Source organism: Capricornis sumatraensis, chromosome 1 (genome assembly GCF_032405125.1).
Source record: "Capricornis sumatraensis isolate serow.1 chromosome 1, serow.2, whole genome shotgun sequence".
NCBI classification, from domain to species: Eukaryota; Metazoa; Chordata; class Mammalia; order Artiodactyla; family Bovidae; genus Capricornis; species Capricornis sumatraensis.
In genome coordinates this window covers 229649767-229721855 of record NC_091069.1, presented here as the reverse complement: position 1 = coordinate 229721855, position 72089 = coordinate 229649767, and positions in this window count along the sequence as shown.

The window sequence follows — 72089 nt, the reverse complement described above, 5'->3', positions numbered from 1 at the left end:
ATTTTTTAGCACTGCTTACTAACGGGTTAAGGAAAGAGGGTTCTGAGGAATACTGCTAAATGATGGTGTATAGGTAAAAACAGAGCCAACAATATCTCTCACTATCATTTTGTCTGTAATTTTCAGGACAGTGGTAATGGGAGTCTGCTTTATTATTCCATTATTACACCTTTTTTCCAATGTTCAGAAAGCTGTACTTTAAATGTTTTATTTGGGAAAAGAGCATAGTGCTTTTAGCCCTGATCAGAATCAATGATGGCATTGCTAAGCCTCAGCAAAAGATATTTGAAGTAAACTTCTTCCTTCAACCCATTCATTTAAAATTGATCTTTCAAAATTGACCCATGCAGCTGTCAACAATCCTCACTTTAATACAGATTTGACTCAATTTCAAATAAACCAAATAATCAGCCTTCTGAAGCAGGGGAAGGAAAGTTAGCAGACAGTAAAATTGACACTCTTGACGAATAACTTGTTTTAAAATGATGACTATCATAATTTTCACGAGTCTACACATTACATAGAAGCTATATGTCTGTAAGAAACTGATTTCTTACCAACATTGCAGCTAGAACTTTTTTTTCCCCAAAGTAACTATCTATGGAAATGTGGCAACCTTGTTGGAAAATGTACATGGAAAAAAAAGCATGTTTTACATATTAGTAATTACTAATTTTTTTCTCTCATAATAGAGATTTCTTGTTGATTTTTTCCCTATGTATTAATTCTTAGCTTGGAAAAATGACCACCCAAAATAAGACATTTCTGAATTTTTCTTACTGCTAGATGTAAAGATGTGACTACCTTCTAGTCAATGAGACATAAATGGATATTTTCTGTGTAAGTTTTAGTAATTTCCTTAGGAGAGCTCTGGACACACCTTTCCTGTATTCAGAAAACTCTATTAGAGAAGAAACATTGCACCAGGAGAATAAGGGTCCCATTATAGAGGTGGGAAATGAATATACTGGAAGAATCCCAGCTGTAGTATTAATAGATTGTTTTTTCCAAAAATGAGCTAAGTAATACTTTACATCTCAAATAGAGTTCCAGAACCTGTTGCTTGTTGCTGTTGCCACCACCTATAATGAAGAAGAGTGGTTTCCTTTCCACTGGAAACTGGTCAAGACTGTGATGAACTGGAGGGAGAGAGCATGGTAAAAGTAACACTGCAAGACTAGATCACAAAAGGAGATATAGCATCACCTGGGCTCATCCTCACTTATTGTTAGGACCCAGCCCCATGCTGTGAAGAAGCATATGTGAAAAGACAGCATGAGAGAGACACAACCACGAGATTTATGCTAACCACGGTTTCATCTAAATCCAGGCTCCAGTCTTTGAATCTTCTGGCTGATGCTCAACACCAGAGCAAACAAACACAGTCCTGACTATGACCCATTCAAATTCCTCACACACACAGACAGAGCCTGATGTTTGTTTTACATCACTGCATTAGGGGGCACTTTTGCTACAGAGTCAGATAAAATGAAATAATGAATTACTTGGGAAAATTCTCCAAGCCAGGCTTCAACAATATGTGAACCGTGAACTCCTGATGTTCAAGCTGGTTTTAGAAAAGGCAGAGGAACCAGAGATCAAATTGCCAACATCTACTGGATCATCAAAAAAGCAAGAGAGTTCCAGAAAAACATCTATTTCTGCTTTATTGACTATGCCAAAGCCTTTGACTGTGTGGATCACAATAAACTGAGGAAAAGGAGTGCGTCAAGGCTGTATACTGGCACCCTGCATATTTAACTTCTATGCAGAGTACATCATGAGAAACACTGGACTGGAAGAAACACAAGCTGAAATCAAGATTTTGCTGGGAGAAATATCAATAACCTCAGATTTGCAGATGACACCATCCTTATGGTAGAAAGTGAAGAGGAGCTAAAAAGCCTCTTGATGAAAGTGAAAGTGGAGAGTGAAAAAGTTGGCTTAAAGCTCAACATTCAGAAAACGAAGATCATGGCATCCGGTCCCATCACTTTATGGGAAATTGATGGGGAAACAGTGGAAACAGTATCAGACTTTATTTTTTGGGCTCCAAAATCACTTCAGATGGTAATTGCAGGCATGAAATTAAAAGACGCTTACTCCTTGGAAGAAAAATTATGACCAACCTAGATAGTATATTCAAAAGCAGAGACATTACTTTGCCGGCTAAGGTCCATCTAGTCAAGGGTATGGTTTTTCCTGTGGTCATGTATGGATGTGAGAGTTGGACTGTGAAGAAAGCTGAGTGCCAAAGAATTGATGTGTTTGAACTGTGGTGTTGGAAAAGATGCTTGAGAGTCCCTTGGACTGCAAGGAGATCCAACCAGTCCATTCTGAAGGAGATCAGCCCTGGGATTTCTTTGGAAGGAATGATGCTAAGGCTGAAACTCCAGTACTTTGGCCACCTCATGCAAAGAGTTGACTCATTGGAAAAGACCCTGATGCTGGGAGGGATTGGGGACAGGAGGAGAAGGGGACGACCGAGGATGAGATGGCTGGATGGCATCACAGACTCGATGTACGTGAGTCTGAGTGAACTCCGGGTGTTGGTGGTGGACAGGGAGGCCTGGCTTGCTGCGATTCATGGGTTCGCAAAGAGTTGGACATGATTGAGCGACTGAATTGAACTGAACTGAACTGAACTGCCATTACAAAACCTGGAATAAATTTTAAGCTGTTATTCAGTTCAGTTCAGTCATTCAGTCGTGTCCGACTCTTTGCGACCCCATGAATCGCAGCACGCCAGGCCGCCCTGTCCACCACCAACTCCCGGAGTTCACTCAGACTCACGTCCTTCGAGTCCGTGATGTCATCCAGCCATCACATCCTCTGTCGTCCTCTTCTCCTCCTGCCCCCAATCCCTCCCAGCATCAGGGTCTTTTCCAGTGACTCAAGTCTTCCCATGAGGTGGCCAAAGTACTGGAGTTTCAGCTTTAGCATCATTCCTTCCGAAGAAATCCCAGGGCTGATCTCCTTCAGAATGGACTGGTTGGATCTCCTTGCAGTCCAAGGGACTCTCAAGAATCTTCTCCAACACCACAGTTCAAAAACATCAATCCTTCAGTGCTCAGCCTTCTTCACAGTCCAACTCTCACATCCATACATGACCACAGTAAAAACCATAGCCTTGACTACTCGGACTTTAGTTGGCAAAGTAATGTCTCTGCTTTTGAGTATACTATCTAGGTTGGTCATAACTTTTCTTCCAAGGAGTAAGCGTCTCTTAATTTCATGGCTGCAATTATCATCTGCAGTGATTTTGGAGCCCCCAAAATAAAGTCAGCCACTGTTTCCACTGTTTCCCCATCTATTTCCCATGAAGTGATGGGACCGGATACCATGATCTTCATTTTCTGAATATTGAGCTTGAAGCCAACTTTTTCACTCTCCACTTTCACTTTCATCAAGAGGCTTTTTAGTTCCTCTTCACTTTCTGCCATAACGGTGGTGTCATCTGCATATCTGAGGTTATTGATATTTCTCCCAGCAATCTTGATTTCAGCTTGTGTTTCTTCCAGTCCAGCGTTTCTCATGATGTACTCTGCATAGAAGTTAAATAAACAGAGTGACAATATACAGCCTTGACGTACCCTTTTTCCTATTTGCAACCAGTCTGTTGTTCCATGTCCAATTCTAACTGTTGCTTCCTGACCTGCATACAGATTTCTCAAGAGGCAGGGTAGGTGGCCTGATATTCCCATCTCTTGCAGAATTTTCCACAGTTTATTGTGATCCCCACAGTCAAAGGCTTTGGCATAGTCACTAAAGCAGAAATAGATATTTTTCTAGAACTCTCTTGCTTTTTTGATAATCCAGCGGATGTTGGCAATTTGATCTCTGGTTCCTCTGACTTTTCTAAAACCAGCTTGAACATCTGGGAGTTCACGCTTCACCTATTGCTGAAGCCTGGCTTGGAGAATTTTGAGCATTACTTTTCTAGCATGGGAGATGAGTGCAATTGTGTGGTAGTCTGAGCATTCTTTGGCATTGCCTTTCTTTGGGATTGGAATGAAAACTGACCTTTTCCAGTCCCTGGCCACTGCTGAGGTTTCCAAACTTGCTGGCATATTGAGTGCAGCACTTTCACAGCATTATCTTTCAGGATTTTGAAACAGCTCAACAGGGTTTGTTATTTTGACTACTTAGAGTTGAAAGTAACCCAACCTTTGCTTGTGCTCTTCCTTCATGCCATGTGCATGTCCATTACCAATATCTCTATCTTGAATACAGATATGGCCATGAGCTCCAGATTTGTGCAATCAACTGCTTATAGGAAGATCAGATGCAGCATATGTAACTCAACTCAAACTCTTTTACATTTCTCCACAATCTAATCTACTTTTCGTATTCTATACTTTGGTTAAAGACATCATCAAACACTCAGTCAATTAAAACTTGGGTGTTCCTCCTTTCCTCTCTTCCATTCATATAATTGTCCAACTTCAAAACCAAGCTCCACTGATTCTGCTTACTAGGATTTTCCCTTCTTCAGTACACATTTCGTTTCAGTCACTCAGTCATGTCCAGCTCTTTGTGACGCCATGGACTGCAGCATGTCAGGCTTCCCTGTCTATCACTAACTCTGGGAGCTTGCTCAAACTCATGTCCATTTTGTCAGTGATGCCATTCAACCATCTCATCCTCTGTCATCCCCTTCTCCTCCCGCCTTCAATCTTTCCCAGTATCAGGATCTGTTCCAAGGAGTCAGTTCTTCACATCAGGTGGCCAAAGTAGTGGAGTTTCAGCTTCAGAATCAGTCTTTCCAATGAATATTCAGGACTGATTTCCTTTAGGATTGATTGATATGTTTTCTTTGTAGTCTAAGGGACTCTCAAGGGTCTTCTCCAACACCACACAGTTCAAAAGCATCAATGTTTCAGCACTCAGCTTTCTTTATGGACCAACTCCCACATCCATACATGACTACTGGAATGTCATAATTCTATTATTATTTCCTTATTAATATATGCGGTAGCTTCCCTGTTTATCTATATGCTATACTATGTATAGCATATATACCAACCCAGGGATAGAACTCAAGTCTCCTGCATTACAGGCAGATTCTTTAACCTCTGAACCACCAGGGAAACCCCATACATATATAGATAATTTAAACTACCTCACACGAAGAGTTGACTCATTGGAAAAGACTCTGATGCTGGGAGGGATTGGGGTCAGGAGGAGAAGGGGACGACCCAGGATGTGATGGCTGGATGGCATCACAGACTCGATGGACGTTGGTCTGAGTGAACTCCGGGAGTTGGTGATGGACAGGGAGGCCTGGCGTGCTGCGATTCATGGGGTCGCAAAGAGTTGGACACAACTGAGCTACTGAACTGACTGAACTGATTATATTATGCAATAATATCATCAATCCATCCTCCATTGCACAGCTAAACAAAGGCTTTTCCAAAATAAAAATGTCATCATATCAGTTCCCTGATAACAGAGATCTTGCTTACATATCCCATTTGACTTTGCACCCTAATTCTAACTATAGAGAACTGAGACTGATGAAGATAATTCTGTTCTGTATTCTCCCAGTACCATTTTCATGTATTGGTCAGAACTTGTAACTTAGAATTCCGTGTTTCTCCCATTTTAATGTGCTGTCTAGAAGGTATGGAGTGCATTTTTCCCATCTATATTTTCTATCCTAATTCCTGGAGTATTTTACACACTCATAAACATTTTTGGAATCAGTTAACTACTGAACAGTTTATTGGTTTAAATTTTTCACCAACTGTTTCCCTTTCCACTATTTATTCTAACAATGAGAAAAAGTATCCATGGCTTCTTTTGCTTACTTAGTACTATTCTCTATTATAAAATTTACCTTTTTGTAATCATGCAAATATATGGTAATGTGTGCTCAGATGTCTCTGATGCTTCTTGACTCCATGAACTGTAGCCTGCTGAGCTCCTCTATCTTCGAATTTTTCAGGCAAGAATATTGCAGTGGGTTGCTATTTCCTCTTCCAGGGGACCAACCCAGGGATTGAATCTGTGTCTCTTGTGCTTCCTGCATTGTCAGGCAGATTCTTTACCACTGTACCACCTAGGAAGCTCCATATTTATGACAGCATCTGTTTATCCATTCCAGAGCAAAAAAAAAAAAGATTTACTATGAAGTTAATGAGGCTTAAACTGTAGGGCCACTTAATTACATGGCCTCGTCTAAAATCATGTATCTAATTTTTTTCCTTAATTTTTATTCTTCTTCTAAACACAGTTTCCCAAATTATATACATGCCCCACAAAATCTGAAATTTTCCCTGTTACAATTAGAATTTATTAAGTACCTACCATTTGACAGAGACTGTACTACATCTGCACAAATTCAACAAAAAATAAAATGTATTTAATTCTAGATAATAATATTTCTTCAAGACATGCATGAGGTCATGCTCACTATGCATCAGATTATCACAATATCTTTTAATGTATGATCTCTCTATCCTCTTACGTATTCTCCTCATTATTAACAGAATTAATCTCAGACTCTTAGAAATGTAATCTCAACATGCCCTTTTGGGCCACATAGCCTGCAACTTCCCCATTTCCTAAATACTCATTTACTCCACTAACTATATGTTCAAAGTAAACTAAGCTTCTCATTATTATTATATTCATAACATTATATTAATATATTAACAATGCTCTGGTTGTCTCTCTGCTTAAGTTCTTTTTCTCCAGCATCCAGTTTATATACCACGTAAAACATTCTCCAGCTCAAACTGGCAGCCTTAACACTACTTCCTTTGCCTTCTGAGTAATTTGATCATACTTTTTGAATGGTGTTCATCTCACTGTTTCAATTAGGAGATAGTAGTTAGACCTGTATTCACTGATTGAAAGCACAGCATTGACAATAGTGACTCAATTATTTTGTGTGCTCATCTAGACCTTTTCTCTACCCATTTCCCCTCTGCTATTGTCCAGGAAACATGGTTTGTGCAGACTGCTTCATTATACCTCCTTTCCCCTCTAGATTCTGCTTGAGTTCAGCCAAGTGGAGGTACTGTCAGGAAATTAATATTTGAAAGGAGAGGGAGCAGTTGGAGTGCATATTCTCCCTTTATTTTCTGCCTGACCTTGGCAGTGGCTCTATCCTTCTGCCTGTAACCTCATATCCTGGTGAGTGACCTTTCTGCTGATCCCAGCTCTTGCTTCTTGTCAAGTTCTGACATCATCTCCCGCCTTTTGTCATGTCAGGCAAGGGAGAGGTAATGACTTTCTACTCTTGCTGGACCGGGATGCTTCATCATCTTTACTTTAGTTCCTTTAACCTTGACCTCACCATTAAAAATAGTTCCTTTGTTACATTCATTATACTAAAAAAAAAAAAAAAAAAAAAAAGCCCTCTTTGAGGATTTTTGCTCGCTGCAAAGAGTATTGGGTATGAAGTTTGAACTCAGATTACAACCTTAAAAATGCATCTGATTATCTGTCTTTCCTTGTAATGACAAGTACTTTTGACAGAATGAAGAAGGAAAATCACGCCAACATTAAAAATTGAATAGGTACTTTTTTTTTTTCCTGTAGAGCATCCCCTTATTGACAGTTGGCATTAGATTATTTTATATTAGCCCTTGCATATCTATTTATACCTTCATACTATACCATGTTTTTATGAAAGCATGAGATTTTACTGTCCTCTTAGCGAAAAGAGGGAAAAATGATTATGTCCTTCATATAAGAACTTTTTGTCATAAATAGCTCTTTCACTTCAGAAATACCTGTCACAGGGTGGATTTCAGGAGGAAATTAAGTTTTAGAGCAGAGTTGAGGGAAAATAATACTTGACTAGGAGTCAGGAGCTAAGTCATAGTTCTACTTCTAAGAAATCACTTTTGTGACCTTTCTAAACTCTTAGTTTTCTCATTATGAAATGGAAGCTCTAAGGCACCACATCGTTGGTTTCTTTTCAAAAGGTTTACAATTTTGGAATTCTGTGAGAAATTTTTAGTTATAAAGAGTTTTTCCTGGGAAAATTCAATTGATTTTAGGTTCTGAAACTATCACAAATCTCTCCCCATTGGCGTGGCTTGGGGCAAGTCTTTGAAGAAATCATATACCCAGGGGAGATGTCAAAGGTTTAAGGTACTGCCCTTAGAATCACTTCTAGCCTTCTGATGAAGTTACAAACAATGGAAAACCCTAAACTGATTGAAGGCTGCCTTGAAATCCTGAAAGGAAGAGCTAGATGAACTGGAACAACCCCCTTTTAAAGTGACATTTGCTTTTACTTCTCATTGCCTTGAGACCATCATTGCTTGCATTTTGGGTTGAAATGTCATGGCAACAGCCCTAGCTAGATTGTGGTACTGGAAGCCATACTCAAATATCAGAGTGTTCACAGACTCTGTGTCTAAGTTCTCACCCTGCATGAGTAATTGAAAGGCCACTAGATCCGACATAGTGATGCCTCCAGCCCTGTTATTAATGACTTGCAATATTCTCATTTACTGTCACTCATATAATACAAGAATCTGCCTAATAAACTTGAAGGAAAAAATAAAGGGATAAAATTAATTAATATGTGTAAACATTCTTAAAATAGTACTTTTTAAGTGGCAAATACAAAGTTTTTTTACTTTAGTAGTGAAAGTTTTGAAAGAAGTTTGTATTATAATCATTCTTTTTGTTTTTCCCACTAAACAGGAGAACTCATGACTGCTGCTGCTGCTGCTGCTGTCACTTCAGTTGTGTCCGACTCTGTGCCACCCCATAGAGGGCAGCCCACTAGGCTCCTCTGTCCCTCGGATTCTCCAGGCAAGAATACTGGAGTGGGTTACCATTTCCTTCTCCAATGCATGAAAGTGAAAAGTGAAAGTGAAAATGAAAAGTGAAAAGTGAAAGTGAAGTTGCTCAGTCGTGCCCTACTCTTAGTGACCCCATGAACTGCAGCCCACCAGGCTCCTCCATCCATGGGATTTTCCAGGCAAGAGTACTGGAGTGGGTTGCCATTGCCATGACTAGTAGTACTTATATTAGAATAATCAGACCCTGGGCCTCAAAAATGGAACAAAGTAGGCAGTTGCTTCTCAGACTCAATGATGGAGTTGCTGTTATTCTAACTTACTTCCCTTTTCCTGTTAAATGTAATGCCTTGGATATTATGGCTTCTCAGGTGGCACATCGGTAAAGAAAAAGCCTGCCAAGTAAGAGACACAAGTTCAATCCCCAGGTCCAGGATCCCCTGGAGTGGGAAATTGCAACTACTCCAGTATTCTTGCCTGGAAAATTCCATGGACAGATAAGCCTGATGGGCTAGAGTCCATGGGGTCTCAAAAGAGTCAGACACAACTGAATATGCACACACACATGGGTATTATGGTGTATGGATTACAAAGTCCAGTAAGGTATGATATTCTGAGATAGAAAGAAATTATCTTCTCCACAGGGGGGATGGATGCTTAAAACCATGGGAACCCAAGTTCTAGAACATGCTCCTCCATGGTTACACTCTAATATCAACCTTACTTTTGTTTTTCTTTGTTGCCTGCACTCTGTGCTCATAAATAAGATTAAATAATTTATTTCTATTATATGTATAGTGTTGGGTCCAGAGGTTAGACTGTCCAAGTGACCATTTATACTCAGAAAAAAATTTCAGGCATCTTTGTCCCAAGTGTGAGTGTGTATGAAGAATGCGAGATGATCAGGCCAAACTCAAAGAGCACAATTAAAAAAAAAAAAAGTCTATTCATTTGGGGCAGAGATTTGTAATACAACTCATGAAAATACTATAGTACTATTAAGACAAATGTTATACCCAGAAACAATTAGGCCCCATTAGGTTTGCTAAACAGCTTTGCTGACAAAGATAATAACAGCATTTGTGAATAGTAAGAAGGATATCTGTCAATTTTATTCATGTCGCCAATATTTAAGAAAAACTATGATTTATGAGGTCTATTCTAATAAGTTCTAACTATTGCAATCTATTTTATCAAATGAAAAACTAAATGGTAATTGTATTTATAAATTAAAAGATTTAAATTGAAGACTAAATCTATAAAAATAATTTTACCTATTTGAAATGGTTAAAATATTTCAATTTCATTGTCAATTTATGAAAATATGTTATTGCTAATTTGATGTGAACCCAATATTATTTTTAAACATCATAAAGTATAAAATATATTTTGTACCATATATATTTTTTTCTTGCTGTTCAATACCCAAAATACTCATTCCATCTGATAGTTTAAAACTACTTTAAAGAAAGCTTTGTTAAATGCTGTTAAGAATGTGTTGGGGTTGGGGATATTAGGAATAAATTAACTTAGCAAGAGGTAAATATAAAAATGATATAGGAATTAGTGTTTCCATCTCTAGAAAAACAGAGGTAAAAAGAAACATTTAGAGACAGAATCCTCTAAATAGTGAATAAAACACAATATACACAAATCCAAGTGAAACACAAAGAAAACCAGCCAGACATCTATTTTTTGTTAATTTCAGTCCCAAATATTACAAGATGCTTATATTCACATAGTTTCCAACACTAGATATGTCTTCACAGGATATATAGATAGCACTTCAACCAGATGAGAATTAAATGGGTGGGGTTGAGGCAGCCCCAGAGTAGATGTATCTTGAATTTAATTTTGCAAGAAATGAGAAATCTCAGGCAAAAACTGTCAAGATGTTGGCTTGAATCTTTACATACAGTGTTTTGATTCAAAAGCAAGATCTTAATTGGGCAAAAATTGAGGGTCATGACTTTGAGCCTTTCTCTGCTTTACAAACAAACAGCTAATTGTTCCTTGTAATTCATATTCTAACAGAAAACATCAGATCTCTGGATCAGAGAACAGATAGCTTATTACTCAGAGAGCATCTTAGTACCAGTTCCCAGAGGCTAGTCTTCATGGACATGAGATCCTCATGTTGCCATACCTGTGCAGTGCAGGTACAAAACGGAGAGTAATGCTGAAATTATGAGATTCTGAGATGGTATCGGGTTGGGTGGTACAACTCCCCCTTCTGTTTGAGGTATGAGGGGAGATGAAGGGAGGGAGAGAGAGGGAGAAAGAACTCTAAATTCAAGACCCTGGATTTCAAGAAAATGTCTCTGGGAGAGAAAAGTCTTTGATTCTCTCCAGAGGAATTCACTGTATTGTCATCTTTTAACATTTGCCCTTAGCTCATAAAGTCTAGGTTATATGCAGAAATGTGAAAATATTCATGGATAATCTTTTTCCCAGAAGACCTCTAAGCCAAATCTAAAATGGAAATTTCTTAATTTAATCATTTTGGTTAAAACTTCCTAAATCACCACTATTTAAGACCAACCTTCTTTACAGGAAGCCCTTTTTTGTTGATGCATACATACACTCATCACCCATGCTAATGTTGCTATTAAAAGTGACATAATAGTTTAGCTTATCAGATTTATTCTCACAGAAGATATTTCTGCCACTGTGCTTACATTTTAATAGCTCTCTATAGTCTGTGTTTACAATAATCTACCTAGGGTCCTGTTTTTCATCTGAATTTTCACCCTATTCAAGTTTCAACAGTATAGTGGTAGAGTCCTTCATCTAAAAATGAGAATTCTCTACATTTTATCTAGAGGAATAAAGGATAAATAAAACATAACAAATTAATATACAGATGATTTATCACATTTATTTAATAACAGTAATTGCTTATTAAATAAAAGAATTCAACATTTCAGATTTATTTGTTATTTTATTTTGGAAAATATAAAAATATATTAACTACTTACATAAAGATTACTTACATATATTCCTTTACTTAATTTATTACTTATGTAGCATATGGCAATATTTCTTCAACAAAAATTTATTTATATTCCTTTTCTTTGGTTATCTCTTTCACATACTATCATCTGAAATCAGTAATCCTCATAGCATTTTATTACATTATTTAAATGAAGTAGAATTAACAGTGATGCCTTTCTTATATATTTGGTTTAAATGAATGCTCAGATTCATATTTTCTCTTTCTTTCATAGGTCATCCACCTAAGCACATAGGCATTCTTTATTATCCCCAAAGCTAAAAGTAAATTTTAAAAGCAGCAACAACTTTCCAACATTAGTTCTTTTTCTCTGTCATTTTTATTAATAAGCTTACTGAAAATTTTTTCACAAGTTATATTCATTTTTTCACTTATTCACGTTTCATTCCAGTCCATGCCTACCAACCAATTCATGGAAAATATTTTCTGTCAAGTCACTAAAACATATTCTTGTGCTAAATCTAGTAGAAAGCCATAAGCATATTTTTAATATAGTTTTATTCATGGCAAATATTTTGTGTCAAGGTCACTAAACATATCCTTGTGCTAAATCTAGCAGAAAGCCATAAGTATAATTTTTTTAAGCATGTTTTCTATGTATATCAGAAAATCCAGCTGAAAGTCTAAACAATATTTCTTATAGGCATCTGTATGGAAGATGAAGAAAAAGTCTCAAAATATTTATCTAAATTGCAAATTAAATTATGGTTAGCTAAATGTAGACTATCAATCCTAATAACTGGGCTTCCCTGGTGTCTCAGATGATAAAGAATGTGCCTGAAATGGAGAAAGCCAAGATTCAATCCCTGGATTGGGAAGATCCCCTGGAGAAGGGATTTGCTACCTGCTTCAGTATTCTTGCTTGGAGAATCCCGTGGACAGAGGAGTTGTGGAAGAAGTATTCCGAATTTGTATTTCCCCCAAAGCAAAACCAGGGCTTCCCTGGTACCTCAGAGGTTAAAGTGTCTGCCTGCAACGCAGGAGACCAGGGTTTGAGCCCTGAGTTGGGAAGATCCCCTGGAGAAGGAAATGGCAACCCACTCCCTGGTAGGCTACAGTCCATGGGGTCACAAAGGGTCAGACACGACTGAGAGACTTCACTTTCCATCACCAAAGCAAAACAAAAACTATCCACTTAATCAATAGGTACCACTGTACTTTTCTGTTTCACTCAAGTATTTTTTTAACCATACTGACCTAGTTTTTGATGAAATTGACATTTATGTAACTAACCTTTGGAGAGGAAATGAAAAAGCAGATTCTATCCACGTGAGAACTTCCCTTGCTGATAGGCTGTTGAACTTAATCTGGGTTGATCATAAGCGACATTCATTTTGCTCAAAAAATGCATTTACTGATTCTTTCTGGTTCAGTTGATGAGAGCCTTTATTTTTATCTAAAGTTTAAGTAACTACATTTATCATTACTATGTTCAGCACTAGATTATGCAGTATTTCTATAACAGAATACATAGAATATTCACATTATAGATTCCTTCTATACAGATGGCTTTCTCAAATGGTTTTTGCTAAGATATATAAATAGATTATTTTGCCATATTGACATTAAATTATACATAACTATAGCAGTGGTAGGTATTATGTTCAATTCTTTCTGAAAAAACATAAACAGAATTTAATCCCCTTTCAAATATCTACAATTAGAAACTCTTTGTTATTTTGCTCTGATATGGATGAATATGCTCTGAGATAGATAGGATTAATTAAAGATTAATTTTTTTTACCATGGATTCTCTTCTTGTTTTGCTATTAACACATATAAGTATGGAATAATTTTTTTTTTCTTTTCTTCTTGAGAGTAGAAGTCAATTAATCCAGATCTCTTCATCCATAGGGACTTAAGTATGTTTATTTATCCATTCAAAAATTAAATGAACATCTACTATGTTCTAGGGATGACCCTAAGAAAGAGATTCTAATAGTGATCAAAATAACAAAATATCTTTGACTACATAAAGTTTATATATTCTAGTGAAAGATAGATTAGGAATAAAAGAGAACTTATTCACTGAAAAAATTATAATAAAAAATGAGTACAAATTCTTGATTCTTAAAATATCCAATTAATTGATTAATCATATAAATATACTAGTTCAGTTCAGTTCAGTCACTCAGTTGTGTCTGACTCTTTGTGACCCCATGAATCAAAGCACACCAGGCCTCCCTGTCCATCACCAACTCCCAGAGTTCATTCAAATTCTCATCCATCGAGTCGGTGATGCCATCCAGCCATCTCATCCTCTGTCTTCCCTTTCTCCTGCCCCCAATCCCTCCCAGCATCAGAGTCTTTTCCAGTGACTCAACTCTTCCCTTGAGGTGGCCAAAGTACTGGAGTTTCAGCTTTAGCATCATTCCTTCCAAAGAAATCCAAGGGCTGATCTCCTTTAGAATGGACTGGTTGGATCTCCTTGCAGTCCGAGGGACTCTCAAGAGTCTTCTCCAACACCACAGTTCAAAAGCATCAATTCTTCAGTGCTCAGCTTTCTTCATAGTCCAACCCTCACATCCATACATGACCAGTGGAAAAACCATAGCATTGACTAGACGGACTTTTGTTCGCAAAGTAATGTCTCTGCTTTTGAATATGCTATCTAGGTTGATCATAACTTTCTTTTCAAGGAGTAAGCATCTTTTAATTTCATGGCTGCAGTCACCATAGTAATTTCAAACCATGGATTTAAATAATTTTTGGATGAAAATTTCAAAAATTTTTGAAAATGAAAATTTTCATAATGTAATACTAACAAAAATACAGAGTTATTAGAGATTATACACACACACACACACAGAATTACTAGCAGATTTTTTACATGCCTATGGGCTAAATTGTATTTGTAACTAAATCAATACTTCACATGCTTTCTTGATCGTTTCTTGAAGTGTTTATGTGCAGAGTGGTGAACAAATTTAAATGACCTCAGTCAAAAGTTGCCAGTTAGATTAGTCAAGGTGAATCACTGACTTCTTTTGGTTCTTACACTGTAAGTAAGCCTTCTTTCTGCTGTATAATAGGTGTCACATTTTTCCCCCTTTTTTTTTTTTTATTGGTTATTTTGATGTTTAAAATGGTGCCCAAGCATAGTGTTGAAATGTTATCTAGTGTTTCAAACTGCGAGAAAGCTATGATGTCCCTTTTGGAGAAAAATTGTGTGTTAGTTAAGCTTCTTTCCAGCATGAATTATAGTGCTGCAGGGTGTGAGTTTGATTTAATAAATCAACTGTATCAAATAAGTGTTTTAAGACAAAAACATACAAAAAGCAAGGTTACACATTCATCATTTGTGGGAGATGTTGTGACCACAGGTTCACAGGCACTTAACCCTGTGTTTCTTCTAGGGACAGTGATCAGTATTTGCTAATTCAGTGTCTGTGGAGAATTTAAAGAATATTGAGGAAGGAGGTAGATGGGTCCCCACAGGGTAAGGCAATTGGAGATTTACTCTCTATTGACTGAAACTCCAAGAGGAGAATATCATGACAATTAAGGGAAGACGTTGGCCCCTGCCCAGACCACATATCACCCATTCCCCAAACACAGGACTGTGAGCCAGGCAAGTGAAATGATTGGCCAAAGGAAAACTGGAAGTGCCCCATACAAGTGATTTAAACTGCCAGGAAGGCACAACTCAGGGACTCCCGCTCTGAGTCTTCCTGTGTGCCGAACCACATGTTCTGTACCCTTTCCCTCTTAATAAATACTTACTTCACTCCTTTGCATCTTTGTGAAAATTCTTTTCTGCAAAGGCAAAGGGCCAGGGATTGAACCTGGAGGGCCCAGTGATCTGATTGGTCTAGTGGCTAGGATTTGGTGTTTTTACTGCTGTGATCCAGCCTCAATCTCTAGCTGGGAACCCAAGCACTACTCCAAGCTGTTGCAGACTGATGCCATTTGAGATCAATATAACTACCACAAATAACGGTATACATCAACTCTCTCTCTCTCTCTCTCTCTCTCTCTCTCTCTATATATATATATATATATATATATATATATATATACATACATATCAAATCCCTCTGTGAATATTTTCTCCTTAATTTCTTAGTTTTATATCATAAGCATCTTCATTTCCAAAATTATTATTTTGTATAAAATAAAATACATTTTCATACATATATTACTATATATATAACCGGCTTCCCAGGTGGTACATTGGTAAAGAATCCACCTGCCAGTGCAGGAGATGCAAGAGATCCCGTTTTGATCCCTGGGTCAGGAAGATATCCTGGAGCAGGAAATGGCAACTCACTCTAGTATTCTTGCCTGGAAAATTTCATGGACAGAGCCCGGTGAGCTACATTTCATGAGGTTGCAAAGAGTGAGACGAAACTGACCACATAAGCACATGAACATGCATATATATAACTGAATGTTAATTATATATAAGTATATACAAACATATAACTGTGTATGAGGTTGTAGGCTTAGTCTTTGACTATAGTTGTCTGTGTCCAAAGTTTTGCATTGCTCTTGACAGACTTGATGATCTTGGTGAGTTATATAAAATCCTAAGTCTTGGTTTGCTCAACTATTAAATGGTGAAAACAGTAGTACCTTCTTTATAAGTTTCTGAGGTGAAATAAGTTTATGCTTGTATATTAACTTGAAGAATATATTGAATATAAGGAGTAGATAAATTGGTAGCTGTTAGTTGACACATGCCTGTATATAAATCCATAATTCATATTAGTTATTAAGCTGATAAGTGATAATTATTTTTAAAGTAAGTTTTATTACATTCAGGGAATTTAACCCTTTTTAATGCAGAGTTCTAAGAGTTTTAACAGGACATATACTTATATAACCATAGATGTCATTATAAAATATGAATTGTATTACTGGAAGACATTTGTCTGTTTTACTTCTGACTGCATACATACAAACATCTCTATCAATTGATTATACATCCAAGTGACACTATAAAGTATTGGGTCTGTGTTTTCTTCAGGACTTCTAATTAGGATGGTCTTAAAACGTGGCTCATACTGTAAAGAATCTGCCTGAAATGCAGGAGACTTGGGTTTGATCCCTTGGTCAGGAAGATCACCTGGAGAAGGACATGGCAACTCACTCCAGTATTCTTGCCTGGAGAATCCCAAGGACAGAGGAGCCTGGCAGGCTACAGTCCATGGGGTCGCAAAGAGTCAGACACGACTGAGCAACTAACACACACACACACAAAACTGGCATGCTGATGAAAGGAGAGACTGCTGCTGCTGCTGTTAAGTCGCTTCAGTCGTGTCCGACGCTCTGCGACCCCATAGATGGCAGCCCACCAGGCTCCTCCGTCCCTGGGATTCTCCAGGCAAGAATAAGCTCTCTGTTCTTGTTTAGACTGCATTGTATTTAATGTATCTTGCTGCTATACCAATAGCTGTGATAAGAAGAGAAGCGAAAAGCAACGGAGAAAAGGAAAGATATAAGCATCTGAATGCAGAGTTCCAAAGAATAGCAAGAAGAGATGAGTAAGCCTTCTTCAGCGATCAACGCAAAGAAATAGAGGAAAACAACAGAATGGGAAAGACTAGAGATCTTTTCAAGAAAAATAGAGATACCAAGGGAATATTTCATGCAAAGATGGGCTCGAAAAAGGACAGAAATGGTATGGACCTAAGAGAAGCAGAAGATATTAAGAAGAGGTGGCAAGAATACACAGAAGAACTGTACAAAAAAGATCTTCACAACCCAGATAATCACGATGGTGTGATCACTCACCTAGAGCCAGACATCCTGGAATGTGAAGTCAAGTGGGCCCTAGAAAACATCATTGCGAACAAAGCTAGTGGAGGTGATGGCATTCCAGTTGAGCTATTTCAAATCCTGAACGATGATGCTGTGAAAGTGCTGCACTCAATATGCCAGCAAATTTGGAAAACTCAGCAGTGGCCGCAGGACTGGAAAAGATCAGTTTTCATTCCAATCTCAAAGAAAGGCAATGCCAAAGAATGCTCAAAGTATCGCACAATTGCACTCATCTCACATGCTAGTAAAGTAATGCTCAAAATTCTCCAAGCCAAGCTTCAGCAATACGTGACCCATGAACTTCCAGATGTTCAAGCTAGTTTTAGAAAAGGCAGAGGAACCAGAGATCAAATTGCCAACATCCGCTGGATCATCGAAAAAGCAAGAGAGTTCCAGAAAAACATCTATTTCTGCTTCATTGACTATGCCAAAGCCTCTGACTGTGTGGATCACAATAAACTGTAGAAAATTTTGAGAGATGGGAATATCAGACTACCTGACCTGCCTCTTGAGAAATCTGTATGCAGGTCAGGAGGCAACAGTTAGAACTGGACATGGACCAACAGAGTGGTTCCAAATAGGAAAAGGAGTACATCAAGGCTGTATATTGTCACCCTGCTTATTTAACTTATATGCAGAGTACATCATGAGAAATGCTGGGCTGGAAGAAGCACAAGCTGGAATCAAGATTGCCGGGAGAAATATCAATAACCTCAGCTATGCTGATGACACCACCCTTCTGGCAGAAAGTGAAGAGGAACTAGAAAGCCTCTTGATGAAAGTGAAAGAGGAGAGTGAAAAAGTTGGCTTAAAGCTCAACATTCAGAAAACGAAGATCATGTCATCCAGTCCCATCGCTTCATGGGAAATAGATGGGGAAACAGTGGAAACAGTGTCAGACTTTATTTTGGGGGGCTCCAAAATCACTGCAGATGGTGACTGCAGCCATGAAATTAGAAGACGCTTACTCCTTGGAAGAAAAGTTATGACCAAATTAGATTGCATATTCAAAAGCAGAGACATTACTTTGCCGACTAAGGTCCGTCTAGTCAAGGCTATGATTTTTGCAGTAGTCATGTATGGATGTGAGAGTTGGACTGTGAAGAAAGCTGAGTGCCGAAGAACTGATGTGTTTGAACTGTGGTGTTGGAGAAGACTCTTGAGAGTCCCTTGGACTGCAAGGAGATCCAACCAGTCCATTTTGAAGGAGATCAGCCCTGGGATTTCTTTGGAAGAAATGATGCTAAAGTTGAAACTCCAGTACTTTGGCCACCTGATGCGAAGGGTTGACTCATTGGAAAAAACTCATGTTGGGAGGGATTGGGGGCAGGAGAAGGGGATGACAGAGGATGAGATGGCTGGACGGCATCACTGACTCGATGAACTTGAATCTGAGTGAACTCTGGGAGTTGGTGATGGACAGGGAGGCCTGGCGTGCCGTGATTCATGGGGTCTCAAAAAGTCAGACACGACTGAGGGACTGAACTGAACTGAACTGCTAATGTAAGTTGCTTTAGTCGTCCGTCTCTGTGCGACCCCATAGAAAGTAGCCCACCAGGCTCCCCTGTCCCTGGCGTTCTCCAGACAGGAACACTGGAGTGGGTTGCCATTTCCTTCTCCAATGCATGAAAGTGAAAAGTGAAAGTGAAGTCACTCAGTTGTGCCCAACTCTTAGCGACCCCATGGACTGTTGCCTACCAGGCTCCTCCATCCATGGGATTTTCCAGGCAAGAGTTCTGGATTGGGGTGCCATTGCCTTGGAATGGCAATTGTGTGTTTTCTCTTTGATTGGAGATGGCTGGTAGAGTACCATCCATTTCCATCATGTACTCTGAAAATGTGCATCCATTTTCAGAGTACAAAAGCTGTACTCTGAAAGCCAATGGTTAAATTTTAACCATTAAGAATTAACAAAGAATGTAGATTGTCTGTGGACGTTTTGTTTTTTCTAGATCATGTATTGGATGCTATTTAAGTGTTTCCTTCTACTATCCAGAAAAACATGGAAAGAGAAGAAAGTTGAATTCTGAATAGTGTGTTTTATGCTGGAGGAGGATGGTAATAAAAATTTTTATACTGACTTATTAGACAGGCAGTGTATGAAAAATGTTTGAAGAAATAAGCATGTTAATGCCTTTATGCTCCTTGTGTACTGAAATGTCTAAACTGAAGATTTTCTTGATCTCTACCAAGTTCTATTCAGAGTAATGAATAAGCCTCTGGCCATAATAGCTTACAGACATGTACCTGTTTCTTTTACAATAATGTATTTTTATATTCTTATTAACTATTTGGAATGCAGTCACTTTCAGGATAGTAGTAATTAATGTAGTTCTTTGTATACTAAGTAGAGTTATTATTTTTTTTCCAAATCTGTTGCCCTTTTAGATAAATTTTAAAATCTCATTTTGATCTAAAATAATAAGCAGACTAGGGGAAACAGAAACATTCATGACATAAATATCACCACAAAAAATATGTTTTATTTTTGGTAGTTTATTTTAAAATAAGTAGAATTGATATGGTGATTGCTTTAAAATTGTAAAATTTTGGTAAATCTTTGAATATAGATTTTCAAACTAATATTCTGCATCCTGGACATCCCTATGCCCTCCATCTCTTAGCCAGGTGCTAATCTCTAGGTTCAGTTAAGATCAGTTCAGTTGATCAGTCGTGTCCAACTCTTTGCGACCCCATGAATCGCAGCACACCAGGACTCCCTGTGCATCACCACTCCCGGAGTTCACCCAAGTTCATGTCCATCGAGTCAGTGATGCCATCCAGCCATCTCATCCTCTGTTGTCCCCTTCTCCTCCTGCCCTAAATCCCTCCGAGTATCAGGATCTTTTGCAATGAGTAAACTCTTTACATGAGGCGGGCAAAGTATTGGAGTTTAGCCTCAGCATCAGTCCTTCCAAAGAGCACCCACGACTGATCTCCTTTAGAATGGACTGATTCGATCTCCTTGCAGTCCAAGGGACTCTCAAGAGTCTTCACCAACACGACAGTTCAAAAGCATCAACTCTTCGGCACTCAGCCTTCGTCACAGTCCAACTCTCACATCCATATATGACCACTGGAAAAACCATAGCCTTGACTAGATGGAACTTTGTTGATAAAGTAATGTCTCTGCTCTTGAATATGCTATTTAGATTGGTCATAACTTTCCTTTCAAGGAGTAAGCGTCTTTTAATTTCATGGCTGCAACAAACATCTGCAGTGATTTTGGAGCCCCCCAAAATAAAGTCTGACACTGTTTCCACTGTTTCCCCATCTATTTCCCATGAAGTGATGGGACCAGATGCCATGATCTTAGTTTTCTGAATGTTGAGCTATAAGCCAACTTTTCCACTCTCCTCTTTCACTTTCATCAAGAGGCTTTTTAGTTCCTCTTCACTTTCTGCCAGAAGGGTGGTGTCATTTGCATATCTGAGGTTATTGATATTTCTCCCGGCAATCTTGATTCCAGGTATGATTTTTCCAGCCCAGCGTTTCTCATGATGCACTCTGCATATAAGTTAAATAAGCAGGGTGACAATATACAACCTTGACGTACTCCTTTTCCTATTTGGAATCAGTCTGTTGTTCCATGTCCAGTTCTAACTGTTGCTTTCTGGCCTGCATATAGGTTTCTCAAGAGGCAGGTCAGGTGGTCTGGTATTCCCATCTTTCAGAATTTTCCACAGTTTCTTGTGATCCACACAGTCAGAGGCTTTGGCATAGTCAATGAAGCAGAAATAGATGTTTTTCTGGAACTCTCTTGCTTTTTTGATGATCCATGGATGTTGGCAATTTGATCTCTGGTTCCTCTGCCTTTTCTAAAACTTGCTTGAACATCAGGGAGTTCACAGTTCACGTATTGCTGAAGCCTGGCTTGGAGAATGTTGATCATTACTTTACTAGTGTGTGAGATGAGTGCAATTGTGCAGTAGTTTGAGCATTCATTGGCATTGCCTTTCTTTGGGAATGGAATGAAAACTGACCTTTTCCACTTCTGTGGCCACTGCTGAGTTTTCCAAATTTGCTGGCATTTTGAGTGCAGCACTTTCACAGCATCATCTTTTAGAATTTGAAATAGCTCAACTGGAGTCCCAACAGCCCCACTAGTATTGTTTGTAGTGATGCTTTCTAAGGCCCACTTGACTTCATATTCCAGGATGTCTGGCTCTAGGTGAGTGATTACACCATCGTGATTATCTGGGTCATGAAGATCTTTTTTGTACATTTCTTCTGTGCATTCTTGCCACCTCTTCTTAATATCTTCTGCTTCTGTTAGGTCCGTGCAATTTCTGTCCTTTATCATGCCCATCTTTGCATGAAATGTCCCCTTGGTATCTCTAATTTTCTTGAAGAGATCTCTAGTCTTTCCCAATCTGTTTTTTTCCTGTTTCTTTGTATTGATCACTGAAGAAGGCTTTCTTATCTCTCCTTGCTATTCTTTGGAATGCTACATTCAAATGGAAATATGTTTCCTTTTCTCCTTTGCTTTTCTCTTCTTTTCACTGATTTTTGTAATGCTGCCTCAGACAGCCATTTTGCTTTTTTTGCATTTCTTTTCCATGGGGATGGTCTTGATCCTGTCTCCTGCACAATTTCACAAACCTCCATCCATAGTTCATGTGGCACTCTGTCTATCAGATCTAGTCCCTTAATCTATTTCTCACTTCCACTGTATAATCATAAGGGATTTGATTTAGGTCATATCTGAATGGTCTAGTGGTTTTCCCCACTTTATTCAATTTAAGTCTGAATTTGGCAATAAGGTGTTCATTATATGAGCCACAGTCAGCTCCCGGTCTTGTTTTTGCTGACTGTATGGAGCTTCTCCATCTTTGCCTGCAAAGAGTATAATCAATTTGATTTCAGTGTCGACCATCTGGTGATGTTCATGTGTAAAGTCTTCTCTTGTATTGTTGGAAGAGGGTGTTTGTTGTGACCTGTGTGTTAGACAATCTTTATTCCATATAAGTTAACAATTCACTGAAGTCAAATACTTCCTTTTTCGTTTTTTTTTTTTTTTTTTAGAGGCCACCTTAATGGCCTGATTTTAACTTTATTTTCTTTCTTTCTTTTTCATTTTTTTTTTTTTTTTACGTTACAATATTGTATTGGTTTTGACATACATTGACATGAATCCTCCACGGTGTATATGTGTTTCCCATCCTGAATCCACCTTCCACCTCCCTCCCCATCCCATCCCTCTGGGTCATCCCAGTGCATCAGCCCTGAGCATCCTGTATCATGCATCAAACCTGGACTGCTGATTCATTTCACATATGATAATATACATGTTTCAGTGTCATTCTCCCAAATCATCTCACCCTCGCCCTCTCCCACAGAGTCCAAAAGACTGTTCTGTACATCTGTGTCTCTTTTGCTGTCTTGCATACAGGATCTTGTTACCATCTTTCTAAATTCCATATATATGTGCTCCCTGTCCATCACCAACTCCTGAAGTCCACCCAAACCCATGTCCATAGAGTCAGTGAGGCCATCCAGCCATGTTATCCTCTATCAACTTCCAATTAATTTCATTTTATTTTGTAGGCTCATATTACACATATTAGCTGAAAGGAAACCCAATTTTCTTTGAGTAGTTTCTATCTACTTCTCTTTTTCTGGGTACTCTAGGTTATGATACAAGGAAATATATTTTACTGATTCACTCTTTAGGTCACTTACTAACATGTGTGTTTTGAGTGCATGCTATATACAAGACATTATTCTAGGATACTGGAATACAATCCGTTTTATTATGCTTATTTTGAAAATATGAATATATTAAAACACAATTCTTTTATTTGAGAAAGTTTTGAGCATAACAGCTTTGCGTTTGGTTATGTATAGTTTCCTTAGGAAGAAACACTTGGTGACTAGAGAAAACTATACCCTGCTGAACCAAATCTCATAGGAACACACAACATTCACACACATGCAGGCAAGCATGCTCATGTACACACTTCAAACATCACAGTTGATGTGTATTATGAGTGACATTCATCTATATCTAGTGTGCTAACTTGCCATTCGATTCAGATAAATTCTTCCACCACTTTATAATAATGAAACAGGGGTAGCCCTTCTAGAGGTCCCTTGAACAAGCAAACTTCAATTTTCTTCAAGGTAAAGTGCTTTATTTATTGAGAGCTTATATATATCTTGACCATTTCACGTGTAAATCTGTGTTGTGCTAAGTTGCTTCAATTGTGCCTGACTCTGCAACCCTATTGACTGTAGCCTTCCAGGCTCCTCTGTCCATGGGATTCTCCAGACAAGAATACCAGAGTGGGTTGTCGTGCCTTCCTCCAGGTGGTCTTTCCAACCCAGGATCAAACCAAATCTCTTATGTCTCCTCCTTTGGCCAGTGTGTTCTTTAACACTAGCGTCACCTTGTGTGTACGTGCTAAGCACCACCTCATCATTCTTTAAATTCGCCACTGACAAAGTTTGTGTCTTTAATCTCATTTTCTTCACAAACCCCACATCTCTTATTGTGCAACTTTGCATTTTGTGCTGATTTTTATAATACATGCATTGTGTTATAGCAGAACAAAATGTACATCAGTGAGTCAAAAGAAGGAAAAAATGACATACTTATAGTTTATATTCTAAAAAGAGGAAGAAATAGCATAATTTAACAGTGAATTATATAGTATATCAGAAGTATTTTGAAAGAAAATAGCAAAGAAAAGTGACAGGAGGTGTTAGAGACAGGCTGTATGGTGAAATTTTTTAAAAATAAGATGAAAAGTATAGAATTCACTGAGAAGTGATTTTATACAAATATTTGAACAAAATAACATCTCTTAAAAGTATAATTTTAAAACATTCAAGCATGACTCTCATACAAGTATAAAATGTGCATGTACCAAAGATCTTATTCCAATCATTAATTAATGAGGGATAAGTAAGATGGCCTCATCAAAGAGCATTTTGCAAACTTGGGATTTATAGATGATTTAGTAAGGAATGTTAAAATAAAATCCTCAGGTTAAATATAAAACTGGTTAATATCTTCTGAACTGTAAACCATAAATACTGTGGGACTTTTGTTTCTATTGGGGAGAAATTACGTCTCTCTTTACTAGTGATAGGTCTATAGGTCAATATTCAATTTCATTAAATCTTCACTAAATCTTTTTTCAGTCCCCAATAGTAAACACTGAAGCAAACAAAGAATATTCTTTTGAATAATTCTTGGGTGGGCCTGCCAAATAATGCTCTCAAATGACAATGAAGGGACATAATACTCATCTTTTAAATTTTTTTGTCTTACTTCTAAATTTAAGATAACTTTTCATAAGAGGATAAATCGGCAAATTTTAGAAAAGAGCTTTTGTGTCAGAGGAATCCACCAGAGCAAAAACCTCCCAGTAAAAATTTCTCTATACAGTTCTATAATCCACACATAAACTGTGATTGGAGGACTACGTGAGGGGATATAAGGATTTGTAGGGCCTTCTGGGCCATAGAAAGGCTTGTGACTTTTAGGCTGATTAAAAGAGGAGACAAGAAATCTGGTTAAAGCAATGGGCTTATCTGATGTTTCACAAAGTTCATGGGACCTGTTGTAATGAGAATGCCTGTAGGGGTTATGGATGGATGTAAGAGGACCAGTTGTTGGCTATTGCAATTATCCCTGCTTGGGTTAATGTGGTGTCCATGGAGATGAGAGGAGTCAGAATCTAGATATGATTTTGGTAGGACAGAAACAGGTTTCCTGATAAAGTACAGTTAGGGTTTGAGAGAAAAACATATGGACTGTAACCAAATAGAAAGTGTAAAGTTATCATTAACTGAGAAGGTTGTGGTTGGAGCAGGTTTAGCGGGCAAGATCCAAGTATAGATTTAGGCCTGTTAAGTTTGTGCGACATTTTATCTTAACTTCTTAGCCAAAAGTTTGGGTGTTTAACTCAAACTGAAGAAATAGAAGTACCTCTACCAAAAAGAAATACATTTTTTCTTTAATATGAAATATTTATAGGTGCAGATTTTTTAGGTTTAGTTTAGGCATATTTTTTAATGGAGATAAAATAATTGCTTATAAAGGTTATTCAAATTACTTACTGTAATAAAATGATGAACATAGGTATGAAGAAAAAATATAACAGAATTTTGAAGATGCATTCTCTATCTTCTTTGAATGAACATAAATACATGTTGATAAGTTGTAAGTTTTTAGTACACTAGTCCAGATGTAAGTGAAATTTTTTGTCTGAAATCTGACTCTTCCTAAACTAAAGTCATTCAGTCTGACAGAATATTTGACTCAAATCCTTGTGGTTCAATTTAACTAATTGATGAGGGATTAAAGAAGTTTAAATAATTAATTTTCTTATATTTTCACATAAAATGGCATGGAATTACTATTTCCTGAAAGTTTTTATAGGTTCTATTCCAATTGCTTAAAAATTAAAGGTATTCAATTGTAGATACACTATGATACTTATATGAAAATCTTTTACAATTGTGAAAAATAAACATCAGTTACAATCATTGTGCTGTGCTGTGCTGTGCTGTGCTGAGTCGCACAGTCGTGTCTGACTTTTTGTGACCCCATGGACTGTACCCCACCAGGCTCTTCTGTCCATGGGGATTCTCCAGGCAAGAATACTAGAATGGGTTGCCATGCTCTCCTCCAGGGGAACATCCTAATCCAGGTTTCAAACCCACGGTATCCCACACTGTAGGTAGATTCCTTACCTTTGAGCCACCAGAGAAGCCCAATTATTATTATTACTACTTCTGAATTGAAAACCTAAAATCTGGATTTATTCATTTTTTATCTACTAGGATGTAATACTCTAACCATGAATCAAATTTTTAATATCTTCCCTGTCATAAAACTAAACTAAAAGGAAGAAGAAAATAATCACCTGTTTAATCATATTATGTGTGATTTTTACTTTTCTAATAGAAAGATATCTGTATATGTCCAAGCACCAAATGACACAAAATTAGAAATCCATATTTTATAGATATTGTAATATTAAAATTGAGTCCATACATATATAATTACTTGTCAATGTTTTCTTTATATATTTAATGATCTAATTCTAGTGGCATAAGTCAAGTGTTCTCATAAAAGAAGACAAACTGTTTTATACAAAAATGTGTTAATCTTTCCCCTGAATTATTTTAGTAATTCTATTTTAGGTATTACGGAGAATAAGGGGCAGGAATTCTATAAATTCTGTAAAATCATATGTCAAGATATTTGAAGAACCTTCTGGGATTCAAGGATAAAGAACTGTCTTTTTGTCGATCACAAAATAACTGAAGAGATACGGATTTTTCTGTTTTGGAGATTTTTTTTTTTTTAAAGAATATGTTTAAATTCTGGCCATAAATAAAGGAAAAGACTTATTCTTTCTTCTTTTGGTCCAAATATCCAGAGTTTACTGTGCTATATATAGTATTGGTTTTATAATATTCTGTAAACATTACAGATATAGTTCTCCTCTGAAATTACTTGTTGCCATTCTTTCTATGTTCTCAATTTCTTTAGTTGCTTATTTATTATTTACAAATGTAGTATTAATACCAATTCAGTTCAGTTCAGTTCAGTTCATTTCAGTCGCTCAGTGGTGTCCGACTCTCTGCGACCCCATGAGTCGCAGCACGCCAGGCCTCCCTGTCCATCACCAACTCCCGGAGTTCGCTCAGATTCACGTTCGTCGAGTCAGTGATGCCATCCAGCCATCTCATCCTCTATCGTCCCCTTCTCCAGTCTGTATATTATATGATACACAATTTCCCAACTAAATATACTAATTAACAAAATGAAAACTCTCTGGAGGCTGGTGAACAATTAATGCTTACACACAAACTTTATCATAAAGGCCAAGTTCTTCTGAAACATGTACATTCTGTACATGCTCTATTGAAACTACATTGGAAACTATACAGCCCCTCCTTTTTTTGAGCGATGGCTTCCCTTAATATTAACAAAAGTTTATCTTCTGAGGTTGATCACTAAGCCAAGCGACATTTTTAAGTCAAAGTAGCTAAATTCTTACAAGCTCTGAAAAATTGGTTCTTTAGTATCTCAAACTTGAAAAAATAATTAGCTTTACTTTACTATTATCATAGATGTTTGTGATTTGGAATATTCCATTCTGCAAACATGAGCACTAGGTCTTATTTCAATTTTACATAGTTAAGGAAGGAAATGAGATTGAATTTTTTATCATATGGTTTATTTAAAAGGCAATAGGGATTGAATTGCATGGAGTATCTACTTTACTATTTTAATCTGATAAATCAGGGCATATTTTTATTATATCCAAGGATCCTGGGATATCTGCAGGGCATGTAGATAAAAGGGTAAAAATGCAAAATGCTGAGAAGAAAGAGATAAAAGATAAACAACTCTTGGAATGGCTACATAAGGGACTCATGTGTATTAGTTTTATTATGATAAATCTGTTTAAGTTTAGTATTATGAAAATACTTGGATTCATCAACAGAATACTTAGGTATCTGACCGTGATCTGCCATTGTGAGACACAATTAACAGCAAAAGTTTACATAGTATAAAGAAATGAACCCAGATGCTGGAGCCATTTGTAGCAGAATTTGAAATCAATTCTACCACTGTCTAGCATGGGAAATGAGTGTAATTGTGTGGTAGTTTGAGCATTCTTTGGCATTGCCTTTGTTTGAGATTGGAATGAAAACTGACCTTTTCCAGTCCTGTGGCCGCTGCTGAGTTTTCCAAATTTGCTAACATATTGAGTGCAACACCGCACAATTGCACTCATCTCACATTCTAGTAAAGTAATGCTCAAAATTCTCCAAGCCAGGCTTCAGCAATACGTGAAGCGTGAACTCCCAGATGTTCAAGCTGGTTTTAGAAAAGGCAGAAGAACCAGAGTTCAAATTGCCAACATCCACTGGATCATGGAAAAAGCAAGAGAGTTCCAGAAAAACATCTATTTCTGCTTCACTGACTATGCCAAAGCCTTTGACTGTGTGGATCACAGTAAACTGTGGAAAATTCTGAAAGAGATGGGAATACCAGACCACGTGACCTGCCTCTTGAGAAATCTGTATGCAGGTCAGGAAGCAACAGTTAGAACTGGACATGGAACAACAGACTGCTTCCAAATAGGAAACTGATTATGTCAAGGTTGTAAATTATCACCCTGCTGATTTAACTTATGTGCAGAGTACATCATAAGAAATGCTGTGCTGGAAGAAGCATAAGCTGAAATCAAGATTGCCAGGAGAAATATCAATAACCTCAGATATGCAGATGACACCAACCTTACCAAACAGATGGTTTATGGAAGAGATATTTCATGTGTACACTTGCCTTCCAAGCGTGTTTTGATTAAAGTAGATTCAAATAATGTTAAAATGCAGCTCTGTTTATATATATTTCCTGGCTTTGTTCAACTATGCTGCTGCTGCTGCTTTGCCAGTTTAGTCGTGTTCAACTGTACGACTTTATGGACTGTAACCCGCCAGTCTCCTGTGTCCATGGAATTCTCCAGGCAGGAGTACTGGAGTGAGTTGCCATGCATTTCTCCAGGGATCTTTCTGACCCAGGGATTGAACCCAGGTCTCCTGCATTGCAGGCAAATTCTTTACCATTGAGCCACCAGAGAAGTACTTGTTCAACTGTATCTTCTTCCAAATGAGTCAATGTATTTTTCTTCACTTTAAAGATGTTTAGGTTTTGACTAAATCAGAGTATGATCTCAAGAGTGCTCAGTAGCCTTATGGTGCTGCTTTTGTGGGGCTTGTTCAAGTAGAAGAGACATTCTGAACTTGAAATTATGGTTTATTCCTGATTTTAAAATGATACTTTTCTGTGAAAATTGAGTCCACTAAGGTAATGTTTCTACTTTATTAATTTATATATATTCTAGTTCTAAGTTAGGTATTTACCATTAAAAAAAGTCAATCAAGGTATATGTCTAGTAGTGGGATTACTGGGTTATATGATAGTTCTATGTTCAGTTTTTTAAGGAATCTCCATGCTGTTCTCCATAATGACTATATAAATTTACATTCCTGCCAACATTGCAAGAGGGTTCTCTATGTTCCATACCCTCTCCAGCACTTGTTTGTAGATTTTTTTTTTTATATAATGTTCTGTGTGTCCAGTGAAAGGTGATACCTCATTGAAGTTTTGACTTGTATTTCTCTAGTAATTAGTGATGCTGAGTATCTTTTCATGTGCCTCTTGGCATATAGCTGATTCACTGGCATATAGTACAGTAGAAACTATTAATAACACAGCATGGCAAAACAATTACATTTCAATTAAAAAAGGTTGAAAGTCAGTAAAATCATTTTGAACATTTAAAAAAGTCAATCAAGAGAAATATATATTATTCTACATAAGACATGTGTAAGGATAACATAGAAACTAAAAATTGTTTAAAATTATTTTAAACTATATTTAGTGCATTCATGAAAATGCTTAGCAATGTGTTTTCCAGTGTGAGAGCTATAGTGCTGTTCAGCAAATGGTAGTATTTAGAGAGCAAAGCAATACCAGAATTCCTGTGATGGTCATTTCAGTTTCTTACTTCTTTTCATTGCAAATTAATTGCCCGCATAAAGCTAAATGCTTTGAAATAATTTCAAAACCTTATCAAATATTTTTATTATGAAATCAGTTACAAAATAACAACTTTATGGAATGGTGGAAAAAGTTTCACATGGTAATCAAATTTAGTACGTTTTTTTAAAAAGAAGTTAAGTCATGTTTCAGACTACCAATATAGAGATAAAAGCAATAAAGACCCCCCTTTTTGATTGTGAGGACTTAAAAGATCCATTATGTTTCTGTGAGAATACATGTATATATGAACATGCAATTAATTTTGAAGTAGTGATGCAGTGCACACACTATGAGTTCATTAACAGAGGCTTATTTGTCTACTGCAAGACAATATAATATATGAAAAATCATTAGAAGAGAAACATTTATCAAACAGATTTCTTTAGATGGTAGAATGAGTGGGGATGATTGAATTTTTCTTTTACATTTTCCTCCTTGTACTACATATTTCTTAAACATTCACAGGGCATTAAAAATAGAGTGCATTCTAAATAAGGTGTATTTGATGTTTGTGTTTTCAGATACTGATTTCCAATATTAGTGCTTTTCTATGGAAATATTCTTCCCAGAAAAATTTCAGAAAGACGCAAAATCCATGTAATATATGTAAGACATTTATGTTTTTAATATCACTTTGAAAGATAAATATTGAATAATCCAACCCAGTACATATCTTTGTAATAATTTCTGGGAACACATTCATTCCCTTTAGGTAGTCAGGGCTGATTGTGCATTTTCTTCACCAACAGGAATATTTTACAAGACCGTTTTTTGAATGCTATAATCAATTTAAATAAGCAAAGAACATATTAAAATATACTGGAAATATTTGGAAACAAGCTCAGAAGAAGTAAGAAAATACCTAGTTAAAACAATAGGTTTTTGTCAGGAACAAACAGAAATGATGTTAAATTATTAAATCTACACAACAGAAAACTCACAAGTCAAACATTTCTAAGTATAAATAGTATCTGTAAAGATGCACAAGAGGATCTATGCAAGCTGACTGTTGCATAGACAGCTGTGATGATTAGTGATTAAAACTTATACTTTGTACATGTCTAGACATTGATGTCAGAGAAGGCAATGGCACCCCACTCCAGTACTCTTGCCTGGAAAATCCCATGGACAGAGGAGCCTGGTGGGCTGTAGTCCATGAGGTCTCTAAAAGTCGGACACAACTGAGCAACTTCACTTTGACTTTTCACTTTCATGCATTGGAGAAGGAAATGGCAACCCATTCCAGTGTTCTTGTCTGGAGAATCCCAGGGATGGGGGAGCCTGGTGGGCTGCCGTCTATGGGGTCGCACAGTGTCGGACATGACTGAAGCGAGTTAGGAGCAGCAGCTGCAGCAAGCATTGATGTATTACTAACATATGAACATAAATGACTGACTATTCATACTATTTGCTTCAGTATTCCAGTCACATATTTGTGTTGTCTGTGACCATTTTTAAGGAAATGTGTGAAATTGCAACTTGATTCATAAGAACTCTAACAAGTAAATTTGCATATTTACTAGATAAGGTTGTGAGCCCTTTAGGGTCTAGAGCACTTGCAAGAGATTTTTTGAGCAATCAGAAACCCTTGTCACTGGGGATTTCTTTCACACTAGAATAAGGGAAGAAAAAACTTGGAATGTTAGTCAATTAATAAAAGTAACATTGAATTTTGTGGATAAAGGTAATACCCTATTCATCTTGTGTGCTAAGTTTCTAACATATTATCTGTTTTGTAGACTATGGTTACATAAGGTGTCATGGAAATGATGATGACACTGAATTGTGAAAATAATATTGTAGCTCCTATACTAAAAGGAAGCAAGATGTAATTCCTTTATCATGGCTGTAGACCAAATGTTTTTGATGGTTACTGCATTTGAGTTTTGACAGCACCATCACTGAATTGTGAAAATAATATTGTCACTTATATTCTAAAAGAAAGCAGGAAGTAACACCTTTGTCTTTGCTGTAGATCAAGTGTCTTTGATGGTTATTTCATTTGAGTTTTGACAGTCAACACCATTAGGGCAGATAGCTGAAAGTGGGTGAATAGTTAGAGTCATTTTGCTCTTAAGCAAATTGATTACCCTATTTTGATGTGTCATTGACTGTCATTTTGATGTTGCATAGACATGCTCTGAATTTATTTTTGTTTAAAGTAAAATAACAGAAATCAAGTGATGCATGAATAAATTCTCATTGTTGGTGCTCATGTTCTCTCTGGCGCTCTTATTCTTGCTTTTGCTCTCATTCTGTTGCTCACTAGTCCTTGGATTTGCATCAACAACAAAATTTCATTTCACAGAATACAAAACCTTTCTAAAAGTACTCTCCAAGATCCCAAGAGGAAAATTAACGTTTTGGTGCATCAGTGTTTTTTGCATCCCTGGCAGCGCATCGTTTTCACTCTTTAGTGGGAGTTACTACCTCCATCTTTCCATCTACTCTATATTCTACACTACAGCTAACATATACCACTGAGGCAGATGATTAGATATGAAGGGAAGGAGTGCACATGGATCAAATTTTGTACCCCAGGTATAAAAATTTGGTTCCTCCTTCCCTGAATTCTGGGAATTTTTAACTCTGGGAATTGATTTCTTCCTTGTTTTGCAGAGTCTGAAACCAAGTTTTACAGCATCAGTAGCCCCTATTTTCTCTCCAATGTTCCAGCTTTTCTATGCTTGATGACTTCAGATAAACTCTGTTTCTCACAAGATTTCACAATTTTGTTATGTCTTGTAAGGTCCTGGGCTAGGTTGCTGGTCCTAAATCATGTATCCTATTTTCTATTCAAAACCATGTAACTCACATCTCATCACCTAAGTTCAGTTCAGTCGCTCAGTTGTGTCGGACTCTGTGACCCCATGGACTGCAGCAAGCCAGACCTCCTTGTTCATCACCAACTCCCTGAGGTTATTCAAACTCATGTCCTTTGAGTCAATGATGCCATCCAACCATCTCATCTTCTGCCATCCCCTTCTCCTCCCACCTTCAATCTTTCCTAGCATCAGGGTCTATTCAAATGAGTCAGTCCTTCACATCAGAGGGCCACAGTATTGGAGTTTCAGCTACAGCATCAGTCCTTCCAATAAATATTCAGGATTGATCTCCATTAGGATGGACTGGTTGGATCTCTTTACTACCCAAGGGATTCTCAAGAGTCTCCTCCAACACTGCAGTTCAAAAGCATCAGTTCTTTGGAGCTCAGCTTTCTGTATATTCCAGCTCTCTCATCCATACATAACTACTGGAAAAATAATAGCTTTGGTGAGATGGAACTTGTTGGCAAAGCAATGTCTTTGCTTTTTACTATGCTGTCTAGGTTGGTCATAGCTTTTCTTCCAAGGAGCAAGCATCTTTTAATTTCATGGCTTCAGTTACCATCTGAAGTGATTTTGGAGCCCCAACGAGTAAACTCTGTCACCGTTTCCACTGTTTCCCCATGTATTAGTCATGAAGTGATGGGATCAGATGTCATGATCTTAGTTTTCTGATGTTGAGTTTTAAGCCAATTTTTTCACTCTCCTCTTTCACTTTCATCAAGAGACTCTTTAGGTCTTCTTCTCTTTCTGCCATAAGAGTAGTGTCATCTGTATATCTGAGGTTATTGATATTTCTTCCAGCAACCTTGATTCCAGCTTTTGCTTCATCGATCCTGCGTTTCTCATGATGTACTCTACTTATAAGTCAAATAAGCAGGGTGATAGTATACAGCTTTGATGTACTCCTTTCCTGATTTGGAACCAGTCTGTTGTTTCATGTTCACTTCTACCTGTTGTTTCTTGACCTGCACATAGATTTTTCTGGAGGCAGGACAGGTGGTCTGGTAATCCCATCTCTTTTAGAGTTTTTCACAGTTTGTTGTGATCAACACAGTCAAAGGCTTTGGCATAGTCAATAAAGCAGAAGTAGATGTTTTTCTGGAACTATCTTGCTTTTTTGATGATTCAGCACATGTTGGCAATTTGATCTCTGGCTCCTCTGCCTTTTCTAAAACCAGTTTAAATATCAGGAAGTTCACGGTTCACGTATTGCTGAAGACTGGCTTGGAGAATTTTGAGCATTACTTTGCTGGCCCTTGAGATAAGTGCAAATGTGTGGTAGTTTGAACATTATTTAGCATTGCCTTTCCTTGGGATTGGAATGAAAACTGACCTTTTCCACTTCTGTGGCCACTGCTGAGTATTCCACATTTGCTGGCATATTGAGTGCAGCACTTTCACAGCATCATCTTTCAGGATTTGAAATAGCTCAACTGGAATTCCATCATCTCCACTAGCTTTGTTTGTAGTGATGCTTCCTAAGGCCCACTTGACTTCACATTCCAGGATGTCTGGCCTTAGATGTGGGATCACACTATCATCATTATCTGGGTCATGAAGATCTTTTTGTATAGTTCTTCTGTGTATTCTTGCCACCTCTTCTTAATACCTTTCGATTCTGTTAGGTCCATACAATTTCTCTCCTTTATTGTGCTCATCTTTGCTTGAAAACTTCCCTTGGTATCTCTAATTTTCTTAAAGAAATATCTAGTCTTTTGCATTCTATTGTTTTCCTCTATTTCTTTGCATTGATCACTGATGAAAGATTTTTTATGTCTCCTTGCTATTCTTTGGGACTCTGCACTCAGATGGCTATATCTTTCCTTTTCTACTTTGTATTTCACTTCTCTTCTTTTCATAGCTGTTTGCAAGCCCTCCTCAAACAACCATTTTGCTTTTTGCATTTCTTTTTCTTGGGGATGGTCTTGATCACTGCCTCCTTTACAATGTCACAAACCTCTGTCCATAGTTCTTCAGGCACTCTGTCTATCAGATCTAATCCCTTGAATCTATTTGTCACTTCTACTGTATAATTGTCAGGGATTTGATTTAAGTCATATCTGAATGGTTTAGTGGTTTTCCCTACTTTCTTCAATTTAAGTCTGAATTTGGCAATAGGAGATCCTGATTTGAGCCACAGTCAGCTCACAATCTTTTTTTTTTTTTTTTTTTTTTGCTAACACTATAGAGCTTCTCCATTTGGCTGCAAAGAGTATAATCAATCTGATTTCAGTATTGACCATCTGGTGATGTCCATGTGTAGAGTTTTCCCATGTGTTGTTGGAAGAGGGTGTTTGCAATGACCCATGCGTTCTCTTAGCAAAACTGTTTACCTTTGCCCTGCTTCATTTTGTACTCAAAGGCCAAATTTGCCTGTTACTGAAGGTATTTCTTGATTTCCTACTTTTGCATTCCAGTCCCCTATAATGAAAAGGACGTCTTTTGGGGGTATTCGTTCTCTAAGGTCTTGTAGGTCTTCATGGAACCATTCAACTTCAGCTTCTTCAGCATTTCTGGTTGGGGCATAGGCTTGGATTTCTGTGTCATTGTGAGGTTTGCCATGGAAATGAACAGAGATCATTCTGTCATTTTTGAGATTGCATCCAAGTACTGCATTTCAGACTCTTTCATTGACTATGATGATTATTCTATTTCTTCTAAGAGATTCTCGCCCACAGTAATAGATATAATGGTCATCTGAGTTAAATTCACCCATTCCAGTCCATTTTAGTTCACTGATTCCTAAAAGGTCAATGTTCACTCTTGCCATCTCCTGTTTGACCACTTCCAATTTGCCTTGATTCATGGGCCTAACATTCCAGGTTATTATGCAATATTGTTCTTTATATCATTGGCCTTTCTTCCATCACTAGTCACATCCACAATTGGGCATTGTTTTTGCTTTGGCTCCATCTCTTTTTTCTTTCTGGAGTTATTTCTCCACAGTTCTCCAATATCATATCGGGCATCTACCGAAATGGGTAGTTCATCTTTCAGTGTTGTATCTTTTTGCTTTTTCATACTGTTCATCACCTAAAACCCAGTATTATTGACCCATGACCTTTCCCATAGCGTGCAACTTCCTCAGAGGTTGATTTCAGTCTTATTACTCTGGAGCTTCTCAAACATCAGCATGTATCAGATCTAGCAGGAGGGCTTATTAAATCACAGATTACTGGTCCTTCCCTCTAAAATTTATGATTCAGTAGGTCTGGCCAAAGCCACAGACTTTTCATTTCCAACAAGTTACCAAGTGATACTGATGATGCTTGTCCAGTATGAGAACACTGCTCTATTTTAACCCTTGGCTGGTTGGCAAGTGGCTGTCAGATCATTATTTCTTTTCCATTTCTTCCTAGATCTCTAATGGGTAAAAATATATCCATGTTAATCTAATAACAATATCCAGCATTTATTGAACTCTTTCTCTGTGCCAAGTAGCATAGGGATTTCATATGATTTACTTTAATGCCTGAATAAATCTAAAATATCATTCTTGCCTTCTATATGAAGATTGTGTCACAGAGATGTCCAGAAATTTCACCAGGTTGGCACAAATTTTAAGTGGGAAAACTGAGATTCAAAAGTCAGTTTGTCTGAATTGAACCCTCATTTCCTAGAAAAGTTTTTGATATCTATATGTATCTATAAATGCCATTAGAAATTTTCTTTAAACCTAACATTCTGACAGAAATCAGATCTTTTTCAAAAGAAATGGTGGTTGTTATATATTAATTATACTCCAAAAGCAAGTTTCCAAAGGGAGTTATGAATTCCTGATGATCAAGATATAGACTTTAAAATCAACATCACAAGGAAAGACTGGTTGGAAACTGACTCTATATCACCAGGACATAAGAAAAAACTTTATCAATATATATCACAACCAGTAAGATTATCTATAGATAAAATAGTGTGTAGCATAAAGTATGTTCATATTGAAAGTGAAGTCGCTGTCATGTCCGACTCTTTACGACCCCATGGACTGTAGCCTACAATGCCCCTCCATTTTCCAGGCAAGAGTACCGGAGTGGGTTGCCATTTCCTTCTCCAGAGGATCTTTCCAACCCAGGAATCGAACCTGGGTCTCCCATATTGTAGGTAGATGCTTTACCATCTGAGCCACCAGGAAAGTCATGTTCATATTAGAGATTAGTTAATAATGTGTGTTTCCTGATATCTTCAGTTAAATATATTCACATTTTAAAATAGTTACAATCCTAGAATAGGGTTAGATTTTTCAGCAAGAATTTTTTTTATATTTTTCAGAGTTGAATGAAAAATTACATTGTTCCAGTCGTTTGCCCACCAGTCTGTTGACTACTTTGCATTTGCATAATATATTCTCCAAGCCAGGCTTCAGCAATACGTGAACCGTGAACTTCCTGATGTTCAAGCTAGTTTTAGAAAAGGCAGTGGAACCAGAGATCAAATTGCCAACATCCACTGGATCATGGAAAAAGCAAGAGAGTTCCAGAAAAATATATATTTCTGCTTTATGACTGTGTGGATCACAATAAACTGGAAAATTCTGAAAGAGATGGGAATACCAGACCACCTGACCTGCCTCTTGAGAAATCTGTATACAAGTCAGGAAGCAACAGTTAGAACTGGACATGGAACAACAGACTGGTTCCAAATAAGAAAATGAGTATGTCAAGGCTGTATATTGTCACCCTGCTTATTGAACTTCTATGCAGAGTACATCATGAGAAACGCTGGACTGGAAGAAACACAAGCTGGAATCAAGATTGCTGGGAGAAATATCAATAACCTCAGATATGCAGATGGCACCACCCTTCTGGCAGAAAGTGAAGAGGAACTCAAAAGCCTCTTGACGAAAGTGAAAGAGGAGAGTGAAGAAGTTGGCTTAAAGCTCAACATTCAGAAAATGAAGATCATGGCATCCGTTCCCGTCTCTTCATGGGAAATAGATGGGAAACAGTGGAAACAGTGTCAGACTTTATTTTAGGGGGCTCCAAAATCACTGCGGATGGTGATTGCAGCCATGAAATTAAAAGACGCTTACTCCTTGGAAGTGAAGTGAAGTTGCTCTGTCGTGTCCGACTCTTTGCGATCCCATGAACTGTAGCCTACCAGGCTCCTCCCTCCATGGGATTATCCAGGCAAGAGTATTGGAGTGGGTTGCTATTACTTTCCCTAGGGGATCTTCCCGACCCAGGGATTGAACCTGGATCTCCCACATTCCAAGCAAACCCTTAACCTCTGAGCCACCAGGGAAGCCTTGGAAGAAAAGTTATAACCAACCTAGTTAGTATATTCAAAAGCAGAGACATTACTTTGGCGACTAAGGTCCATCTAGTCAAGGCTATGGTTTTTCCTGTGGTCATGTATGGATGTGAGAGTTGGACTGTGAAGAAGGCTGAGTGCTGAAGAATTGATGCGTTTGAACTGTGGTGTTGTAGAAGACTCCTGAGAGTCCCTTGGACTGCAAGGAGATCCAACCAGTCCATTCTGAAGGAGATCAGCCCTGGGATTTCTTTGGAAGGAATGATGCTAAAGCTGAAACTCCAGTACTTTGGATACCTCATGTGAAGAGTTGACTCATTGGAAAAGACTTTGATGCTGGGAGGGGATTGGGGGCAGGAGGAGAAGGGGATGACAGAGTATGAAACAGCTGAATGGCATCACTGACTCGATGGACGTGAGTTTGAGTGAACTCCAGGAGTTGGTGATGGACAGGGAGGCCTGGCGTGCTGCAATTTGCGGGGTCGCAAAGAGTTGGAAACGACTGAGCAACTGAACTGAACTGAAGTGAAGTACACAAAATAGTATTATTGATGTTTCCACTAGAAGCTGGTTTGCCAGCTTGATTCTATTTTATTGCTAAAGATATGCAATTCAAAAAGGATCAATAGACATTTAAATCGTGACGGTGCTAATGCTAGTTGAAGATTTCTTAAAAGTCTTTTTTGAATAACGTTTAGTGACAATAGAGTAGAATACTCTTCTTGATAAATATCAAATGTAGTTGAACACTGTTTATTGGATGAGATGCCAGTTCTAAATAACTCAGGACCTGGGTGATTGAGGCCATTGTTTTTGTTGAAATTAAGCATACTTCACAACTCTTTTCAGTTGAGATCTCAAGATAGTCTGGACTAATCAGAGCAGCAATGTATAAAGAAAATGGACTTGGTGGAATCAATTGTTTAGTTAGAGAAACTCAATGAACATTTCAAGCTCAAGTTAAAAATAGAAATTTGACTTCATTAAGACTGTCTAGGAAGTTAGAAGTAAAGATAAAAAGGGAACTCGAATAACTTTTGAAGGGTAGTTTATATTGCCATTAGTCACTGTGTCAGTTCACTTCAGTTCTGTTGCTCAGAGACTCTCCAAGAATGCAAAATGCTCTTTGCGACCTCATGAACTGCAGCATGCCAGGCCTCCCTGTCCATCACCAAATCCTGGAGTTTACTCAGACTCATGTCCATTGGGTCAATGATGCCATCCACTATCTCATCTGGCATACACTTCTCCTCCTGACCTCAATTTTTCCCAGCATCAGGGTCTTTTCAAATGAGTCAGCTCTTCGCATCAGGTGACCAAAGTATTGGAGTTTCAGCTTTAGCATCAGTCCTTCCAAAGAACATCCAGGACTGATCTCCTTTAGGATGGACTGGTTGGATCTCCTTGCAGTCCAAGGGACTCTCAGGAGTCTTCTCCAACACCGCAGTTCAAAAGCATCAATTCTTCGGTGCTCAGCCTTCTTTATAGTCCAACTCTCACATCCATACATGACCACTGGAAAAACCATAGCCTTGACTAGACAGACCCTTGTTGACAAAGTAATATCTCTGCTTTTTAATATGCTGTCTGCTGCTGCTGCTGCTAAGTCATTTCAGTCGTGTCCAACTATGTGCGACCCCATAGACAACAGACCACCAGGGTCCCCCATCCCTGGGATTCTCCAGGCAAGAACACTGGAGTGGCCTGCCATTTCCTTCTCCAATGCATGAAAGTGAACAGTGAAAGTGAAATTGCTCAGTTGTGTCTGACTCTTAGCGACCCCATGGACTACAGCTTACCAGGCTCCTCCATAATATGCTGTCTAGGTTAGTCATAACTTTCCTTCTAAAGAGATAGTGTGTTTTAATTTCATGGCTGCAATTTCTATCACTGTGTACTAAATATAATTTACATATTTGTTTGAATATATAGATATAGATATATAGTGTATGTATATGTATAGCTCAGATGGTAGCGAACCCACCCACAAGGCAGGAGACCTAAGTTCAGTCCCTGGTTTAGGAAGATCTCCTGGAGAAGGAAATGGCTGCTTTCAGTATTCTTGCCTGGAGAATCCCGTGGACAGAAAAGCGTAGTGGGCTGTAGTCCTTAGGCTGCAAAGAGTGGGACAAAAAGCATCCTTTCATTTGGGGACTAATATTTAACTTATAATACCAAGCTATAGACAAGCATGTAAATGTGGACTCCAAATCAAATTTAAAATAAACAGAGGAGAGCATTTTATATGGAATGATGAAGAATTCATGTAACTGGAAAGTAGCCAAAGCCTTGACTTCCTTGTTTCAGGGATGATGACCTTGAAACACTTGTCCTGAAGTTCTAGTTCTAATTAAAATTGCTCCCTAATTACTGGGTGACAAATAATTGAAAGTGTTACTCTATCTTTTCCAAGTTAAAAATAACTTTTAAGCAGTTATTGTTTCACTAGTAAAGCTTGAAGTCTTATAAGCCTTGGAATAATAGCAGAAATTCTGAAAAGCTGCCTTCTAAATGAACTTGTCATAAATCTTCAAACAGAAACAAAACCTCTTACCTTCAGAAATCTTTTCAGAAGATGGAAAATACTTTCTTAAGCTAAATGCTATAAAGCAAGTATGGGAAACAAAAGAGAAAGCTACAGACTTTTGCTTATAGTAACTTATGAAATAATGTTTAATGTCACCTATCTGTGATTTATCTATATATCTACCCATCCTAAATTTTGACTGGTATAACAAAACACCACAATTTGGAGACTTATTAAATTTATTTTCTTACAGTTATGTAGGCCAGAAGTCTGAACTCAAGCTTTCATCTGGCCCTCTGAAGGTTCTAGAAGACAATGTGTTCCTTGACTCTTCCAGCTTCTGGTGGCTCTTGGCATTCTCTGGCATTTGTTGACTTGTATCCACATCACTCCAAAATCTGTATTTTACATCTTCTTCTCCTTTGTGTCTGTCTTCCTCTCTATGTGTCTCTTACAAACATACTTGTCATTGGATTTAGGACCTACATAAATTATCCAGAATGATCTCTTCATCTCAAAATCTTAAATTAATGACATCTGCAAAGATCGTTTTTTTTCCCCCAATTATGGTAACACTAGGATTTCCATGGTGGCTCAGATGGTAAAGAATCCACCCGCAATGCAAGAGGCCTGAGTTCAATCCCTGGGTTGAGAAGAGCCCCTGGAGGAGGGCATGGCAATCCATTCCAGCATTCTTTCCTGGAGAATCCCCATGGACAGAGGAGCCTGGCAGACTACAGTCCATGGGGTCACAACGAGTCAGACATGACTGAGTGACTAAGCATACACACATGGTAACATTAACAAGTTCTGAGAATTAGCACAGGGATATCACCTATTTGTCATCTATCATTCATCTGTTATTTTTGTGTGGGCGCATGCCATTCTGAGATTGCTCTCATCTGAAATAACTGGGCTTAGAACTGCTTTGCAATCCAGAGTGTTTGAAAATTATTGAAAGGAATAAAGCACAAACACCCCTTATTACATCACACAGGTAGCATGGTCGGGGGAGTCATCCCACAATGAAACACAATCACTTACTGCAGCAAAATTTATGAACATTTGCATTGTTTATAGCTTCATATTAGTTCAGATTAAATACAAACTAAGTTCAGGTCAATGTAAATTTCTCCACCAAAAGAGTTACAAATAGTAACAAAACAAAACAAAAAATCCTGGTTTTCAGAGTTTTTTGTTTGTTTGTTTGTTTCAGAAGCATGACTCTGGGATTGTGGACTTGTATTTAGGTCCAAATTAACGCTAGAGAGACCTCACAGTTCTTCTCATGGCCCCTCTAAAATTCATATATCCAAGTGCCTGAAGATACATAAAAAATAATATATATATTTAAATGAAGCTATATAAAATCCGCCAAAAGCATTATTGCAAAGTAAGGTATGAGTTCAACACTATTGGTACAACACTAACTAAGTTAACAAACAGAACCAAGTCTAAGTAATCTAATGTCTCATGAACACAAAGTTAATTTTCACTTTTCTAAGAGGACAAAGCAAATATTCCAGGTGGAAACCTCCCCTTCTTCAAGCAGTGGGTATCTCTGACTCTGGGATTCCTTCCATCTTGTGACTCTGACACGTCCAATATAGTAATATGTTTTCCAGATTACTGTGCTATTTGCAACAATGCAGTAGGAAGAAAGAGACGGAAAATACACTTTCTCTTCTTAATCACCTTGGGCATGAATAAATAAATCAATTAAACATAAATATAACGCATATAAATATATATAGGAATGGGGAAAGTGTTAGTCCATCAGTCATGTCCTATTCTTTGCAACTTCATGGACTATAACCCACCAGACACTTGTGTCCATGGGTTTTTCAAGGCAAGAATACTGTAGTGAGTAGTCATTCCCTTCTCCAGGGGATCTTCCTGACCTAGAGATCAAACCTGGGCTTTTTGCATTGCAGGCAGACTCTTTACCATCTTAGCCACCAAGGAAGCCAATGTATATATAACTTCATCTCATATTCCCTTGGCAAGATCGAGTCATGTGACCACATCCAGATGTGAAGGAAGCTGAAAGATGTGGTTGCAGATTACTTAGTCCCTTGCCAACCACAATTCTGTGATTATGGTTGGGGACCATGGCTTTTATTGGATCTGTCATACTTTCATTCTGAAATGAAATGCTGTTAACGGGTGCAACAACAATAATGCATATTCATATCCTGCCTTCCAAAAGAAGACACTATGGATGACTGTAATATGCAAAAGCTCCTACTCTACCTCTAATTCTACATTATAGGATGTGTTTTGAACAAACAACAGAAAATTACATTATCACTTTCACTGCTGCCTTTCATCACATCTTTCCTTTCTATGTTTCTTACAGGGCCCAGAACAAGACCTATATCAAAAGACTAAGATTAAAGGAAGATGGAAAATAGTCCCCTGCAGTACGTCGATATAAAGAAAGAAATTTTTTAAAAGATTAACAATAGTTATAATATTTCTGAAATATCTATAAACTTTCTTATTTTTATTATAAGCTAGTTTAGCTCATGTTAATGGTAGGAAATAGACTCTAGTTGAAAGCAGGAAAGAGGATAGGTATCAGATTTCTCTTCTCTATGTCAAAATTTCAGAAAGAGGAAAAGGCTTAATATTTTATAAAAACTTAATGGGGAGCTTCTGCTTATCCTTCATGTTTAGAATGCTGGAGGATCCAAGTCATGCATACTCATATTATGCTAATACTCAGTATATTTCGTGTAAGGTTTTTTTTTTTTTTTTTCTATATGTGTATATGATTTTAGTAGGTCTTCTCCGGTGGTTTAGTAGTAAAGAATCTGCCTGCAATGCTGGAGACCAAATTCGATCCTTGGGTTGGGAAGATCCCCTGGAGAAGGGAATTGCAACCGATTCCAGTATTCTTGCCTGGAGAATTCCATGGACAGAGGAGCCTGCCAGGCTACAGTCCATGGGGTCCCAAAAAGTGGGACATGACAGAGTGACTAACACTTGCACTATTACTTTGTGACTGTAGTAATAATATTAAGGTTTGTAAACAACCATTTCTCAAGAGTGTGCTAAGTCTGTTAAGATTTTAAACTATTAATTATAAATTGAACAACTAATTATCTAATTAATTTCCAAAAGAGAGAAACAAATTCACACTTACAATGTTCATTAGATTTAGAGGTTTAATTGTGTTTTAAGGGAGATAGAGATCAACTAGCCACACTAGAAATGCATTTATTTTCAAATATCTTTGACCAATGGTCATTCAACTTCTGCTTAATGTTAATGATAAGTGTGAAATCACTACCAATTTTACTTATTGATTAGTTAGTGATAAGACTAAAATGGCCAATAATGATGTGATATTGGCAATGTTTTAAATGAAAAAAAAAAAAAAAGCCAAACAGAAAGTCATAGATCATGCCTCTAAAGATTTCATTTAAATCCTCTAAATCTATTAATTTATACATCTTGGCAACATTGTTCAGCCAGTTACTAAATGGCAATGTCTCATTTTATGTAATGAAACCTTGAATCATTTCATGAAATTTATTGATTGGGCCAAGATACAAGTTATCTTTAGTAGTGAGAAGTTGTTCAGGAAAACAGGAGCCATGCCGGTTATTTGAAAGAGAATTGAATGAAAGGCGCTGGCTAAAGAAATTTTGAATGTTTGAAGAGACAAAATGGAAAAATAACCCACATTAACTGCAGAAAGCAAGGACCAATGGTTGAGCTGTGGGGCAAAAAGGAAAGTAGTTAGAGCCGTTTCATTCTGGAAGCTCACCAAGTGGGTGCTGAGGACTGAGGAGGTGGTTGCCAGGCTGGTATCTTTGAGGAGGTAAATGGAGATGGTTCAGAGTGTGCCGTGCATGCTAAATTGCTTCAGTCGTGTCCAACTCTGTGACCAGACTGTAGCCTGCCAAACTCCTCTCTCTGTGGGATTCTCCAGGCAAGAATACTAGGGTGGGTTGTTAGTGCCCTTTTCCAGGTGATCTTCCCAACCCAAGGATGAAACCTGCATCACCTCCAGGTCCTGCATTGGCAGGCAGATTCTTAGCTGCCAACACCACCCGAGGATGCTGTAATTATCTCTACCTGCTTTGGGAGTAGCTCAGATGGTAAAGAATCTGACTGCAACACAAGAGACCCCATTTCAAATCCTGAGTCAGGAAGTTCCCCTGGGGAAGGGAATAGGCTACCCACTCCAGTATTCTTGGGCTTCCCTGGTGGCTCAGATGGTAAAGAATCTGCCTGGGATGCAGGAGACCTGGGTTCAATCCATGGTTTGGGAAGATCCCCTGGAGTAGGGCATGGCAACCTACACCAGTATTCCTGCATGGAGAATCCCCATGGACAGAGAAGCCTGGTAGGCCACAGTTCATGGGCTGGCAAAGAGTTTTACATGAATGAACAACAGAGCACAACTGCAGAAAAGATGCTGACAGGAGTAATGACTAAACAGGAAAATTTCATCTTCCTCCTCTCATGCCTCATATTGTCAGAAGCTGATGGGATGTCAGCTCAAGAAGGAGAAATGTAGTTTGCTTAAGAACCAGTTCATTATGTAGGTAAAATTATGGAAGAGCTATAAATGGGAATAAATAGTAAAATTAAACTTCTCTACAATTCCACTTGATCAGAAAACTTTTCAGTCTTTAAAACAAAATGAGGTAGAATTTACAAAGTCATTTAGTGAAATTATTCTTGATCACAATCTGCCCTCTTAGTTCTATCAAACTGGGAATTTACTCTAGAGACATTCACCCCTCCATATTTAATATTCTATTAAATTATGTCATGCATTTTCTGTCAGCATACTCACAGAACTTTGAGTTCTAAAATGTTAACATTTGTCATTTTATTTTTATTTATTTTATTTTATTTTTTTAAATTTTAAAATCTTTAATTCTTACATGTGTTCCCAAACATGAACCCCCCTCCCACCTCCCTCCCCATAACATCTCAGTGGGTCATCCCCATGCACCAACCCCAAGCATGCTGTATCCTGCGTCAGACATAGACTGGCGATTCAATTCTTACATGATAGTATACATGATAGAATGCCATTCTCCCAAATCATCCCACCCTCTCCCTCTCCCTCTGAGTCCAAAAGTCCATTATACACAGCTGTGTCTTTTTTCCTGTCTTGCAGGGTCGTCATTGCCATCTTTCTAAATTCCATATATATGTGTTAGTATACTGTATTGGTGTTTTTCTTTCTGGCTTACTTCACTCTGTATAATCGGCTCCAGTTTCATCCATCTCATCAGAACTGATTCAAATGAATTCTTTTTAACGGCTGAGTAATACTCCATTGTGTATATGTACCACAGCTTTCTTATCCATTCATCTGCTGATGGACATCTAGGTTGTTTCCATGTCCTGGCTATTATAAACAGTGCTGCGATGAACATTGGGGTACATGTGTGTCTTTCAATTCTGGTTTCCTCGGTGTGTATGCCCAGCAGTGGGATTGCTGGGTCATAAGGTAGTTCTATTTGCAATTTTTTAAGGAATCTCCACACTGTTCTCCATAGTGGCTGAACTAGTTTGCATTCCCACCAACAGTGTAGGAGGGTTCCCTTTTCTCCACACCCTCTCCAGCATTTATTGCTTGCAGATTAAGACCAGAAACTATAAAACTCCTAGAGGAGAACATAGGCAAAACACTCTCAGACATAAATCACAGCAGGATCCTCTATGATCCACCTCCCAGAATTCTGGAAATAAAAGCAAAAATAAACAAATGGGATCTAATTAAAATTAAAAGCTTCTGCACAACAAAGGAAAATATAAGCAAGGTGAAAAGACAGCCTTCTGAATGGGAGAAAATAATAGCAAATGAAGCAACTGACAAACAACTAATCTCAAAAATATACAAGCAACTTATGCAGCTCAATTCCAGAAAAATAAATGACCCAATCAAAAAATGGGCCAAAGAACTAAATAGACATTTCTCCAAAGAAGACATACGGATGGCTAACAAACACATGAAAAGATGCTCAACATCACTCATTATGAGAGAAATGCAAATCAAAACCACAAAGAGGTACCACTTCACACCAGTCAGAATGGCTGCGATCCAAAAATCTGCAAACATTTGTCATTTTAAAAAACAATAATATTTATCTGTCATCATTACTTTCCAATAACCTCATTACTTTCTCACAGTCACACTTCTTTGATTCTAAATTGATATTCACTTAGCTTTGATCCCAAGGATTTTTGCTTTTCACAGTTTTGAAGTTATAGGGAATGCTTTTATTCTGCCCTCTAGGTATGTTTTATTTAGCTAAACCCATCAGAGACACCTCTGACTTTTTTTTTTTTTTAATATATCTTCTTTCAGAGTATCTTGACACTCGCTTGATGTTGTGTTTACTAGTTTGAACATCTATGTGAAAATTCCTCCCTCAAGCCAAAAATAATCTCTTCTGCCTCTGAAATCCCATAAAATTTTATCTGTACCTCTATAATGGTGTAAACATTTTCCAATAAGACCTAAATTTTTCTATGATATATGCTTTGCTCTCCTACTTTCAAATTAAAACACCTTTTTGCAAGCATCAATATTTGTCAAATAATTCATTACATGCAAAGAATGCAAACTTGGGTCAAAAAAGAACTTACCCATGTCATTCAAGATTAGTCAAGATTGATATGTCAATAAATGACTAAAAGAATGTGAGAGAAGTGTAATGATAGTTATATATATATATATATATATGTATATATGATACGATCTGTGAAGTTGAACAGTAAAAGGATGATGCTTTGTGTAAAAAGTGTCACATGAGTGAAAATACAGATGTGAAAGCTCAAGGCATAGTAGAAGACTTGCAAGGATTTAGCCGTAGCTTAAGATGAGATATAAGGAGCACTCGGTAGAAGAGATGTAGGCGGTGTCCAGACCATGGAAGTATTTGGATGCTCCATACAGTAGGAAGTTTAAAGTTAATATAATATTGTAATAGAGAAGTCTCACAATAAGTCTTACTTAAGAGAGATTACATGGGGTCTGGTGGATTGGACCAGAAATCAACTAAAGACAGAAAGACTTTAGATAATAGAATGAAGGCACATAAGCAAATCAAACATTCTTATATAAGACATTACATTTCAAGGAAAAGACACAGAGAAACCTGAATACTTTGTAATTAAATCTAGCAGTGAAAGCCTCCATTGCCTGTTGGAAGCAATCTCAAGGCTTCCTAGTGTTTCATGTCAATAATATAGTGTGGGAACAAATGACGGCCCAACTAATCTATTTCTTGCAATATCCAATGGGGCAATTCCTCCTCTAATCCTAACCTGTTTCATTTTAATTCTCCAATGTCTCCTTTTGTTTTGTGAATTAATGACCTACTTTCAATAAATTTCCTTTGTCTTTAGCTTAGCCAGAATTATTTTTTATAGGATCCCAGTTGGCTTTGTATAGATCTGAAGCTGAGCTACAAGTTGCATTACAAAATCTAAGAGAATATCTTTAAATATGTAAGAGGCAATATCAGTTTCAAAATATTCTTACTTTGAAAAGCTAAACATCAATGCAATCTCAATATATTTTAAGAATACCTTGTGGAAAGTAACAGTGAGCAAAAAACAGTTTTGACATGATAACTGTATTTAAAGATTAGAATTTCTGTTAAATAAATACATTTTTTCATAAGCCAGTATGAACTATATGAGAGTAATTGAATAAAATGTGTTATAATTACAATATATTGATTCTTATTGTCTCTCTCTCTCTTTTTTTTTTTTATTTTTAGTTTTCAGAAGAATGGAAAGAAGAAAAGCAAAATGCATTACAAATTGCATTAGTGTAGAGAAGAATGCTTTAAATGTGATAAATCATCCTGCTACTAATTCTGATATGTTTTTATCCATTTGTAGTAGTTATTCTAATTAATATTAATAAAATACTACTAGTAATTTGGTTGGAACATTCAAGGTACTTTATTTGATAAAATAAACTTATTTTGGAGGCTGCCATTTATTTAAGAAGGTGAAATTTACATTCAGTAAAATTCACTGTTTGTAATGTATATTCCATGGCCTTCTGGTTTGCACAGTGTTTGCTGAAAAGTCTTCTACTTGTGATTCTCAGCTTTGTTTCACTTTTTGTTCTGCAACTATTTTTCTATTTGCCTTTATGAGGTAGTCAGAATAGGAAAAAGGAGTCCAGAATGGCAGTGGCTAAAAGACAAAGAAGGGAAAAACCCATGAAAATAGAACAAAGAAAGGTCTTAGGACAGGAGTGAGAACCTCTGGTAAAACAAACAGCCTTCCTGGCTAGTCCAATTTGCATAGGGCAAGCTCAGGGGGAGGAGAAAAACATACAGAAAGAGGAGTTAAAATTGGGCCAGGGGCTTCTCTTCTCTTCAAGCCTTTTGGATCCACCTCCCTCACACCTCAAGGATGCATTTTCCTTTACTTTCTAAATAAAACTGAGCTGTAACACAGGGCTGTAACACTGGTCTGTCCTTCACTTCAAATTTTTGTTGCCACAAGACAGAACCGACGAAATTACAATCTCCTCCAACAGCTCTGGTGCCATTTCTCGGATTTAACCCAGTTGAAGCAACCTCAGCTCCGTCCCCGCCAGGTGGAGGCCAAGCACAGCAGAAGCCCAGTTCAGCTCCTGTGGTTGAAGTGGAGTACAAAGAAAACCTAGCACAAGGGGAAGTGACAAGAAGCCCAGCATGCTGGAAACTGGGACAGCAAAAACAAACTCGGCAGAAAGCTCAGGGGGCTCAGTCTCAGATTGCAGAAGACTTCAGTTTAAAGTAGGAGGTCCTCACTCCTATGGTTAGAAGGGCATATGGCTAACAAAATTTTACTTCCTTTACAATTTCTCATTTCTTATTTCCTCAAAACCCCCATGAACAGGCAGTGGGTGCAAGTGAGGGATTCTGGCAGTGTGTCCCAGTGTGTCCCAAAGGCTCCACTATCTGCTGGGTCCCAGTAGCTATTATCCAAGCCAGTGAGATTTCTTCTTCCCTTAATCTTCTTTGTGCCAAGGATCAGGCCAATGAAAACTGAGCACAGGTCAGGTATTTTTCAGATTTTCTGGCAGATTATGAAGGGGAGTCCTTGGCAAGTTTTTCCAACAGCTTTTTCCTCCCATCCTTCGGCTCCTCTCTTCTTGAGACTTGAGCCCAACCAAAACCCATGGTGTCTGTCTTCAGGACTTAATGAAACTCAGGCTCTTGATGTCTCATTGAAACAAATTCATTGAAAGACACAGAGATAGGTGTTGCAGAGGGCAAGCACAGTGGCCATGGAATGTGGTGTGGCTAGTTTTCCCAGGCTGGGTGATTTCATATGCGAATGAGTGGGAGGGTAATTCTAACCACTGGGGAACCACACTCTCCTAGGTCTTTTGACAGTGCCTTGGAACTGTCCTGGCACCTCTGCAAATGTCATTTAGCTTGCAGATTGAGCATCAAGGTTTAGTTGAATTTGACTTGTCTTCTTGGACTCATTTGATTTTAATTGGTTTATGTTATACCTTGGGCTATGTCATTCTTTCAAAAGTTGTGTCCTGCCCCCTTCCCTCCTGTTTCATGCTCTTTTCCTGAGCCCATCCAGGCCCACAGTGTTGCCTCTACAATCTTCTGGAGGGACAACCAGAAAATAACTGGCCTTGGGGGAGGGAAATACTGTATAATATCCAATCCCTCTAGATATTCAGGCCTTCATCTTCCATGTTTCCTACAACATGTTTAACAACAGCATCTCTGAGTGAACCTGCTAGAGTGGGTGACAGGCACACAATACCTGCTAGAAGCCCATCTGTTGGTGGCATCCCTTCAAGGGCAACTGGGCTTCTGAGGATAATATTTGCCACTCTGGAAGTTAGCCCTGCAGGCTGTTTGGGCCCAAACCCTTACCACCCTTTCTCCTAAAGTTACAAATATACCACCAGATTAAATCTCCACTCCACTTTTATGGACATCTGGTTTGTTGCCTCTTATCAATTTGTTCTTAAGCCACTTACTAACTCCTACAGCCAGGACCCTACCATTGCAGGCAACATTGCTTCATCCCACTTGTTATTAAAATACTCTTAAAGCCCCTAACAGGACGAGATAACCCACTCCTTTATAATTACTTTTGCTATTACCTAAAGTGGATCTATGACAATGAAATGTATACCACTGGGGACACCCTAACCTGGTTTTATGGAGGACTAGGGGAGGAAGTCAGTGATTTACATTCCCTCAGAGCAGTAAGAGGATAAGACATATGGTTGCTTCACAAGGTTCCCAGTCTCAGGGCACAGGCTTGGATTGCTTTACATGATAATATCTATCCTCATCTGCAATGAACAAATTAAGATTACAACCTTTTAATCCTACCTGGCACTGGTCACTCTGGAGATCTTGGGGACACCCAACTTCAGTCAAAGGCTTTGGCATAGGCAATAAAGCAGAAGTAGATGTTTTTCTGTTATCTCTTGCTTTTGTGATGATCTAATTGATGTTGGCAATTTGATCTCTGGTTCCCCTGGCTTTTCTAAATCCAGCTTGAACATCTAGAAGTTCATGGTTCATGTACTGTTGAAGCCTGGCTTGGATAATTTTGAGCATTACTTTGCTAACATGTAAGATGAGTACAATTGTGCCGTAGTTTGAGCATTCTTCGGCATTGCCTTTCTTTGGGTTTGGAATGAAAACTGACCTTTTCCAGATCTATGGCCACTGCTGAGTTTTCCAAATTTGCTGACATATTGAGTGCAGCACTTTCACAGCATCATCTTTCAGGATTTGAAATAAATCTACTGGAATTCAATCACCTCCACTAGCTTTGTCCGTAGTGATGCTTTCTAAGGCTCACTTGACTTCATATTCCAGGATGTCCTACTCTAGGTTGGTGATCACAGCATCTCGATTATCTGGGTTGTGAACATCTTTTTTATATAGTTCCTCTGTGTATTCTTGATACCTCTTCTTAAGATCTTCTGCTTCTGACAAAATGTGTTCCACTGGAGAAGGGAAAGGAAAACCACTTCAGTATTCTTGCCTTGAGAACCCCATAAATAGTATGAAAAAGTGAAAAGATAGGACACTGAAAAATGAACTCCCCAGGTCAGTAGGTGCCCAATATGCTACTGGAGAACTGTGGAGAAATAACTCCAGAAAGAATGAAGAGATGGAGCCAAAGAAAAATAGCACCCAGTTGTGGATGTGACTGGTGATGGAAGAAAAGACTGATGATATAAAGAGCAATATTGCATAGGAACCTGGAATGTTAGGTCCATGAATCAAGGCAAATTGAAAGTGGTCAAAAGGAGATGGCAAGAGTGAACATTGACCTTTTAGGAATCAGTGAACTAAAATGGACTGGAATGGGTGAATTTAACTCGAATGACCATTATATCTACTACTGTGGGCAAGAATCTCTTAGGAGAAATGGAGTAGCCATCATAGTCAACGAAAGAGTCTGAAATGCAGTACTTGGATGCAATCTCAAAAACGACAGAATGATCTCTGTTCATTTCCGTGACAAACTTAACAGTATCACAGAAATCCAAGTCTATGCCCCAACCAGAAATGCTGAAGAAGCTGAAGTTGAATTGTTCCATGAAGACCTACAAGACCTTTGAGAACTGATACCCAAAAAAGATGTCCTTTTCATTATAGGGAACTGGAATGCAAAAGTAAGAAATCAAGAAATACCTAGAGTAACAGGCAAGTTTGGCCTTTGAGTACAGAATAAAGCAGGGCAAAGGCAAACAGAGTTTTGCCAAAAGAATGTACTGGTCATTGCAAACACTCTCTTCCAACAACACATGAGAAGTCTCTACACATGGACATCACCAGATGGTCAACACTGAAATCAGATTGATTATATTCTTTGCAGCCAAAGATGGAGAAGCTGTATACAGTCAGCAAAAACAAGATTGGGAGCTGACTGTGGCTCAAATCAGGATCTCCTTATTGCTAAATTCAGACTTAAATTGAAGAAAGTAGGGAAAACCACTAAACCATTCAGATATGACCTAAATCCCTTTCAGTTATACAGTAGAAATGACAAATAGATTCAAGGGATTAGATCTGATAGACAGATTGCCTGAAGAACTATGGACAAAGGTTTGTGATAGTGTACACGAGGCAGTGATTAAGACCATTCCCAAAAAAAGAAATGCAAAAAGGCAAAATGGTTATTTGAGAAGGCCTTACAAATAGCTGTGAAACAAAGAGAAGCAAAAGACAAAGGAGAAAATAAAAGATATACCGATTTGAGTACAGAGTGTCACAGAATTGCAAGGAGAGATAAGAAAGACTTCCTCAGTGATCAATGCAAAGACCTCATCAGTTCAGTTCAGTTCAGTTGTTTAGTCGTGTCTGACTCTTTGTGACCCCATGAATTGCAGCACTCCAGTTGTTCATCACCAACTCTCAGATTTCACTCAAACTCACGTCCATCGAGTTGGTGATGCCATTCAGCCATCTCATCCTCTGTCGTCCCCTCCTCCTCCTGCTCCCAATCCCTCCCAGCATCAGAGTCTTTTCCAATGAGCCAACTCTTCTCATGAGGTGGCCAAAGTACTGAAGTTTCAGCTTAGCATCATTCATTCCAAAGAAATCCCAGGACTGATCGCCTTTAGAATGGACTGGTTGGATCTCCTTGCAGTCCATGGGACTCTCAAGAGTCTTCTCCAACACCACATAGATAATTGCAAATTCAAATTAGAAAGCTAGAAGTTTAAGAATGTATAACAGTTTGATTGATTCAAATTCACAAATTGACAGTGATTAGTATATGTTTTACTACTAATATGAAGTTATTATGTTGTCTAATGGCTTTCCAAAGATTCAAACTGGAAGAATAAATTGACTTCAATTTCTGTTATTCAAAATATTTGATCTTCTAAGAAGTTCTGAACAAACAGAATTACTTACCTTTTATCTATATAAGAAAAACTATATCATTAAGATATCACTTCTTTCTAAATTTTTGCAAAATTTAAATAATAAAATATTAACTTTACAAAAGTATATGATTTACTGAAAGAATTTTTGGAAAATCAACAATCAAGAATAATAAGAAGAACTTGGAAAAAGAAGAGACATGAATGGAGATTATAATCTGTAAGTATTAAATAATTATGGAGCTTAGTAATTAATCTATATCCTCCTAGCACATGAATAGGCACATAAGCCAAACAAATAGAATAACAGATTTTAAATTTGAACCAAATGCAAATGTTACCTAATAAATGTTACAGACAGCATCTCCAATGCATAGGCAAAAGTAGACTATGAAATAATGATGAGGCAATGAATCACCATCTAAATAATATAAATAAATTAATATATATATAAACCAAATTTTAGTTATAATTTATACCAAGATAAATTTTAAATAAGTAAAAAATTTACATTTGATGCATTGTTTAATAAAATGTTAAGTAAGTAAATAGATGAATTTCTCTATAAAGTTTGAGTAGGGAAGACTGTTTTAACATTGACTCAAAACTTTAAAGCCTTTGAAGAAAGATTAATGAATTCAATTATATAAGCATCAACACCCTGTACATACAGAAATTAGCTGCAAATAATAAATGAGCAAAATAAAAATAAAATGATATATTTATAATGTATTATAGATGAAGGACTAATCCCCTTAGTGTATAAAGAACTTCTAGATGGGGGTGCATTATTTATCTTGGGCTACCCCTGACCAACATGCTCTTTCTGGCTCCCCCAAATTTATCTACTTCTCATATGCAAAATATATTCATTCCATAGCAACAACCCTCAAAATCTTAACTCATCATAACATCAGTTCTAAAGTTTGAATTCCCATCTAAATCAGATATGGGTAAGACTCAAGGTACAATTCATCCTGAGGCAAAATTCCTCTTCAGCTGCAAACCTGATTAAATAGACAGGTCACTTGCTGTGAAACACAATAGATATACTCATTCCAAAAGGGGAAAAAAATAAGAAACAAGGTTTGATGGATCCTAAGCAAGACACAACTTAATCAATTCAGCACATACACAGGTAAGCACAAAACAGCAAGGCAAATTGCACTAGATCTTAAAACTTAAGAAGAATTATCTTTCGTTTTATGCTCTGCCTTCTGGCTCCAGTGGGTCAGTGTCCCTGCCTCTGCAGCTTTGCTAGGAGGGGGTCCTGCCCCCAAGACTCCAGGAGCCACCTTTGGGTCTTTTAAAACAGAGATGATAAGCACTCCCCTTTTGAAACTCATGAGTCAGCCCTGATGACCTCTGAATTGCCTTTAGGTTCATTCTACTTTTGTCTTTAAAATAATGCATGTTTGCAGTTTAATAGCTTTATGATAAGATGCCATCAGTTCAGTTCAGTCACTCAGTCGTGTCTGACTCTTTGTGACCCCATGAATTCCAGCATACCAGGCCTCCCTATCCATCACCGACTCCTGGGGTTCACTCAGACTCACGTCCATTGAGTCCGTGATGCCATCCAGCCATCTCATCCTCTGTGGTCCCCTTCTCCTCCTGCCTCCAGTCCCTCCCAGCATCAGAGTCTTTTCCAATGAGTCAACTCTTCGCATGAGGTGGCCAAAGTACTGGAGTTTCAGCTTTAGCATCATTCCTTCCAAAGAAATCCCAGGGTTGATCTCCTTTAGAATGGACTGGTTGGATCTCCTTGCAGTTCAAGGGACTCTGAAGAGTCTTCTCCAACACCACAGTTCAAAAGCATCAATTCTTCAGCACTCAGCCTTCTTCACAGTCCAACTCTCACATCCATACATGACCACAGGAAAAACCATAGCCTTGACTAGACGGGCCTTAGTCGGCAAAGTAATGTCTCTGCTTTTCAATATGGTATCTAGGTTAATCATAACTTTTCTTCCAAGAAGTAAACGTCTTTTAATTTCATGGCTGCAGTCACCATTTGCAGTGATTTTGGAGCCCAGAAAAACAAAGTCTGATACTGTTTCCACTGTTTCCCCATCTATTTTCTATGAAGTGATGGGACCAGATGCCATGATCTTCGTTTTCTGAATGTTGAGCTTTAAGCCAACTTTTTCACTCTCTGCTTTCACTTTCATCAAGAGGCTTTTGAGTTCCTCTTCACTTTCTGCCATAAAGGTGGTTAGAAATCCAACAGTCTTCCTTCAGTTTGCCCTATCTCTTTCTCCTTTATATCAAACTGATAGTGTTTCTACTTGTATAAACTCATAATCTCTTCACCAAGTTATTGTTCAGCCAAACCTTGGTGCTCTCTTCTAAATAGTAGCAAGTTGAGAATTTTCTAAATCTTTAAATTCTGGTTTCATGTTGCTTAACAATTCCTCCTTCAATTTCTATCTCTTTTCTCAAATTTTATCATAAACAGTCAAGAGGAACTAAATCTCTCCCTAACACTTTCCCTAGAAAGCCCCTCAGCTGAAGGTCCAATTTCACCATTCATAAATTCTATTAATACCGTTCACAAAATACTAAAACAAACAAAATGAAGGCAAGTTCTTTCCACTTTACAACAATAATTGCCTTTCCTCTAATTTTCAATGACATGTTCCTTATTTTTGAATGAGACCAAACCAGGAATGGTATTTCTACCAATGTTCCAGCTGTGGTTATTTGTGCATTCTCTAAGAAAATGGCAGCTTTCTCACCAGCTCTCCTCTTTTCCTTCTGAACTCTCAGCAGGATTTCTTTAAACATTCATATTTCTGGCATGCACCTCAAAACTCTTCCAGCTTCTCCCAACATCCATATCTAAAAAAGTTTCCATATTTTTAGGTATTTATTATAGCAGTACCTCAGTTCTCAGGTACCAAAATCTGTATTATTAAGCTCTAGTTGCCATAACAAAATATCATAGACTGTGTGACTTAACAGAAATTATTTTTTTCATAATGCTGGAAGCTGGAATGTCCCAGACTAAGATCCATCAGAGTTCAGTTTCTGGTGAGTGTTCTCTTCCTGGCTTGGTCACTTTTTCTGTGTGCTCTTATGGCCTTTTCTTGGTGCCTGCACTTGGAGAGAGAGGAAGCTCTCTCCTTGTCATTCTTATAAGGGTACTGATTTCATCATGAGAGCCCTACTGTCAGGACTTCATCTAACTCTGATTACCTCCAAATATCCATTTCAAAATACTATAACACCAAGGCTTAAAGATTGAATATACACATTTTGGAAAGGCACAAACATGTAGTCCATAACAAGTGGTAAGGCAAAGACCAAAAACACACTAGAAAAAAAAAAAATGGACAAAGGCTGTTCATGTCTAGTTCTCAGAAAAGAAAATATAAAAGCCTCTAACACATATGAGAAAACGAGCCACTACATTTGTAATCAGGGAAATATACTAATTCACTATTTTCCACCTTGATGACTGGCCATATCCAAAAGTTTAATACTACCCTCTGTTAATGAGGTTGATAGAAAAATGAAACTTTCAAATCACTGGAAAAACTGTAAATTGTTACAATCCTCCCCACAGAGAAATTTGGTATGATCTAGCAAAACAGATACATATACCAATCACTTCAGTCGTGTCTGACTCTGTCCAGCCCCATAGATGGCAGCCCACCAGGCTCCCCTGTCCCTGGGATTCCCCAGGCAAGAACACTGGAGTGGGTTGCCATTTCCTTCTCCAATGCATGAAAGTGAAAAGTGAAAGTGAAGTTGCTCTGTCGTGTCCGACCCTCAGCAACCCCATGGACTGCAGCCTTCCAGGCTCCTCCATCGATGGGATTTTCCAGGCAAGAGTACTGGAGTGGGGTGCCACTGCCTTCTCCACATATACCGATAGACCCAGATACTTATTCTACAGATAAAACTGCATGCCTAAGGAAGGATACAGCACAACTGTATCTAATAGCAAAAGACTGGAAGCACTCTAAATGCCCGTCAATCAGAAGCTGCTTAATCAAATGAAGGAGCATCCTTTAATGGAATACTTTAAAGCTGTCAAAACAACAAGACAGCTGTTTATGTCCTGATATGAAAAGATTTCCGAGATATATGACAAGTAAAAAAATGCAGTCCAATGGATATAATACAATAATTCTTTACAAATTTGGGAGTAATGTAGATTTCTACTTATATTTATATGCCTGTTCTTAAAGAAAAAGGAACCACAGACAAGGAAACAGTGATTCTTATGTCTCTAGCAAATGGTTGAAATTAGAAATGAGTGAATAAGGAACAGAGATGAGAGGAAACAGTCAACAATGTATTTTATGTATTTTGTGTTGTTGTTGTTCTTGGCTATTTGAATGAGTAACCTCCTTAAAATTAAATTGAAAAAAACTTTAAAAATGTTCCAATTTTGTAGAAAGGCAGAACCTAGAAAAGAGTCTTTATAAAATATTGAAAATCATGTAACCCCCCAAAAAAGAAATCAAAGTGAGATGGATGATATTTACAAGGTTAATGAATTAAAATTTTATAGCGTAATGTGTTATGTAAAATATAATTTCATATGAAAAATTAAAGTTTTATGGTTTCTATGTAATGAACTGCCATGTGAGGTAAAAAGACCTGGGAAGATCAAAAAACATGGAGTTTTCTTTAAATGATCCCCTTAACAAAAACAAACAAACAAACAAACAAACATTAGATGAATGAGGGAAATGAGAGGTATCAAAGACTAAAAGTAAAATGTTTAGCTTTTGACATCATGAGATGAAGAGGCAAAGGACTACAAAGAATTAAATGAAGATAAAAACTCAAGAAATAAGGACTGGGACTTCTCTGGATGTCCAGGGTTTAAGACTTTGCATTCCAATGCAGAGGGTGCAGGTTCAATCCCTGGTGAGGAAGTTGAGATCTCACCAAAATGTAAAACAGAAGCAATATTGTAATGAATTCAATAAAGATTTTAAAATTTGTCTACATCGATTCCTAACTAGGAAATTTTTTTTGACGACATATATTGTGGGCTTCTCTGTTCTCTTGTCTAAATATTATACATTATCATAAGTTCATGAAAATGTTCAATAAATAAATATCTAAAATAGGAAAGTGATAAAGAATGACTATGATTTAATTTCTTAGGACAATTATGAATTTAGAAGATGGCCCACAAGAATAGTACAGATGAGACAATTCAGAATCTTAGAACAAAGAGATTTAAACTGGCTTAAAAATCATACACTGGAAACATTTGAATATCAAACTAACTTATGCACAAAAAAGATTACATTTTCTTACTAGATTCTGGTGAATAGATTATATAAGGTAACTAGCTAGTTTAAATTATTTACTGAACGTAGCACATCAAGAAAATAAATTAATATTTTATAATTTTGAATGCATATGTTCATTGCTTTAATATTATAGTTTTATGCAACTATTTGCTAAATTAATATTTCATTGGAAAGAGAAAAAAAAATACTGTCCATATTAAAAAAAAAAAAAAAAGAATCAAGGGCCCCAGACAACAAAACTGTAGTTATTAGGTTACTGAGATTTGTGGTTCTCCCTCCAGTGGTTTTTTTCTGTTAGGATGAAAATGGTGATTTGGTATGTGTATGCCCTCTCTTTATTGACTATGCCAAATTCTTTGACTGTGCGGATCACAAAAAACTGTGAAAAATTTTGAAAGAGATGGGAATAACCAGACCACCTGATCTGCATCTTGAGAAAACTGCATGCAGGTCAGGAAGCAACAGTTAGAACTGGACATGGACAAATAGACTGTTTCCAAATAGGAAAAGGACTACATCAAGGCTGTATATTGTCACCCTGCTTATTTAACTTATAGGCAAAGTACATCATGAGAAACGCTGGGCTGGAAGAAGCACAAGCTGTAATCAAGATTGCAGGGAAAAACATCAGTAACCTGACATGCAGATGACACCACCTTTATGGCAGAAAGTGAAGAAGACCTAAAGAGCCTCTTGATGAAAGTGAAAGATGAGAGTGAAAAAGTTGGCTTAATACTCAACATTCAGAAAATTAAGATCATCCGGTCTCATCACTTCACGGGAAATAGATGGGGAAGAGTGGAAACAGTGGCAGACTTCCTTTTAGGGAGCTGCAAAATCATTGCAGATGGTGATTACAGCCATGAAAATAATATGCTTGCTCCTGGGGAGAAAAGTTAAGACCAACCTAGACAGCATATTAAAAAGCAGAGACATTACTTTGCCAACAAAGATCCATCTAGTCAAGGCTATGGTTTTTCCAGTTGTCATGTATGAATGTGAGAGTTGGACTATAAAGAAACCTGAGCACCAAAAAACTGATGCTTTTGAACTGTGGTGTTGAGAAGACTCTTGAGAGTCCCTTGGACTGCAAGGAGACCCAACCAGTCCATCCTAAAGGAGATCAGTCCAGGTGTTCATTGGAAGGACTGATTTTGAAGCTAAAACTGCAATACTTTGGCCACCTGATGCGAAGAGTTGACTTATTTGAAAAGACCCTGATGCTGGGAAAGATTGAAGGTGAGAGGAGAAGGGGACAACAGAGGATGAGATGATTGGATGGCATCACCAACTCAATGAACAAGAGTTTGAGTAAACTCTGGGAGTTGGTGATGGACAAGAAGGGCTGGCATGCTGTGGTTCATGGGGTCACTTAGAGTCAGACACGACTGAGCAACTGAATGGAACTGAACTGATAAAACTTTTAAAATAATACACTTATATTGGCAAAAAAAATGTAGATATGGTTTTGGCACATTAATACATTCAGTCTAATACTAAACTTCTCAGACTGATTTTAGCTCTCAGAGGCCCCCTGTGGTGTGATCTTGAGCAAAGCACACTCTGATTAACCTTGTATAGTGATATGGACATCTTGGAAGTACAGAAAGGAGAGACAACTAGGAAGAAGCAGAAGAGGGGCAGAAAAATTGGAAAAGCATGCATTCATAAAGTTATTTCATTAGCTAAAGCTTGGTGATAGCAAAGTCAGTTAGTATCCCTTAATGAAATCTTTATGACACATATCAAAAGTTCAGATACTCCGTGGTAGTTGGTTAATATTAAGCTAAACCTTTCCAGAACAGTCTTTGGGGACTCTTTGGGGAGTAAGTTGAGATTGCCTGGAGATACATTGGCTCTTTCATGACCCTAGAGTTTCATTTCTTGAAGTATATAATATTAGAAACTCAAAGTACCTAACTTGCTCCCAGGGACTCATTGATGATCAGAGAGACTTGGCTTCCCACGCAGTGGTGTTGAGGCATCAGAATTGGGAATGTCAAACTGTGGTGATGTGTGCTATGGGGAACAATAAAAATAAAATTTATGATCCTCTCTGTACTTCCTCAGGAATCTGCTTATGCATGTGGAGCTGCTCTCAGCATCTCTGAAACCATGTATTTTGTAAAATATCATTTTTCCCCTTATTGACTCACTGTATTGAGAGTTTGTTGGTATGTGTTACCTAATGAAATGAGACACTATAACTTGAACTATTTTTTTTCTCTTTCCTCCTATGGAAATAAATCAGACAGTTTAATTTATTCATGTGCAGTTTGAGTCAAATTCCCTTTGTATTTTCATGGTGGCATAATAGCTCTCAGAAACACTCCCATGGTGGGAATGAGCACTATAATAAGCATAGTCTCAAAGAATGATTTCAGATTACACTCTAAATGTGCACAGAAATAATTTTGGAAAACTATATTATTTACTTAATAGTCCATTCTTAGGCAGTTTGAAAATACTGAATGAATAACTAATGCCATCAACCACTGAAACATCTTGATAGAGCTAGACTGATCATAAACTTGATATATTAGGATACGCAGTTGCATTTTCAATATGATGTCTAAAATATTAATAAAGATGTAGATATAAAATGGTATCAAAGCATTAAAGATGGGCAGTGTTGAATTCTATATGACTATATACATGCTTTCTTTTGATAGTATGATATATCTTAATCAATTTTATGACCTAGAGAAAGCATTAGAAAGAGATGAATGTATTCAAAACCCAGAGACATTAGCTGTGTACATTTTTGAATCAGAAAAGAAAAGAAAAACATGTTCTCTTTTATTTTGTTAAGCATTGTACTTCATGGCAAAAAATTACACAGTCTGTTCCTAAAGGTAGACAAATGCTTAACAATAACTGAATTGAACCATTGCATTGTTGATGCATTTATGTTTAGATAAAATACTTGATTTTCAGGAGAATTGTTTGATGAAATAAGAACACTTTATTGAATATTTACAATCTGCTATGGGAAAAATCTAGAATAATTTAAATTTTACATTTAAAATCTTAGAAAAGTAGGGGAGTTGGACTGTGAAGAAGGCTGAGCACTGAAGAATTTGATGCTTTTGAACTGTGGTGTTGGAGAAGACTCTTGAGAGTCCCTTGGACTGCAAGGAGACCCAACCAGTCCATTCTGAAAGAGATCAGCCCTGGTGTTTCTTTGGAATGAATGATGCTAAAGCTGAAACTTCAGTACTTTGGCCTCCTCATGAGAAGAGTTGACTCATTGGAAAAGACTCTGATGCTGGGAGGGATTGGGGGCAGGAGGAAAAGGGGACGACCGAGGATGAGATGGCTGGATGGCATCACAGACTCGATGGACGTGAGTCTGAGTGAACTCCGGGAGATGGTGATGAACAGGGAGGCCTGGCGTGCTGCGATTCATGGGGTTGCAAAGAGTCGGACACGACTGAGCGACTGAACTGAACTGAACTGAGGGAAACTAATGTTGAATAGCTGCTAAAATATTACATTCTATTGTTAATTGTTACTTATTCCTGGACATAAGTTTGAGCAAGCTCCAGGAGTTAGTGAGGGACAGGAAAGCCTGGTATGCTGGGGTCACAAAGAGTTGGACACAACTGAGCGACTGAAATGACTGATTTTGAATTCATCAATGATGCATTCATTACCTAAAGTTACTAACAATATAGAAGAGAGCATCAATAATAAATAAAAATCACCCATTCTTTTAATCGTGGAAGTTTGATTCAAATATCTTATTTAAAGTAGCTTTTAGCTGACATCTCCCAGTGTGGCTTCTCATAATTTTTTACTAAACCACATGTGAAGAAAACATCAAAGATAAAAATTTACAGGACAACATTTAGAGAGATGGAAAATGTCTTTTAAGAATCTGGGAGTAATTTTAATGATGAATAATTGACAGTTAATTAAAAAAAATCAGAATCTACTGACTTTCTGTATCTTAAATTAGAATAGCCCTGCTAGTCTGGAAGATCAGTAAACTGATAGGTAGGGGAATGCATAAAAGACACAGATTAATTGGCAGTGACAGTGGCACATTATATAACACTCTTTTGGGATAGCATATTGGTACATCCTTCATTGTGTATCTACTGATACTGAGTTAACAGAAAAAAGAAATTCATTTATTTTCTGTTTTAAGATTGTCCTAACTTATCTAACTACCTGCATCCTTGTAGCGAACGCAGCTCATGGAAGAAGGAGAGTGTACTGGATTGGATGTGTGTGTGCTCAGTCCCTTAGTCTTGTCTGACTCTTTGCAACCCCATGGACTGTAGCCCTCCAGGCTCCTCTGTCTATGGTTTTCTCCAGGAAAGAATACTGGATTGGGTTGCCATTCGCTTCTCCAAGGGACCTTCCCAACCCATGGATTGAACCCACGTCTCTTGCATCTATTGCATTGGCAGGTGGATTCTTTACCATTGTGCCACCCGGGAAACCACTGGTTTGAATGGAGGCCCCCAAAAAGATATGTTCAGATCCTGCCCCACAGACCTTATAAATTTTACCTTTTTAGAAAAAGAGAAAGGTCAGTGCAAAGATAAAGCCAGAGAGTGGAGTAGTGGGACTGCAAGCCAAGAAGCCATAGAATGCCAACAGCCCCCAGAAGCTGGAGGAAATGAGGAAGAGTTCTCTTCTAGAGCCCCAAGAAGGAGTGCAACCCTGCTGACGCCTTGATTCTGAAATTCTGGGTGTCAGAACTTGTGAGAGGATAAATTTCTGCTATTTTAAGCCTCTGACTTTTCACCAGTTAGTTAAGAAGAGCCACAAGAAACTATCAATAGAGGTGGGGATAAGGAGTTGAGGACAAAGAGCATGATTAATAGAGACCTGATATGATGCATTGTTTCAAGGAAGGTAGATGAGTTTACATCAGGGAGAATCTATAAAGCAAGGACTTTCTGATCAAAATTACTGGCATTCTGTGTTAAAAGATGATTGACTTTATATATTAAGTTCTTGGAGTACACTGCAATGAGAGATAAAATCTAAGTTATATCTGTCTCTTCAAAGTATCTAGTTTTTGAACAAATATCACCCACTTTCGCCTCCATTGAAAGCACATCTTCCAAACATTAGTCCAGTAACTTAGCAAGTTTGAAGTCAATTATAATCCTGTCTGACATACAATTAGTGAATCTCATGTATCAAGTATTTTTTCTTAATTGCACATAGCATAAAACTTTCAGACACCAGTTTTCTCAAAGAAACTGTTAACACCAATTTTCCATCTATATCACTGAATCAAATTAAAAATTATGAATTCCCAGTGTATTCTATTGACTCCCCCAGTGGCTCAGATGGTTAAAAGTCTGCCTGCAATGCAGGAGACCCAAGTTTGATCCCTGGGTTGGGAAGATCCCCTGGAGAAGGGAATGGCAACCCATCCCCATATTCTGAGATTTTCCTATGTTTACTACCCTTTGAAAGGTACATAAATGGCTCTAAAGGTGAATAATCTGACAATCTTTCCTAAGAAATTTACTGTTTCCAACTTTTAAGTCATGGTTATCAGTCAATCATCTTTTAACACAGAATGCCAGTAACTTTGATCAGAAAGTCCTTGATTTGTAGATATGTGAAAATATCCATGAAACATTGAATATCTAAAAACAGATTTTTGTTTTTCATTTTCTTTTTGGACATCAGGTATTTTAGGTTAGAGAATCATATTCATTAAATAACATATTATCATCCTTCTTACTAACTTGTAACTTCATTTTTCACTTTTTTCTTTCTGTTTATTTTTTTTTCTATTCTCTGATTCCTTTCCACAGAATGCCCATAGCAAATCATTCTACAGAATTTACTGTACATTATCTTTATTTGTTTATGTTCTTGTCATGTTTTAAATGCATGTATTATTAAATAAGGTTGTAATTTAAGTAGAATAGAATGGAAATCCTTAAATGTGCTATTCAGTGGCTTTTGACAAATGCATGTGCTCAGTCATTCATTTGTATTCGACTCTTTGCAACCCCATGGACAACCCCATAACTTGCCAGGCTCCTCTGTCCATGGGTTTCTCCAGGCAAGTAAACCGGAGTGAATTGCCATGCCCTCCTCCAGGGGATTTTCCCAGGGATTGAACCCAGGTCTCCCACATTGCAGGTATATTCTTTACCATGTAAACTTCCCCCTATCAAAATATAGAATATGTCAATGCAAAACACCCGTGTGTTCGTTCTCAGTCAGTCTTTGTAAGCCAGCCAGCCCCTCCCAAGGCAAAGAGACAGCAACTGTTCTTATGTCTAACATTTATTATTTTACATATCTAAATATTTCATATAAAGAACTATGTACTTTTGTCCACATACAGCTGTTGAGATTCATTCATATCATATTCTTATCAACAGTGTGTTCCTGTCTAAAGCAGAATAGTAATTTATGACATAAGTACACAAACATTTGTTTATTCAGTTTTTTCTTAGGAATATTTGGATGATTCCAGTTTGTAGTTATTATGGAAAAAGAATATTAAAAATATTCTTGTTCAAGTATTTTCTTGGTTAGAAAATAGGAATAACATTTCTGGGTTATAGGGTAAAATACATTATAACTTGTTAAGAGTTTATGAAAATTTCATTTGTTCTATGTCCTCAGCAATGTTCAGTCTTGGTAGTCTTTTTTTGTTTTTTTTCCACCATTCTAAGTTCATTCTAAAGGTGATCAGTCTTGGGTGTTCATTGGAAGGACTGATGCTAAAGTTGAAACTCCAAAACTTTGGCCACCTCACATGAAGAGTTGACTCATTGAAAAAGACTCTGATGCTCGGAGTGATTGGGAGCAGGAGAAGGGGACGACAGAAGATGAGATGGCTGGATGGTATCACCGACTCAATGGAAATGAGTTTGAGTAAACTCCAGGAGTTGGTAATGGACAGGGAGGCCTGGCATGCTGCAATTCATGGGGTCACAAAGAGTCGGACATGACTGAGTGACTGAACTGAACTGAATTGAACTGAAGGTGTGCAAATAGACTCATAAAATAAATAATGTAATGGCTAAGTTGAGGATAATTTACATCTCTATAACTGTAAAATATCCTATCGAAGAGTATAGAATATTACTATTTTAAGTTAGATAAATTACTTTGTCTTTTAATGTCTTTAAAATTCTGTGTGGACTTACATGATCTTAGTTCATGTCTCCACATTTGCTAGCTTTTGTTAGCATATGAATCATACCTTATGTTTATTATATTATCTATACAGTTACAACTGATATAGTTGTAGTTGACAACCTTGTACAGTTCAAACCCTTCAATATTTTCTTTGTTTTTCTCCACATTGTTTATTATTATATTTTATTTTTAACTAATGATCATTTAGTTTCCTCAATTACAATAAGTATATATTTTATCTTTTCATTTGTTGAATCTATCAGGTATGTCAGGACCATGTTATTAAATAGTAGAATAAGAGAAGATACCCTTTCTTATTTGATTTCAAAAGGGAGTCATCTAGTTTCACCAATAATGTTATCTGCTTTAGGATTTTGCATACTGTGATCATTACTAAATTAAGGAAGTTGTTATTATTATACTTCTAAATTATTTCAAGTTTGATTTGGTAGTAGATTTATTATTTAAGGGTCTACACTGACTTATATCATTGGGATTGTCTGAGTCTAAGGAGCTGGAGGTTTTTTTTTTCTTTATTTAAAAATAATATTAGGAAGACCTGATAGATAATTTGTTGGAGAACACTAGTAATTTAATCCAGTTCAGATACTTTCTTGTGGGACTTTCTAAATTTTAAATTTCTTGATGGTTAATCACTTCCTGAGAGCTTCTCATGTCTTCCCTCTGTGTTTAATTAACTGGCTTTTCTCTGCTATCTTGTTCAAATGTAATATATTCTGTCTAAGCTTTTAGTAGAATTCTGTTTATTTTATATACATTCTTTATTATCAATATGAAAAATTCGAATCAACTTTTGTTTATATTGTCCAATATATTTTCTGAGGTTATTTTTCCCATATTAGATGTGATCATTATTGCTTTTATTAACTCCTCACATGTTGCTCCTTCTCTATTCTAGTTCATCTCTCTAGATGTAAATAGATGTATTTTCAAACTTCCCACCCAATTCTCCTTATCTTCCAACTTCTCCTTTTATTTTTCTGTCTGCCTCAACTAGATTATGAATAAATGTATTGTTACAGTTTATAAAATTTTGTTCAACCATGGTTTTTCTAAATTTTTAAAAGATCTGACATTTATTTATATTCTTTTTAATTCTTTTTAAAAAAATCTTGTTCATTATTTTAATGCATCAGCACAGCTATTAATATTCAATGTCAGAAAATGATAACGGGTAACATTTTAGAAAGTGTGTCCCTGCTTTTTATTATTTCTGTTGCTGTTTCTAAACTCCAAGTATCTAGTTTCCTCAAACAATTTTTTAGCCTGCCTATTGTCTGCTCATTTTCTTTGAAATGTTTTCTTTGGGAATACTTTATGTCCAGATGGGATCCACATCTGCTTCTGTCAGACACGCAAGGGCACTAGCAACACATAATCACTTTAAATCAAATTCTCCATTGAGGATACTTTAGACTCACAAGTGGTGCAAATTTAGGCAAAGAGTCCTATGAGAGCATACTCTGAGCTCTGATTTCTCATGAGAGACTTCAGATCTCAAAGGATTGAAATTATGTCATATTTTCTCTGACCACAGTGAAATCTAGAAGGAAAACAACACCAAGAATAAAAACACCTTTATGTTTAGAAATTAAGGTAAAATGTCTACATATATGCATCATAAAGAAAATTTATTTTGAAAGTAAAAAATATATTGAACTGAAACATAATTAGCATATTTGTATCCAGGACACAGATAAGATCATCTTCAAATAAAAAATAACAATATAAAGTCATATATTAGAAAAAGAGAAAGGCTGTAGAATCAATGAGTTATTTTAAGAAGTTATCAAAGAAGAAATCTAAACCCAGAGAATGCAGATGTAAGTAAATATTAAATGTGTCAATAAAAGCAGAAATGTTTGTATATCACACTTAATAGAGAAAATTAACCAAGAAAATAACCTTGTAAGATTGATACTTCCAAGACTGATCAACTAGAAATAAGGAGAAAGCACAAAAACATTGTCATAAACACAAAAAATGTCATTACTACAGATAATATTGGGCTTCCCTGGTAGCTCAGTGATAAGAATCTGCCTGCCGATGTAGGAGATGCAGATTTGATCCCTGGTTCGGGAAGGTCCCCTGGAGAAGGAAATGACAACCCACTCCAATATTCTTGCCTGGGAAATCCCATGGACAGAAGAGTCTGGTGGGTTACAGTGCATGAGGTTGCAGAAGAGCTAGACATGATGAAGTGCCTAAACCACAACAAGAGATAATATTACAAAGATCATGATAGTATGTTGCAAATAATTTATGTTAATTTTTTTAAAATGAGAGATCTTAGAAATTTATTTTTCTAACAAAAAATGACAAAAATGACAAAAAATGACATAAGATAAAGTAGAAAATTTAAATAATTCTGTAACTGAATCCATAACTTAAAACCTCTTGTATTACTAAAGGCAGACTATAATGAAATTGGTCAAAATTTCAGAGGTTTAAAAGATCAAACATTCATTTCCTGTTCATGGTACCTGTCTGTTATGGATTGTTTGAGTTGATATTTTTCTCTACATCATCCTCGCCTGAGAATCAAGGTTTATGGAAGCTCTAACTCCATACTTCCATGATTGGTTTGCCAGAGTAAAGGGAGTTCTACAGTAATCTCAAGTAGAAATTTTATGGTTCTATCTGAAAACAGCATCTATAAAGTTCACTCATTTCATTGGGCGGCAAGACAAGCCATCTTGATTCTTGGGTTCAGAGCTGTGGAATTTCATCATAGGCCTATGATTTCATCAAAAGTAAATTCCCCAATTTAAAAAGCTGAGTATAGTAGATACAAAATTTATTCAAAATATAGAAAATGTAGATAAAACAAACCCATATGGTATAACTATGCTAGTGATAGAGTCACTAGCAAAAAATAGTTAGTACAGACAAATAGAGGACATTTGCTCTAATATTAGTGTACCAAGGTCAATTTGTGGGACTTTTCTGGTGGCACTAGTGGTAAAGAACCTGCCTGCCAATGCAAGAGACATAAGAGACACAGGTTCGATCCCTGGGTTGGGAGGATCCCTGGAGGAGGGAATGACAACCCACTTCAGTATTCTTGCTTGGAGAGTGGAGCCTGGTGGGCTACAGTCCAGAGGGTCACAAAAAGTTGGACACAACTGAAGTGATTTAGCATGCAAGGTCAATTTACTGAAATAATAAATATGTATGCATAAAATACTATACATTCAAAATAAAGTAAAAAAAAATATTGATATGAAAAGTGAAATAAAAAGATCCATGTCATAGGAAGAAATATGGATATACTTCACCCCATAAATGACAAACAGAAAAAAAAAAGGAAATCGATTTTATGAAAAGCACAACTTAATAAAACAATCTACTAGAAATTATAAAGCATCACATTAAACAGTGGTAAACAATGAGATCTTTTTCAGACAAATGATGCAAAACTATTAAAAATGGCATACAATAAACTTCATCTCAATTCTATTAAACTTAAATCATCCATAGAATTTTCTGGAGTAGAGTAGAATGAGAATAAATAAGTAACAAAATGACAACAGAAAACCCAAACTGACAGCAAATTAAGAAATATACTTCCAAATAGCTTAAGGATAAAGAAAAACATCACAAGGGAAATGAAAAGCCATTTCAAGTTAATTAACATCAAGTTATAATACATCAGTCCTTGAAAGACGCTCCTCAACAGTGTTTAGAGGAAGATGTATCCCCAAAGAGTACACATTAGTGAAAAAGAATGTCTAAAATACAATGATCTAAGTATCTATTTCAAGAACCTTAAAAAAGATGAGAAATTAAACTAGAAGAAAGGAAGTAACAAACAAGACCAGGCATCAGTGAAATAGATGGCCTCATCTACGGACACTGAGAGGTCATATTCTTCTTCATGCGCCTTTCATTCTTTATCATTTTACCCGGTGGAAGTTTTTGTGTTGATAGTTGAGAGCAAAAACAAAAGCAAATCCAATCAAACAAGTGCATTTCAAATCTCTGTTTAAATAATTGTTGCTACCATCACATAGCTAAGCCAAAGTTAGAATGGAAGAGTACTGAGAAATTACCAGATAAGAATACGAATACAGGAAAAAGTAAAGCACTAATGCCTTCCGGCAAATTAACCTGTGGTGTTCAGTTCAGTTCAGTTTAGTCGCTCAGTCATGTCTGACTCTTTGCAATCGCATGGACCACGGCACGCCAGGCCACCCTGTCCATCACCAACTCCTGGCGTCTACCCAAACCCATGTCCATTGAGTTAGTGATGCCATCCAACCATCTCATCCTCTGTAGTCCCCTTTTCCTCCTGCCCTCAAACTTTCCCAGCATCAGGGTCTTTTCAAATGAGTCAGCTCTTCACATCAGGTGGCCAAAGTATTGCAGTTTCAGCTTCAACCTCAGTCCTTCCAATGAACACCCAGGACTGATCTCCTTTAGGGTGGACTGGTTGGATCTCCTTGCAGTCCAAGGGACTCTCAGGAGTCTTCTCCAACACCACAGTTCAAAATTATTAATTCTTCTGCACTCCGCTTTCTTTATAGTCCATCTCTCACATCCATACATCACTACTGGAAAAACCATAGCCTTGACTAGATGGACCTTTGTTGACAAAGTAATGTCTCTGCTTTTTAATATGCTGTCTAGGTTGGTCATAATTTTCCTTCCAAGAAGTAAGCATCTTTTAATTTTGGAGCCCCCAAAAATAAAATCAGCCACCATTTCCACTGTTTCCCCATCTATTTGCCATGAACTGATGGGGTCAGATGCCATGATCTTAGTTTTCTGAATGTTGAGCTTTAAGCCAACTTTTTCACTCTCCTCTTTCACTTTCACCAAGAGGCTCTTTAGTTCTTCTTCACTTTCTTCCATAAAGGTGGTGTCATCTGCATATCTGAGGTTATTGATAAAACAGTTACCTGTAGAAATGACTGAAAGGGGACAGACTGTTTCTGAGATGTTAGTAATAGTCTGTTCCATGATTTGACTTCTGTTTTGGCAGGTTATTAATTTCTATAGTTTCAATGAGCTATAGATACTTATTTGTATATATTGCTGTTTTTTTATTGTTTAGTCACTAAGTTGTCTGACTCTTTTGCAACCCCATGGACTGTAGCCCCCAGGCTTTCCTGTCCTTTTGGTTTTCCAGTCAAGAATACTGGAATGGGTTGCTATTTCATTCTCTAGAGAATCTTCTGGACCCAGGGATTTAACCTGCATCTCCTGCATTGGCAGGTGGGTATTTTACCTCTGAGCCACAAAGGAAGCCCATTTGTATGAATAGGTCACTTAAAAATTTCACTTTAAAAATTCATATTACAGAATTTAATTAAAATTATAGATGAAACAAATAGTTTCAAACATAATATATATGACCACGGGATTTATTACATTTAAAAATTAATTTAAAAACACAAGCAAGTGTTAGTAAAGATATAGATAGGAAACTTTATATGCTTCTGATTGCTCTTTACCCTACTTAGAGACAATTTGTACAATCACTTTAGAAAGCAGATTTCTATATTTACGAGTACTGGTTCATAGGCTATATGACCTTGTGACTTCACACCTAGAAATAGACAAAAAAGTTTATTGTGTATGTGCACTAAGTAATTTTTATAAGAGTAGGCATAAGTGATATTCTATACTACAATAAATAAAATACCAGTATACATGATAAAGTGGATAAATGATATATAGCACTGAACCAAAAAATCCAGATCCAAAAGAACATTTATTATATTGTTTGCATTTATATGAAGTTCAAAAGTCTACAGAACCAGGCTAAAGTCTTAAAACATGCATATTGAGATGAAAAGACTGTGGGAAAAAAATGCAAAGTCATCGTTGCCACAGAAGTCAGCATACTGTTAACTTTGGGGAGGGGTGGGGTGTGATGACTGAGAGGGGGTACAAGATGGGCTTTGATGCTTCTCATACTATTTCATTTATTTTCCTGGTTGGAAGTTTCAGGGGTTTTGTTTTGTGATAAATTTATATTTTTAGATTTATATTTTTGATTTATATTTATATTTTAGATTTATATATATAGATGTATATTTTTGCTTTATTTACTTTTCTC